Here is a 72,089-nt window from a genome sequence, read left to right on the forward strand (position 1 = left end):
TGGAAAGCAGCTGCCAACACTATCAAGCCTTTCAAATGAGGTCTGCATAAACTTTTATAGCTTTATTGGATATATCATATGGGATATATAAGCTTGCACTTTTTCTAGGTGCATTACCTACAAGACTTACAGTCCTCCTAAAACCAGTTAAAACATGCAGGTTGTAATCTTCTTCGCCTCTTCTTCGTAAGCCTTTTACAGGATAACAAAATGTTATGAGTTCTCAGATTAATTCATGACCATGAACTCTAATATTTTAAATACTAGCCTCTTTATTTCTCTTATCCTTGGAGTCATCTAATTTTTCCCATTTGATATTCTTATCCTTCTCTCTATTAACTATGCTGTCTCAACTTGGGTCTCAGAATCACTGTCATACACCTAATTCTCATATCAACACTGTTAATGAAATTACTAAGAAGCTTTCTCTCAAAATTCAATCCTGAAAAAAAAAAATATTAGTAACTTCATGCCAATACTTCCCTTTTTATAGTCTCTACTGTGTCCTAACCACTCCCCTACTTTCTTTACCCACTTTCTTCTAATGATTCTTATCATGTCCAGCTTAATTAATGATTTCCCACAAGACAATATATCAAATACATTCAGGATAGAAGAGTTCTACCCATTCTCCTTGCCTAAAAATATCACTGAATACATCAAAAATGATCTTTTGTTAATCTGAGATAATCTACCTTTGATTAAAAAGATGTGACATTTCATTCCATTTACCTCCATGCTCTTTATTATTCTCTCCATCACATTTCATTTCAAAGCCTACTGAGAGCAGAGGAAAAGACACTTAGATGTCTGGATCTGTTTTTGCATCTTTCTAAAATACCTTCGCTACTTTATAGCTACCTACATTTACGCCTCTCTCTAATGCATCTTCTATCAGCAATTTCATGTACTATACCTTTCAGACCTCTCAGTTCAAGATCATCCAGTCTTCAGCCATCTCTTCTTCTCTGTGCTAAATTTGTTACTATCTTTTTTTCCCGTGGCCACTTAGCCAAGCCCAGCTGCTGACAGCCGCAACGGAGAAAATGTGTTTGGTTACAGGACTGAATCTAGACAGCCTCTCACCTTTACTTTGCCCTTACTGCACAGTGGCTGCATTACTTGTCTTTCCTGGCTCTCTTGGTGGTTTAGACTGCTGGAAAACCCTAGGAGATCTAACACACCTCAGATTACGAGGTAAAATAAGGTTCAGAAACAACTGTGATCATTTGAGTTTCTGTAATATTCATACAATAGAACTTTGCCTTTTACCAAAGTGAATAAATTTCTTGCATAAGCTCAGCAAACTGAGGTTGCTAATTAGCAAAGCAGCTTATGCATTGATTTTGCAAGGCTTTTTTCGTGGTTTTTTTTAATATATGCATTTTATCAAAATAATAGGGAACACCACTACTGAAGGAATTAATAGCTATTTAGAAGATTTTACATACTGTGGGGAAGTCTTCCCAGAAAGCAAAAGAAGCAATAAAAATACATGAAGCATGCTGGGGCTGCTATCTCAGTGTATTTGGCAGAAGACACCCTTGTGCTGTTTTCCAAGACTTTGCAAACCATTAATGCAAGACATAATTGAAGAAATCATTGAGATTCAAAATGGAATCTGACATACATAATATTGCAACCTTCTCTTGGGAAATATTAATGTACAAGCCAAAGCAGTTGCATGAGAAGAGTGGATTAGGCAACAGCTCAGCCATGCTGAGACACCGAAATCTCTCAGTATCATAACAGTGATTTGTCCTCACAAGATATTTCCACTGTACCTGCACTGGAACAAGCAGTGGGCTCCTCTGGGATGCCTCCCAGCTGGGACATGAATTTGTGGGGCACATGTTTTTCATATTGTTCTCCATATTCCTGTCACCAGGAATCTGCTCTTTAATCACAGAGGGTTCCCGCAAACTGAAATAACATAACTTCATACTTACAGGACAATATTTAACAGGGACAAAATAGAGTCAGACTTGGCAGAAACATATTCTCGTGCTTAATCTAGAAGAAAAATATTTTTTGTTGTAGGCATTCCAGTTGTAGATACCATCCAATATGTTCCACCACCATTTTCTAGTATCAATCTTCAATCGCCCAAAGTGAGACATTTTAACCAACTTTTTAAAAATTGCATATACTGAAAAAAAAAACCCCCACAAGTTTAAGTCTTTTGAAGGAAGAAATCACTTGGTTTTTTTCTAAACTAAGTTAGCAGAAAATAATGCTTGTTCACTCTTAAAAAATATCAGAGTAATTTTAAGGGAGCTAGACAAAAGGTAGCCAGGATAATGTATCTGTGCCTTTGCCTGTATTCATGAAAATGTGTCCAAACTCTAAGCTGTACAATTCAATATTATATTGAGTAAATTTTCATTAGGATATGCAGATATTAGAGCTAAATCTCAGTTCCATTAAGCTGTCCAGGTAGACTTTGTTTATATTTTGCATCAGACTTACTGCTGCCTCTTCTGAAAAAACAGAGCCCTACACTCTAGGACAGGTGTGACAAAGAGCTCAACAGCAACTGAATTAGGTTTGAGTGTGCACACTCAGGCCATGGTACCCAGATGTTTCCAACAATCTTTAAGTGATCACCTTTCAGGCAATGTAACCACTTTCCAATGTTAAAGAGAGGCTACTAAGACCCAGAATGTGGACTTCTCAGGTTCTAGGTGTTTCTTCTAAACACAAGAGCAGCCTTCCTCCAAGATAAGCACAGCAGGTGCAGCTTTTCTTTTCCTTTTTCTCCTGTATTTGTTGAATAAATATTTTGGGTCTGTACAACCAATATCCAGTCCACAAAATAGCTTATCATAACTAATTAAGAGTGTGTCAGTCAGGAAAGAAGGAAAAAAAAAAAAAAGTAATATCAAAATTACCACATCCTTTAAACTCCTCCTGATCTTCACAGCAGTGACATTTTGATAATGATGATGACTCTGCCTTCACAAAGAAAGAGCTCATTATTTTTGAGATACTTATTTCCACATCAATTTCTGAAAGGAAATGAACCTTACAAGAAACTATAATTGGAATGCTTCCTCTGCTGTCTTAATACCCATCAACAAAATATAACAAAGGTAACAGAAAAATCCCACCACTGAAAAATAGAAGACTGCCATTTGCTTGATACATACCCTCAAGAAAGGTCCATGAAACATAGCAAAAGGCCAAATATTCAGTTACATTTACTGATCATGGGTAAAGATCATCAACTGCCACCCTCTAAAGCACAACCACCCACTTGGCCATCTTTCTAAAAAGTTCTGATGTAGTTCACCTTCCCCAATGCATATGTGTCCAAAAAAGAAACAAAATTTTAAGCTTTTGGCCTGAGACCATGCTCATGATTGCAACTAGGTATCAAGACTAGCAGTGGTAGATTTTTACACCTCCCTTTTTTCATTCCCACCTTTTCCTTGGCTTTAGTTGACTTAAGGGTTCCTTGTCTTGATCTACAAGTGTTTAGAGAACTGAAGCAATTCACCCAGCAATATGAAGCCAGTATGAACCAGTATGAAGATGTATGAACCAGACTGAAAGGTGTCTAGTTTTCATTGGACTTGCAGTTTTTAATACCTCAGAAATCCATATTCTTCATCTTCCAATAGTCAATATATTGCACACTCAGCAGCTGAGAAAGTTAGCAGTTGGTTACATAAGTGATACATTTTCCTGTAAGAAGTTGTAAGGTTCAGGTATAAACATGGTTCTTTATTACTTGGTTCTTGGTCACAGCATTACCGAGATGTGCACTAACAGTGGCTTTTGAGAAAACAAAAATCAAATACTTTACTGGGTATAAGGGGGTACCAGGGTCAGTATGAACAACCAAACCTATAAACAACCTGAGAAAATAGGGGCTCTGAATAACCACACTGCTGGACAAAGCAGGTATTAGCCAGATTTTGTGGTACCTGTAAACTTCCCCTGTCTAACAGAAGACTCTTTAGATCTTTCTAGACGAAACCATATCAGAAAATCAAAAAGCAGTAGAAACTCTACACATTCAGCATACAAGTCTGCTCCCCACGTGCACATACACATAGATTGCTTGGGCAATGTAATTGCACCAACCAGCCCTGCACACAAGTTTCATCTTGCATGCAATAGAGTTGACATGTACTATGACTGCTTGGCTAGGATTTCTGGACTGGTGTACATCTGAAAATCCTGGACAAATTACAAAAGCTGACAGAAAAATACAAGAGGGGAGCAAACAACCCATAATGGCAACCTGTCACAAAGTGCAGCAGCTCTGATTGAGGTACTTTCAGTTTGGCTTTTTTAACAGCTGAGCCACCATAAGATTAGGTCACTGCCCATATCCATCTTTGATATTTTTTCCTAGTTAACTGTTTAAGTGGCTTTCTCAGGCTAGGTCTGTAAAACAGATCTACCTACATTTATGAGACTTTGTGAGGTACAGACATTCATTAGCATGCTAGCAGAGGAAGATCTAGAAAAGCTTACTACATCTACTAAAATTACACACTGTTAATAGTATTGTACAATACTATTAACTTTTTTTTTTATATAGCCCAAAGGCTAAACAAATCAAAATGAAACACAGCTGTTTCAGGGGAACACAGCGGTTTCATTCACTCATCTTAGCACTGATTTCACACCATGGACTGCCCTGAAGCATCAATCTGAGAAATTTAGCAACAAAACACTAACGGGGTGGATGCTCCAGCCAAAAGCAGAAGCAGGAGCCAGCCCTGGCAAAGAGTGGGTCAAGACAGCCTTGGAGAGGGAGCGGCTAAGGCATATGTTCATTCCCGAGTCCATCCCTTTATTACTATGTGTTTACATCAACTGCTCCATCACTCTCTACTCCACAGCCACCCTCAGGCTTCCCCTGAGAAAGCACCGCTGAAGAGCACAAGGGCTGCCCTCGTCCCAAGTCCCCATACAATACCTCCTGCCCCGGAGAAATATATGCATATACACAGGGAAAAGGCATGAGCAAAAATTGGAGGAGGGGGAAGGCCGGCGCCCCCGCACTCGCCTGGCGGTAACACGCGGACCCGGGATGGGGCCGTGGCCGGCAGGCGCCCGGAGCGGGGAGCGCGGCCGGGCCGTGCCCTCTGGCCGGGCCGTGCCCTTCGGCCGGACCGTGCCCTATGGCTGGGCTGTGCCCTCCGGCCGGACTGTGCCCTCCGGCTCCGGCCGCGCTGCCGCCTCCCCGCGCCCGCCGGCGCCTCCCGGCCGGAGCACCAGAGGAAGCGGGGCCGGCGCGGCTGCTCCCCCTGGCGGCGGCGGCGGCGGCGGCGGCGGGACGGGGCGGGGCGGGGGCGGTGCCGCCAGGCCGTGGCCCCGCCGCGGCCGCCCCAGAGGCCGCTGATGCCGGCGCTTCCCTGCCCGCCCCCGCCCGGCGCTCCCTCCCTCCCTCGCTCTCTCGCTCCGTCCCTCCCTCCTCGGCCGGGGCAGCAGGAAGTTGCTCTGATGTCAGCGGCGGCGGCCGCGGCGCGGCTCTGAGCGGCTCCCCCACCCCCGCCGCGGCCCCCTCTCCCGCTGCCGCCGCTGGGGCTGGCGGAGGAGCCCGGCTGCGGCCCCGGGGGCGCCGCCTTCTCTCGCCCGGGGACGCGCGGCCGAGACGGTGCGGAGCCGCGCAGAGGCCGCGGCCTAGGGCAGTCGGCGCGGCGCCCCGCGGGGCTGCGGGGGGCGCGGGATGCGCAGCGGCGGCGCCGGGGCCTGTGCCCGCCGCCAGTGAGGCCCGAGGCCGCCGCGGATGCGGCCCCGGCGGCGCCTGGGCCAGGCCCGCCCCGACCTGCGCCGGGAACCGCCGCCGAGCCCCGCCGAGCCCCGGCCCGAGGCCGCCTGGCGCCGGAGCCTCGCGTAGCCCCAGCCCGCTCTCCTCCCTGCGGCTAAAGAGGAGGCATGTCCGCTGCCGCCTCCGCTGAAATGATTGAAACCCCCCCGGTCCTCAACTTCGAAGAAATCGACTACAAAGAGATCGAGGTGGAAGAGGTGAGTGAGGGTCCCGCCGGCCCCCTCGTTCCTCGGGCGCGGCCAGCCTGGGCCCCGCCGGGCAGACCCCGAGCGCCCCGGGCTCTCCTCCCCGGCGCCGTCCCCCCGCTGCGGGAGGAAGGGCCGCCGAGGCTTCCCGGGACCCCCGCAGTGAACCTGACCGGGCCTGCTGGGCTCCCTGTGGATGCTGCGGCGGCTGGCACCAGCGAACCAAGGCGGTCTAGCTGGGAGCGGAGGTGCCAACTTACTGCTGCCGGCCCTGCTGCTGGATGCCTTACTGTGGAGTTTTATTTAAATGGGGTAGATTTATTCAGGACTTTAAAGTTTCACCGCCCGTTTTGCCACCCACGTTAGTATGGGTGGAAAACACAGTTGTCAAAAGGGAACTGTTAATTCTAATCTTTCTTTCAGATCTCTATTTCTCTGTGCCCCTGCTTTCACCTTCTGCCACCAAGCTGAGCCATTGTATATATAATGATCGTACCACTCCTAATGATTTTCTACAGTTCTGTGAGCTGTACGGATAAACAGATCTTTTTTCTTAGCATAGGCTGATGTTGCACTCATGGATATGTAATATTTCATTTGTGACCTGTGCCTGTTACCAGGAAGTTATTGTATTCAGTTACCGTATAACAAAGTTGGAAGAAAGGTTTTCTTCTGTGAAAATCACATCGAGAAATTATTTCAGGTGTACCTTTCATCTGTCTGGGGTTCCTGTGAAAGTAGAGTGGGTGTGATCTGGGGTGGCTTGTGTGCTTTAGTAACAGGCTCAGTAGTCTTTATTGCTACAGTGTTGTTTGACTCTCAGAATTACACAAAAATGTTGCTGCTGTTTTTTCCTTTGTCTCCTGCTAAATTCTCTACAGGAATGAAGTTGCTTCATGTAGATCCATAACGAGTTTGATGAGGCCAGCTTTTAGAGTCTGTACCTAACAGGCATCCAAGACAGCTGAAACAGTCTCTGTGTTTTTGTTTGTAGATTACCATCTTTCTCTTTCAGTGATAATTACCCTCTTTTCCTTAAAAAGCTTATGTGGAAGTGGAGTGTTGTGTTAGCTTTGATAGGTATGACAACCTGCATCTCAGGTTTTTAGAGTAGTTTGCTAGGTACTGGTTTGTTCATAATTGTACTACTGGGCTTGGGTCTTCTGGGGGTAGTTCAGGGACCCTAAAATCTGTGTTTCCATGGAGCACCAGGACACTTTCTGCTGTATTCAGGTAGTATTGAGGTAACTTTGGCACTCACCATAGCAGGCACTGGAAATTTTCAGAAGACAGTCTCTTTCCAAAGATTGCCTTTATCTCTTTCTATGAATTTGGCTATCATAAAGATTTTTGTTTCTGTAAGTCTAGTTGTTCCACCTCCCTTTATGCATTTAACTGTTCTGAAATGAAGGTATTTTTGTTGTTTTTGCAACACTTACTAATAGCCGGGAATCAAATGACGTGTTTTGGGAGAAATAGCGTTTCTCACCCAGTGAAGAAAGTTTGGGCGGGTTATTCATCATAAAAAGGTGCCCAGTGATGGCTCATAGGAGTGAGTACCACATCTGCTGTGTTAGACATAGCCCTTTGAATGAATAAAGTGCTATACAAATCTGTAATCCACACAACACCCTTGGGGAGGTTGTTAGCAAGATTTGTATTGCTGTTTTACATGGAGGAAATGTGGAGCTGCAGAGTGTGTAATTGGTGTAACTAGAGTTTAGCATTCTAAGGTTTACTGCTTGGAGCTTGACTGTGTCTCACACAGGTGCGCCTGGCAGTCGCAGAAACAGGACTGTCAGCACAAAAATGTGTCTAGAGGCAATGCCTAAATAGAAATTTGTTTAATGTAGTTGTTGCATTATTCTCAACACAGTATCTTTGAAGACATAACAAAACTCATGTGTTATAAGCAAGAGAACTCTGATAAAGTGTTGTTTCCATGAATAAAGTCCGGTCACAGCTGGCATAACATTTTGAATGTCCCTGTCCTCCCAGAAGTTCTTATAGGCAATGGGGATACCTTAGTGCTGAACACAGTCTAAATATCATTGCACAGAGGAAGAAATAAGACCTACTTTACAAGAAAACAGATGGATTGGAGATCATACTTAGACCTTGCTTTTCTGAGCTGTGGGTGTTGCCCTCTTACTCATGATGCAGTTTCAGCACAAATAGTCAACTTCGTAGTCATAACAAAACACACATCATTACTGAGGATTTTCTATGCTCTCACTTTAGGCTCAGAAGTTTTCAAGGATTTTAAGTGCCTGTAATATCTCAAAATGGTCATATTTATGCTTGGCAAACTTCAAATGTTTCAAAATGGAGTGTTAAGAAATCTACACTGGAAACTCAAATGCTTTTATAATCATAGCTTTGCTGTTGTATTATCAAGGCTGTCTTGTCAGCAGATAGCAGTCCCACTCTGCCACTGGTTTATTAATAGATGTTGAAGTTCTGGAATACTTGCAGGCCCAGAGACCTTGCTAATAAATATGAGGTCTATAACTGCACTTTTCATTTAGGTTTGTCTGAACTTTGCTAAGATAAAAACAAGAATATACCATCTTTCACTTCAGCTACCATGCATATGACTAACTGTAGTGTTACTCCCCACCAGTCAAACATGTCTCCACCTTCAGTCTGCCTTTTTGTTATTTCAGGTGCTTAAAAAGAAGTAGATCATAGAGATTAATTATTATGAAAGAGTTGGAGTCAAATCAGTATTGATGTGACACAGCAGGAGCATCTTCAAAACCAGAAGAGGAAAAACATAAAACTTGTGTTCAGCAGAAGTGCTCTCTATTTTACTCTGCAAGCTTTCAATTGTGAAAGTTGCCATTTTAAGTTTTTAGTAGATAGACAAATCACTAGAAACTGAAAAAAAACTCTAATATAACTGAAACCAAGTAAACAATAAAAAGCCTAATAGCCTTGTTTTAAAATCTCGTATTTAAATCTGGAACAACACTCCTGTTGTTTCTTCCCAGAGGAGTTTCCACATCTAAGCAACAAACAGACTTTAGTTTTTAATTGTTCTGGCAGCCTACTCCCCGCCACTCTTTCCTGAAAATTCCACAGGCTTTCCTCCCCCAGGTACCTGGGTAAGCGTCCCATACATGACCAAAATGTGGACCTTTTCATCACATGATGTGTGTATCCTTGGGTTGCACAGCCAGAGATACATGTTTGGTCATGTACACTGCAACCCTGCCCAGTCACTCACTGCCTGATGTAGACAAGTTGAAAAACTGATGCCATGTTTGCATAGTTGCAAGTTACTTTTGGATGGTCTGAAAGTAAATTATTTGAAAACTGTTGTTTAATGCTCTTACTGGTATGTTGCAGTTTACAGTGAAGTTTATTTTCAACAATCTATTTGGGCAGTAGTTAATTCTAGGAGAATTGGGCTAATGTTTTCTTTGAGATTAAGAGGTAAGCTTTATAAATACTTACTTTAGAAAATTTACTTAAGGTCCCAGCAACTAAGGAGATGCAATTTATAGTATAGCCACCTATCTTAGGTATTTTTGAAATAGTAGAATAATTTCATTAACTGACTAGTGCGCTGAGAACTACATGTGTTCCTTCCAGTTCTGGAACAAAACAGTTCAGAGGCAAGAGAATGAGCAATACAGCAAGGCAATTGGGTTTTGCTCTGCTTTATATAGTTAACTTCTAAAAAGTTAGTGAGATGCAGTGACTGATTATATCCATTTCAAGGTAAAGCAGATTTAGGTAAGCTGCCATTGAACATGGAGCTGTTACTACCTCCATTGTTTCTGTATTCTGGAGAATTGTCCCCAGTTATAGAATACCAATCTGAAAAACTGGAAGAAATTTGGAGAAGAACCAGATGTGATTTGAGATCTGGGATTGGTTCTCATGAACCAAGGGTGGTAGTTAAAAATCCATTTGAAGTCAGTCAAATTTCTCAGCCTTTTTCAGTAAGACTTCAAGGTGCAAAGCTGGGTACTCAAGAAAAGAAGGCAAAAAATAAGTACATGGTGAAAACGTATGCCAGTATTTTCTCTAATTTTACTTAAAATACATTTCTGAATTAATTCAAATACTATTTAGACTACTTAAATGTAGTTTAGTTACACCAATGGAGGATTCTTTTCATTCATTTACATAAGAAAATAGCTGAAGTGTCAGCTGGGGTGTGAATTTATAGCAGTAGTTATGCAACACAAATTCTATGTGGATAAAATTTACTGTGCAGTGAGTTAGAAGGTGGCTAATGAGCTAGTTAAACTCTTCATGTGGCACTTTACACTCATTTCTACACGTGCAGATATATTCAGTGAATCAGTCTGTGTCCTATAAGAGAGACCTATACTTCACTCTCATAAAGAGCACATGGGGAAGAAACCTCACAGATCTTCCTGTTCCAGTGATGAAAGCAAGATCTATATTTATGAGATAATAATAGAGATCTTTGTCTAATACCTTTCCCTAAGAAAAAAACTTAAACAACAGAGCAAGTTTCACATGTCTCTTATTTGTTCCACCTAGTGGCTTGTTACCAGTATTTTACTGGTTGCAGAATATTTGTTTTTTGGTTTGGTTTTTTTCCAAAGACCAGTAATTTTAGACAGTGCTAGTCCAGAAAGCTCATGTAAGAGTCCTGCACCCTGAGTGCCTCTTTACCCAACATCTTGTTTCTAAAATAATAATTCACTCTCTGGGCTGCTCTAACAGAACAAATTGATTCATACTAGAGCATCAGACAGTGGTTTTGTTAATGTTTTTAAATTGCTGGTAGTTGAGTTCAGTTCTTGAGACGGATATATAAAACCCTATCAGTGCGTAAAAGCTTTTCAGTATGCGATAAGCCAGAATGAAAGTATAACTTGATAAACTGTTATCTTTGAGATGCATGCATTTCTTGGAATTACTTGAGCTATCAAAATGCAGGGAGGTTTGGTTGCATGCTCAGAGCAAAGGAAGAATTTCTGGAAACATAATTTTCAAGAGCAGGCTGGATGGGGTTCTGAGGAGCCTGGTCTAGTGGAAGGTGTCCCTGCCCATGACAAGGGGTTGGAACTAGATGATCTTCCAACTCAAACCGTTCTATGATTCTAGAATTTCAGGAACATGTAAGATGATATTTTGATTCTTCATAAACATGTTCTAAAGAAGCTGAAAACAGAATTCTGTTCTTAAAACAGAACTAGATTCAGTTAGACAAGCCACTGAATAAAAACTGTACAGTGTTAAACAGCTCTAACAGATGAAACCCTAGATAGGGACCAACTGTATGCGTTTGTCAAGTAGGACTTGCCTGTATTTATTGACAATCTAAGTTGATTTTAATAACCAGGTTTTTTCAGGAAGAATTTTTTTTTCCTGTGTTGTTTTGCATAACTTCTAAGTTGAAACTTGGAAACTAAATCTAAACTAAAGGACTTAGTTTACTTCAAATTAATAGGATTGCTTACAGGGGTTTTTGGGGTGGGGGAGTGGAGATAATTTGGAGGTTTTTTCATTGCTGTATGAATCCCAGAAAGGAAAAGCGATGTTTAAAGTTGTGCTGACACTAGTACAAATAAACTTAACCAGTCAAACAACATAGCTGTAAGAATTGGCAGATAGATCCAAACTCCTTCCTAAAAGTGCTGCCAGGGTATTGGCCACAGTCATTTGTGGCACGGGGCCGATTTGCTTCAACCTACTTAATAAAGCGTAGCACATACTGAGGAGCCAAAGCTGGAATTTGAGGCTAGTTGAATGAATGATAGAAAGTGTAGGTATATATTTTTAGAAGCTGTAAACTGTTGTTCATGGATTCTTTTAGCACTTTTTAAAAAAAATTATCCTCCACGTGCCATACAGGCAGATATGTGAAAAACTGAAAATATTAGTAGACTTTATTGGTGCTGCTGGAGCTCTAGTAGACAGAGAGTAGAAGCAACTGAATTTTAAAATGTGATTTTGTTTTTTTGTATTTTAAAATGCATTATAGAACATTCTTTTCCCCTCTGTGTTGTGAAGTGTCTGGAGCCTGAGAGATCCAAACATTCACTTTGCATACATACCATTTCATTAGCAAATATACCAGTAAACAAAGCAAAATAGATACTAAATATAACTTAAAGTCTGTTGTCATTTTTGAAGCACCGGTTTTGTTGGGTTTCTGTTGTTGGATTTTTGTAACTGTCTTGCTTCCCAAAATTGTAAATGAGCACGTCATGCAGTAGATACTGCAAATTATGAAGTCAGTTGTCCAAAAAATACTACGTCTGCTAACCAGGGAGCTATTATATTTTATTGCTGTCTTATATATCCAGCAAGGTTTTTTTTTAGAAAGAAAAGCACTAGGTATTCAGCATGCAGAACTACCTTACATGGAAACTTTATGGATAGAGAGAAAAACTTTGCATTTTTGTGTTTTTGAGTTAGTAGAAAACCTGTGCAGTTAATGCAAAGTTGAAATTATTTCTTCCTATTTGTTAGGGGATTATAGTGCATCTAAATAAATAGAGATGCATTTTTCTTGTTTTAGTGGGGGAGGGGAAATTTTTGGTCACATCCCTTAGAACAAAATACATCCTTAAAGTCTTAACATATCTGCAGTCTCTATTTCCTGCATGATTTCTAGTCTACATAACTTAACAGTCAGTATAGTCTACATACTTACAAGTCAGTATCATGTATCTTTGTTTATGTACAGCATTTGATACTATTTGTACACAGAGACAGAGGTAATGCTTGTTCCAGGGTTCTTGTATGGTTCATATTCTTTAAATAAGACTCTAAATACATTATCTGGAAAACATGCAAATGCCACTGTCCTTCACCATGTCACTTTGTCACACAGTAAAATGTAACATTTTACTAATATGTATTTTATAGGTAGAAGAATAAATTTTAATATGCTTTTCAATCTTTGAATCTCTTTAAGTATTGCTTCCAGTTTAAAATGGTTTTGTGTCACGTACAGAGTGGTTTTTGACAAACTTAATTCTCTTCTGTGTGAAAGGTAGAAGCAGACTTGTTCTTACTCTAAATGTCTCATCTGCCCTGTGTTTTCTTTTTTTCTTCTAGATATATTTAAAGGAACAGAATCTTTTACCAAAATAATGTGTTTATTTTTAGATGATTTTCCAAATGTACACAGTGCTACAGATCAACTGTTGTTTATTGATTTGTTGTGTCAATAATTGCATTAACTGTGCTCCATATAATTCCAAATATGTACTATTGCCCAAACATATGGTGTGTCACCAAAAGCAGGGGACAAGGAGAAATGAGCATGAAGAAACTAAAGTTCAGGCAGTGCCTTCCTCCTGTGATATTAAGTTACTTAGTTCCAGCATGAGGTGTTGAAGGAAACTAGGTAGTGTTTAAACCCATTCTGACAATATCTAAGACTTACTCCTTTAAAGAATAAATTTAAGGGAAGAAAATTATACATAAATGGACTCCACCACAAGCTGCTTTGCTATGAGTAAGGTGCTTTCTCCAGATTAAGCAGGAAAAACACACTGAGTTTTCACATATGAGAAACTTCAATTTGTATTGGATCTATCATTGTTTCCGATGGTTGCTCCTTTCATGTGCTATCCAAGAGCCTGAGCTGCTTTAATGGAGGATCAGCTCTTCTGTTTTCCCTGTATCCTAGGTAAATACTCACAGTGTTCATGTCCTCTTCTCAAGTTCAACCCTCTGCCTAAGCAGGCACCAAGTCGCTGGTAAATTGTTATGAAACCTTGACTGCATGATCATTTATCAGACTGTTTTCACCAGCGATAAAATTTACATACCTGATGGTCTCACAACTTTCTATTATGTAATTAAGATTTAGATTGCCTGGGAAACTCTTCCTCTTGGTGCTGGACACTGATTTTTTTATTTATTTTTTTCCAATTATCAGTGGGACTTCTTAAAGTACATCCAATTCTTGGAAATTTTCCCCTTTTCAGCTAAAACCCAAATATTGTGATATTCGTGGCTCAGTGTAAAACATTGCACTGGGCAGTATACTTGTTTCTGTGAGTTTCTTCATAGAAACATCGTTAAAAAATACATCAACATTGAAAAATAATGATTTCTTTAGTATATAAACTGGAAAGAAATGTACCCGTTCTCAAGATGAAATTTGCAAATAGTCATGGATTTTTCTGTAGGGGAACAGTATGCATTTATATTGACTTGTGAGCTGAATACCATGTGGAATTAAATGGAAGAGATACATGGGCTTTCTTTTTTTTTATTATACATCTGAAAAATAAATATATTTAATGTATAAGAATATATGTACTATATATTGCATAGTCATAATATTAAAATCAAATACATAATACAAATATAGTGTGTTTGTACATATGGATATATGGAAGTCTTTTCAGCAGGGAAAGATACGACTAGCCAGAAAAAAAGTAAGCCTGACACATCACAAACTGTTCTAAGTGATTCAGGCTAAGTAAAAAAACAAAAAAGAAAATCAAAGTACTTCATTAAATTTTGAGACCAATCTTTTAACTGAGGTGTACACACTGCTTTCAAATAACTCTTTTTGTTTCTGTCACTGGATTAAATGTAACAGAGTTGTAGTTGGAAACTCTGAAAGAGTATGAGAAAAGATATATTAAGAAAAGGAGCCTTTTAAAAGGTGTCTCATAGAGGCTTGCACCATAAGGCAAATTGTATCCACCTAGCAGAATTAATTATATGCCCGTCTCCTTTTCCCTAAGTGGAAGGGAGAGTTCTTCCCACTCACTTGGGTAACCTGTTCGGATTCCTTAACAGTGTAGGGGAGCAGCAGATGTGGAACTGTATTGCTGCTGCTCATACACTTCATCCTGCGCAAGCTGCTCTGTGGCATTCTTCTCTCATTAACTCTCCTTAGTATTTCCCAGGTGCTTACACAGTGATTTTTATGTGCTCACTAAGCATTATTTCTGCAAAGTGCAGACTTACAGCACACACACTGACTGAGGAGATTTTCCTTATTCTCTGGGTCTGGTCATGTGCTGTGCAAGGTGGGTAGAGGCTTGTATTGGACAACTCTTGCAGCGGTAGAAGGTGGGGGGCCTGCCAACCCCAAGAAAATGGGCAATTTTATTCAAAACATGGTGTAAGAGAGAAAAGGAAATAACAAGGAAGACTGTTTAGGACTTTTATGTCTTAGAGTGACTCATTGTTTCCAATTTGTTTATATGTACTATTTTTGTAGGCTGCTCATCTATCATTCATATGGCTTGGGGTTTCCAGCCTCTCTTGGTGAATGCAAGAAAACAGTGTGTGTTATGTCAGGGCAAGAATTGAGACCCTGCACTTTGGCAGGAGGATGAGGTTACAATCAACAGGTCCTGTTCTTTAACAGAACAGAATGAGGCATGTTCTGTGCATCTCCTGTGCATATCTTGTCACAGACTCAGTCTGTGAACCACTGTTGTGGAAGGTAAAGATGAGATGGCAGGAACTCCTGGAAGGATAAGTGCATGCTGTAATGTAAAACATAAGAATATTTCTTACACTAATAAGGAGACCAGAACACGAAAGGGCTGTTGATCACCCTGGCTGTCACAGGCAGCTGTCTTTTATACCCATGTGAAATTTTTAAGAATTGTTAAGCATAATTTCCCTTTTTTGACCTTTCTTAATGCAAGATCTTGATGGGGTTTTTTTAATTTATATTTTTCATCTCTTCAAATTGGAGCCTTGATTTCCAACTTTCTCATATCCATCACAACAGTTTAGCAGGTCTTGAGTTATGCACCTGCAACCTTTTCCATCCCATTCCCAGGGGAAATCAGTTTCACTATTTATTTTTTTGGAAAGCACATAGTAAAAACCTAACCCAAGAATGGATTACATAAATGGTAGTCGGCCCCTTGTTTCTCCTTCCTTCTCCTGTTTCTCATCTTGCCTGCTTTGCATTTTTTGGATTTGGAGGAGCTCCTTTTCCTTCTTTGCCTGTGTGTGCCTTAGGTTCCTTCCTCCTCAGCATTTTCTTTTGAGCCTGTTAGTAACAACACACTTGTCTGTACTTTCCTGTAATGGCTGCAGTCACTGTTTTGGCAACACCTTCATTTCAATTTTACATCTCATGTGCATGTTTTGTCATTATTCCTGTATGTTGCCATTTTCCTCAGAGGAACAACTAAAAGAAGTGAACTTTCAATTGAACATCATGTGTAATTCACCAGTAAGTGAAAGTGACCTTCTTTCTATCCTGCTTTCATTTCTATACTTGATTTCAAAGAGCTGCTCTAAATAGTGGTGATGTTAAAGTTTCTTCACAGCGAAAGTTAAAGATTACTTGAACACTAGTATGCAGAAGCTGCTACCACTCCTTTTGCAAAGTTACATTGAAGAGTTTTGACTCTTGTCTGGGTCATAGTCACCAACTATGACTTTTTTTCATAGTTTTAGGCAATGTTAACTCTAAATAAGCTAGAAAGCAGACTTCAACAGAAACAAGGGAAGCTTAGTTTATAGATGTGGTGCTTTTTTGGAGGACTTGCAGGATAATTTACTGCTGTCACACTCTTGAGTTGTCTGTGAGAAAATGAACTGATAACTTTGAGCACACTGGACATCTTATCCTGATTTCATCATGGTCCTGTGCAGTTTTGCATGCATTTAAATTTCAGAAGTCTTAATTCCTGTTTTTAGCAAGAACAAGCAAATACAGCAGATGGTTATAATTTCATGAGTGAAACCTAAAAAAAAATGGGTCTCATTCCTCTAATTTTGTTTTGAGCAAATCTTGTTCTAAATAATTGAGATTATACTGTTCCAAAATACTGTCACTGCACATTAATAATAAAATGTTTTGTATGTGGGTTTTCCAATTTTTCTGTAAGTGATCTGTTGAGCAAGCTCAGCTAAGACTAGTTATGCTTTGATGGCATAGTATTCAATTCCTACTGCAAAACTCAAGCCTGTGTATCTTCAGTTTTCTAAATTAAATTTCTTTTCTGTTTGTGAATTCCCGCACAGTGAATGAAACCATTTCAAGTTTTAACTCTAGTGTTTTATATTTTGTTCTAGGTAGTTGGAAGAGGAGCCTTTGGTGTGGTCTGCAAGGCAAAATGGCGAGCTAAAGATGTAGCCATTAAACAGATAGAAAGTGAATCTGAAAGAAAAGCCTTCATTGTAGAGGTACAGTATGTTTGATGGAAAATACAGGGTTTGTTAGAGCTTTTTTTCTGAAATTCATGGGTGCATTTAGTGTACTAAAAGCTGTGTCTTTAGGACAAGATAAATGCTGCCTGTAGTACCCAGTTCAGCACTGGACCCTTATTTTGCAGAACAGGAGACCTGTCAAAGCACATTGCAGCTCCTTTAGTTTGCTTCTCATAAAAACTGAAAAGCAAGAGTGTGGGAGAGACAAGGGCACACAAGTAGGGAAATAACAGTTCTTGGATTGTGTCCCAGTCTGAAGTCAGGGTGCAACTGGAATACCCACCAAAGCCTTGGAGCTGATGAACACTTCCAGGGGCCACAGCATAGGTTCTCCAGTACAATCAGGTTGATACTTGAAACCATTCTGAGTTCTTTCAGCACTTCTAATAATTTGATTAATTTTTTTCTTATATATAAGTACATTGCTACCTTAAAGGCAATCACTTTTTTCATTCAATGTTTGCTTCTTTAAAAATGTCTTGAGTAGTTCAGATATATTGATAAACTTTCCAAGATACATAATATTTTCTAGAATCAAAAGTTTCATTTAAATGAAATATATTGTGACATGCTGCCTAGTATTTATTCAGTTATAAATTAGGATGTTCATGATACACAAAATATGTTAAAAACAAAACTCTTAAATTTAGAACTAACTAGTAAAATGTTACAGTAAAGGGCTAGAAAAAGCATGTTTGTAATAGGTCTTTCTGTAAATATTTATATGTTGTTCACTAAGATGGAAAGTTTTTAAGATTATTAATCTGAGTTTGGTTTAACGCTGAGTAGATCCAATCAATCTCTTGGGATTTTTGTGTTCAAAAGAGATCTGAGTAGATAATTCCAGAAATGCTTCAGTAATTACTGCTCTTTAGGAAGCTGCACAGTGCAAGCATCAGTTGAAATATTTCATTCTGATTTTTTAGATCTTCTGAAGTGTATAGAAATAACAGCATTTACTCCCTAGCCAGCATAAACTACTTTAGCAGTCTGTGTAAAGGGAAAAAAATTCCTTTTCATTTACTTCTACTACATAATGGTAAAAAACCCCAATGCAAAATAGTGCAATTGTCAATACAAATAGTAATAGGTTCTTGGAACTATGTCATTTTACTATTAAATTTTTTTGTATGGTTGTGGACTTAGGGATTTTAGAACTTTTGTCCTCTGTGTTGTTAAAACAGACAGAATGATTCTGACTTTTTTTTATTTAATCAGACAATTTTTATGTAGTCCCAAAATTGAGGGCTCCAGGAAGAGCACCAAATCTATAGGTGTCATAGTTGCATAGTGCTTGTGACTTGAAGGACTTCACTATAGCCTGATAAAAATACTTTTTTTAAAATGTAATTTCTTCAAACTTTCTTTTAAAATGCAGTTCCAGTTTGATACAAACCTCATTACATAAATTAAAATGCAAAAAGTGATGTAAGTCTCGTAATTTGTAAAATCATTGTGTGTGGTTATGCAGACATAGAAAACTGTACTTGCTGTTTCCGTGTATTAATTATAGCTATGAAAATAAAGTATTATCCTTTTTTCCCCATGGTTTGAAACTGTGTGATTTGTGTTGCAGCTTCGACAACTGTCACGAGTAAACCATCCCAATATTGTCAAGTTATATGGAGCCTGTCTCAACCCAGTAAGTTATAGCTTAGTCAGTATGACAGAAGGTGACTAGCTTAACATACGCAAGCATCAATGCACAGAACATGTCTTTTTTATTAAAATATGGGGGTTTTTTATTTTTCATGTTTTAGCTATAATAAGGAAATATACAGATGTCTAGGTTGGTTGATATTTTCAGGTATTTGTTTTTCCTTTCTACTGCTATGAAAGATAAATTCTTTCAAGAGCACCCCAAACCTGTTTCTAAACACCCATTATACTTCAGTTTGTCAAAATGTATTTATTACATATGTAGTTATATTCATATCTACAGTCATATTAATTGCAAATCAATACAAAAAGGAAATGCATTGTCAGCACAGGTGTCTTGTAAATCAGCTCCTGTTTTCATAAATGCAGTTTTCAGGATTTGCTTGCTTTCTGCCACAACTGCAAACAGTCTCACAAATTCTCTTAAGCAGAAAAGAGGGTACTGTGACAGGACAGATGTAGCCTTAGCTAATTCTTCTTTGGGCTATTTAATTGCTTAAAATAATGCTGCATCCCTTTTCTTTTTTGGTACTAGTGAAATTCTTTTGGCATGGTATTTAAGTAATTTTTTTTGTAAGCCACTAAAGGAATAAGGTAAAGGACAGTGAACAGTATTTCCTTTTTAAGTCTGAGGAGGAGGGAGGTCATTCTTTTATTTTCTAATTAGAACTGAGTGTAAAACTGATTTTTTTTACATGTAAATATATACATTTCAAACAGATGTGCTTTCCATTAGCTTAGGTATGGAGGCCTTTCAGTTGCTCTCAAAGAATTTCCCTTTCAGTTTACAAAAGCTGTTTTCTACCTCTGCATTGAAAATGTGTCTATTTTTTGTCCCCTTTCCTCCAAAGGTGTGTCTTGTTATGGAGTATGCTGAAGGAGGTTCTCTGTACAATGGTGAGTATAATCTCAACTTCCTGGAGTTAAAGTGCTAGTATTAGGGCAAACATCATCTAGACTACAAGTTGTTTCATAAATATATCTCCATTCTTGGAGCTGTTGAGAAGCCACCTGAACACAGTACAGGATCACCAGCTGGAGGTGACCTGTTTGACCTGCTTGGTGGACTTCCAGAGATCTCTCCCAACTATTATGTGGTTCTTTGAAATTCTTAAAATAATTTTAAGGCGAAGGGAGTGTGCCTTTTAAAACCTCTTTTCAGTTCACTGGTTTGTTCTTGATAGCAGTTTCTTATATTCTGTACAAGTAATTTAAGGTTTTCCAGTGGAACATCTGAAAACATTCTTCCTTAATTTATAAATTCCCTGGGCATTTGTTTAAGACTTTACCAGGGATAGTTGAGAACAAGCAACACTTTTTATACTGAATTGTAACATAAATGATTATGGAAAGCGTACTGAAAAAATGGGAAATATTTTGACATTTCTGTTATTTTAACAGTCTGCAGAAGGATATTTTTAGTTGCAGTAATGAGGTGTTGGTGATTACTTAGATTCCATAGAGCTTTCTGACTGGTATTTTGTTAACTCCATTGTATCTGTTGTAATATGCAATAAAGTTCTTTTTAGTTTGTGCCTTTGTTTTGCAGTGCTTCATGGTGCTGAACCTCTGCCTCATTATACTGCTGCACATGCCATGAGTTGGTGTTTACAGTGTTCCCAAGGAGTGGCATATCTCCACAGTATGAAACCAAAGGCTCTAATTCACAGAGACCTGAAACCACCAAAGTAGGTTTATCGTTCCTTTTACATATTTTCTTACAATTTGTATTTAAGATCATTTATAATAATTTTATTGCATTTAAAAGAATTACCTTTTAATTCGTAGTAACTTTTGGAGATACTGTATTCCAAACGAAAGCTGTGCATTTGAAACTTCAGCTACAGAATGACAGTTTATGATACAGAAAATTAACTGTATTCAGTTACTTTCTGTTAAACTGGAAAAATATTTTGCTCTTTCCCTGCATCGTGGAAGAGGATTTTATTAGGAATACGGCTTCTTATCAGAGGGAGTTAAAGTCTTCCAGTTTTGGAATGGTTGTGGTGTTCAATAAGAGAGCATTGTGGAGCGGGGGGGGTTGATTGGTTGTAAAAAAAAATGCCATATTAAATCTGTTGCATTTAGAGCTCTTTTGCCACATGGCCATCCTCCTTTATCCCCTTGTTCTGCCTGTTCCACTACCCCTGCAAGAAGCTCCCATCACTTTACTCTGAAACAAAATTTAATACTTTTCTATCTAGTTAGTTTGTTATCTGGCTCATTTTACAGCTTCAGATCTGGCTCCATAGATTAGATAGAAACAGATATTTGAGGATCAGCATAGGGTCATCCCTCTTTTTTGTGGTAATCTGCAGTTATTGCCAGATAAAATTATAACATGAAGCCACAATTTAAATCTTGAGTTTTCTTGTATTCCCCGGTTTTGATTTAGAGCGTTGTTCACATGTAACTTAAGTGCTTCCATTTAAATAAATAGCTGCATTGACTGACATTAGTGGGAGACTTGATTGTTCTTCTTTTGGTAAAATTGTTACAGTATTTGTTGGTTTTCTGAAAGCATCTGAAAGTCTTCTTTTGTCAATATATTCTTAGTGGTTTACTATGGCTAAAGGTATTTATTTAGAATCTAGTATGTAGAAATATTAATAACTTACAACATATATTGGATTACTTTAAAATATGTGATACATTCATATTAGACACAAATTACCTTCTGTATTTCCCATATTATAAAACAAAGTGCTGAGATACAAAGCCTAAGATATTCACCTATATTAGATAGATAGTTGTTGGGATTAAAAAAGAAAATCAGTGATCTGTTATCAGACTATTTTATTCTACAATTTTAATATCCTTTTGTTTGTTTGTTTTTTTGTTTGACAGTTTGCTCTTGGTAGCTGGGGGGACAGTTCTAAAAATCTGTGACTTTGGTACAGCCTGTGATATTCAAACACACATGACCAACAACAAAGGAAGTGCTGCTTGGATGGCACCTGAAGTTTTTGAAGGTAATAAAATTTCAGCATTAATATTACATTTTTTTTTATAGGGATGCAACTTTGAACTAATGTGATGTAACAATAAGAATATCATGTAGTCTTTTAAATAAAATTTACTAAAGTTTGAGGTAACAACTGAAAGAGTTTTGGCAGAAGTCTAACATTTTTTTAAAAATCTGTACCAGTGTATGCTGTCAAATAATTGTACAGAGGTTTAAAAAGCAGCACTGAACCAACTCTCTCATGTTAATATTAGACATTTAATTACGCGAAGATGTGGAACCTTTATTTGTCATTGCTGAGATTTACATAAGGAGTATCTTTAGACAGCTGCAGTTCCTTATTTTGTAAGTAAGGAAAATACAGCCAGAGGGCTCTTTCCCCACAATTTTGCTGTTTCTAAGATTCTTAAATCATCTCAAATTCTTCTGTCATTTAAATACACTGTCATTACTTTTCCTCCCTACTCTGATCAGCTTTTAACTTTAGAATTTCCCTGTAAGAGTCTCTAAATTGAACATAATTGCCTTCTTTTTTGATCCTCCATTTTCTTGTAACTCCCACTTTCATCTGCTTTTTGTGTAATCTAGAGATTTTATATATTTCCTCTTTCCTACATACTGAGGAACTTGTTAATACTAGTTAATTTGGTTAAGTATGCAAACAAGCTATTTCTTGGAGTGTAATTGGGGAAGACTGATGATACTTGATAATTAGATACCTATAATTGCTGCATGATTATCAAAAAAATAATCTCATAGATACTAAATTGCAGATTTAACACCTTTTAACCTGTCTGTACCTTAATTATCAATGCAGTTTAGCAATGGTTTGGAAAAGTCGTTCTCCTGCTTTAGGAAGCAGGTGTCCTTGATTTGATATATTTGGCAGGTGCCTTTGTGAAGCAGTGGTTTCTCAGATTCTGGATGCAAGTGACCTCTTTTCTTTTACTGTCCTTATTCCAGAGACTGTCCATATACAGTTTTAGGATCCCTCCCAAACATTACCTTCGGAACTTTTGTTCTGAAGGTACCATTTTCTTCCACGTATTCCTTAGTGTACCAACCCAATAACCCAAGGATTATTTGTTTCGGTCTGATGTCTGAAAATTTTCCATTATGTCATTTTATTTTCAGGCACTTCTTCTATTTTTTTAGCCAGGACTTCCTCTTTTCTTAACACTTATTATTAAATTAAATTGTATAAATAAGACTTTTTTTTTTTTTCTTTTAGAAATAAGCAATTGAACAATCAGTGTTAAAGCTAGATTTTTTTGTGAAAAATCTTAATCTAAAATGGATGTAAATAAGAGTATTGTAGTAAAGATTTACAGCTCATATCTGTGTGTTCCAGTTCCTCTGGTGTATTAATCCAGCAAAGTAGAACAAAGAAATCTTGTATTGCAGTTGTTGTTGGACAGCAGCAAGAAGTCTTCAGTTTACCGTTGTTTCTATATACTTTTAATGGAAAGCATTTACTGATAAATCAACAAATGATTATAAAAACAGAAGTATCAAGGAAAGGAAAGCATCTAGTGTGATGCATCTTCTACGATGCAATATATAGACTTACTCTTGAAATAATCATTAAACTACTAAAATAACCACATCAAATGTCAAAATTGTTAAAATTGTCTTTGCTTGTATTACTGCGTCAGAATTCAACAATGGAATAAAGGCTAATATTAATATGGTGCTGTTCTAGTACTAAGGTTTCTAGATTAGAACAGAAAAGGCATGAAAAGCATCCATTGCAGAACATGGTGCATAGTGAAGTAGTTGCTGTAATATTAAGATTTTTTCCCCCCATTTTAAATGTTAGGGCACCTAAAGCTTTGTACAGGTCAAATAATCTAAATTAAAATAATATGATATAGATCAGGATGAAGTAAAAGAGAGCAATTCCAATATCAGAACTCTCATTAGAAGAAACTTTTAAAAATTAAAATTGCTTTGGTAAAATTGGACAAATCGAGGAATTACTATGTCTATCAGTCTTAGTCTCTCACATAACGGAACAATACAGAATATTGTCTCACTTCTTTTGGATTCTCACTTTTCAGAATTAGTCCAAGACTTCTCAGCCACAAAGTAGAATTTTGTTGCTCAGATAGGGGAATAGCATTACTTTACTTTTCATAGGCTGTGTGTTACAGAAGTACTGTGACTGCATAGATGAGAATTTTTCTTCCCTAAGTGATCTGCCATTGTTTACTTGACTTTTTTTCCCCTGCATCTTTGAAAATAAGCTGAGTGATAAAGCTGACTATGGTTTTCTTCTTTGTACCTTTTGAACTCATTAGCCACATTCAGCTACTTTGATACAGGTATAAAGAGTTTTTGAGATCCACATTCTTAGAGAGTTTTGTAAAGTCCAAATTAGTGCCTTCACTTAAAGAGGGCTTGTGGTTCATGCTGCAGCCTGTTTCTTGTGTTTGTCTTGCAAACTGGCTGGACTGCAAGAACTGGCCAGAGAACAGGTTGTTTGTCTTGCACAGTTAGTCAGGGGTATGGGGGAGAGGAAATTGGCTCACAGGCAGTGGATGGAGCCTGTTGCAACTGTTGCTATATGGTGGGTATTCACATGAAATTAGACTTCTTTAATTCCACTGTTACTGAAATGATTTGTCTGAATAATGCCTTCTGATTAAGTATAAACAAAAAAAATCTCTGTATGCCAATTTTAATCCTTGTTTGAAGATAAATGAGCAAATCTCCTATAGTTTATATTCACACATTTATTCTCATATCATTAGCCATTCACGTATCTTACTAGCATTTGCATGAGTTACAGTTACAAAGCATACATTCTTTTTTTTTTGTAGCCTCTGATATTTATTATTCTATGTCACCTACGTGTCTTGAGCACCTTAGGAATCTTAGAAATACTGAACTTCTGGTCAAATAATTTTAATTAACTAATGACATTACAAAATAATAATAATAATAATAATAATAATAATAATAATAATAATAATAATAATAAACCAGGAGGAAATCAGATGGTGAGGAATTGAAGACTCTCCTGAATTTGTCCATATGGTAACTTAGAAGTTAACAGTTATAACTGTTAACTGTTAGAAGTTATGGTAACTTCAGAAGAACTTAGAAGTTCTTCTGAAGACCTGTAATCAATAAAGAGTAATGAGCATGACAGATGTTATGGGCTGGCATATTGTCACTAAGGCTGGAAGAAGTGAATTGAAGAATATTTAGAGGAAACAAAAATAATCAATTAGATCATGAATGCAACAGATTTTTGAGACCTAATAAGTTGTGGTTTATATTATATAAGGAAACTGATGCATTTTATCATTTCAAGATGACTCCAAGGATTGATTCCCAGAGAGGGGCATTCTTAACAGTCATACCGTCAAATGATTTCTGACTTAAATTAGCATGAATCAGCCAGCTGTAGAAAACTGGGGGTTTTGAGCATAATAAATGTGAAGTGAAAGTAAGTATGTAAAGCTGTTTATTTATTGGAGCAAGCTGCCCAGAGGAGTGGTGGAGTCACCATCCCTGGAAGCATTAAAGAAATGACTCAGCATGGCACTTAGTGCCACTTGATTAGTTGACATTGGGGTGTTTAGTGAAAGGTTGGATTCAGCGATCTTGGAGCTCTTTTCCAACCTGATTCTATGATCTGCTCAAACTATATTTCTTTTTAATGTGTTACAAAGAAAAGAGTCAAATTATATTGATGGCTTTCTTCCAGGTAGCAATTACAGTGAAAAATGTGACGTTTTCAGTTGGGGTATTATTCTCTGGGAGGTAATCACCCGTAGGAAACCTTTTGATGAGATTGGTGGTCCAGCTTTCCGAATAATGTGGGCAGTTCACAATGGTGAGTTGAAAATACTTTTCAACTTTTACTTTATTGAAAAATAATGCATTTGAAGTTGTGTGTACCTTTACATTTGCTAAACACTCTTAGCTGTATAGGTCTAAGTACTAGTATTTCTTGTTTGTGAAAGTACTGTATTAGTATTTCTATTTTGGGCTTCATTAAATATGTGTTTTTGTCACAAAGACTAAATGGTTAGACACTGCCACTTTTGTGTCAGTGTGGGTTTTTGAGTTAATTGGCTGCTACAGTGCTTGTAACTGGTCTATGAACAAAGAAGGATAAGAAGCTGTGTCCTCCTTATTACAACATTCCATTTTAAAAGTGATCTGAGAAATACTTCTTACGTGGCTGAATGATTTTATTACCTACATTGTATTTTTTTTTAACTGAACTATCTACAAGAAATATGTAATTTTAAGTAACTTAACCTGTGTTTAGAAATGTTAAAAGCTATGAGACCTCCTTCAGGGCCATTAGTCATTTCAAATGTTACTTTTGTTTTTCATCTGTGGTGTTTTGGTTTTGTTGTTGTGGGGTTTTTTTGTTTGTTTTTTTTGTTTTGTTTTGTTTTTTGTTTGTTTGTTTATTTTTTTCCTGCTGTTTGAATGGTTTTACCTTTATATCTGGGTACCTGCATTCATGGAACAGCACTAGGTACTACACAGAACAGATTTTCAGGAGCTTAGACTACGAACAGGACACATTGGTTGTGTTCAAATGGACTCCTTTCTTTAAAGCAGTGGTGTAACATTGGTCAGTGTAGTAGACTGTAGTATCTTCATGCTAGAGGTGTAACTTTTTTACTGCTGTGTTTTTAGGTAGCATGGCAAAACAATTTTTTGAGTAATGAAGTAATGATAGTTTGAAGTAGTTCAGTAAATGTCTGCAAAGAGTTTTCTGCCATTTGTGAGAGACAACATGAAAGCAAGCACCAACTTTTTGGAAGAAAAAATTAACAAACAAGCAATGAAAGCTGGTACTCTGCCTGAGTGTCATTGCTTCAGTAGTAAATGATAGAAGCATAAGGTGAGCACAGGCATATCCTATTCAAAGAAGAGAATGGGGCAGACACCAATAGAATCAATTAATATAGTCTTAGTAATGCACAAAGAGAAATGTTTGCAAATACCATTTTTGAACGAAGAAAGAAATTCTCCAGTTTTTCAAGGCCACTGAACATTGAGATTAGGAGTGATAAGTGCTTGCATAAAAGCATTAACTGTAAAACTAAGTGTAAATCTAGTGGTAAATCAGGAAGCCTCAGTAAGGTGTGGGAGTATACTTAAAAATTCCCTATCTGTACTTACTTTTACTTTAAAATTTTATCTTTTTTACCTTTTTCCATTTTCTTTTTCCTCCTTCGTAAGAAGGAAGTGTTAGTACACTTCATCTTACTTAAAACTATTGTGGCATTCTTACTTCATATATTACTTGCTCTGTTGAATATATTCTTAAATACTTACTGCTTTCTTTGCAGACCATCACTGTGTCTCATATATCAAGCACAACTGGTTGTCCATTAATTGTTCTTATTGAAATTGTAGTAAGAGGAGGAACTTGAAGTGAAAACCAGCTGAATAGTTATAGAATAGTTGAAGTAAAATGTTATTAAAAATTAGTATAGGCCATGAAAAAGTTACACAAAATCAGTAGTTCCAGTCCCTAGTAATTTTTCAGGATGTTCTTAGCAGCAAAATCAGCTTTCAAAAATCCTTTGCGATTTCTGAGTTATTTTCTTTTTCGTTGTTGTTTTTGTGGTTGTTGTTGGGGGACATTGTTTAGGTTTTTTTGTTGTTGGTTTTGGTTTGGGTTTTGTTTTGTTTTGTTTGTTTGTTTGCTTGCTTGTTTTTGTTTTTGTTTTTTCTGGTGAATACAGCATTAGGAACCAAAGACTGTTATTACTTGCTTCCCGGTTTGGCCTAGAACTTCACTCTTCAGAAAGAAGTACCATTTCATTAGCCTTTGTAACATGCTGTATTTAGTCCGTCTGTGAATGTATTCAAACCTGTTCTGAAGGAAAAGTTTAATTTTTTTTCTACTGCTGTTATGTAGTACAAAGGCACTTTACTTGTCAGTTTTTGTTGGTAAGGGAGAACATTAGGTACAAGCCAGTTCATCCAGACTACAATTAACTCTGAATTTTCCTTAGTTTATTTAGCAAAATACTGGAGAGAGATCAGATACTCTCAGTTGTTTCAGAGTCTGCTTAAAACATTTAAGGGTGTTTTCTAATCTCCATTGCAGGTACTCGGCCACCACTGATCAAAAATTTACCTAAACCAATTGAGAGTTTAATGACTCGCTGTTGGTCCAAGGATCCCTCACAACGGCCGTCCATGGAGGAAATCGTTAAAATAATGACACACTTGATGCGGGTATAAAAATTTATTTAAGTATTTTCATCATTTCTTAAACTCTTAAGCAGGGAAATTAATTTACAAAAGGTATGGTTTTTATCCCACTCCAAAGGTGGGCTCGCATGTTTTCTTTTGCTCCTCTCTTTATGACAAAAATTATCAAGTTATTGTAGTAGAGAAGGAAAATAATTTGTCTTTTATATATATATATACTGTCTTTGGAGGGGTATAATAACTCATAATAGATTTGAAAAAATTAACAGAGTCATAGGTGTATCTAATGTATTAAGTTATTAAAAATAATTGCATTCATTTATCTTCTAAATAAATGGGTATAAATGTAATACATAATTTACACTTAAAAATTATGAGGTACTATTTAAATAATTTAAAGACAATTGTTAATTACTTTTTTATAAAATAATTACTGCTTTTTCACAGTACTTTCCAGGAGCTGATGAACCTCTGCAATATCCTTGCCAGTATTCAGATGAAGGCCAAAGCAACTCTGCCACTAGCACAGGTACATTTGTGTAAGTTAGAGAAAAAGAGCAGCAACATAAAATGATGCAGATAGATTTTAACGCACATTCGTACATTGATTTTGAACTCAAAATGGAAAAGATTTCAAAAATCTTGAGCATCAGCAGACCCTATTTATTTTGTTAATGCCTCATACCACATCATATTTAGTCTTCTCAGTCAAATGGTTTTGCTGAAGTGTACGTGTAATGAGGAAAAAGCTTATAATAAAAGCTGTCTCCAAATGCCCATGTTCAATGTCTCCATTTTTTCCTCATGAGTGTTGCTAGCAATTGACACCCTTATACTCATGTGTAATGTTTATGAGTTGTCAGTTTAAAATTTTTCACTATTCTTGAAAGCTACACCTGATTTAAGTTGCAATCTCCACAATTTAAACTTGCGTTTCTTTTATGATAAGTTGTAGTATATACAGTCATTTAATATAAGTGCAAGAAGAATCACTAGAAAGGTGGATGGAACAAAATGTGAGCTAGACTTTGAGGAAGTTTTACCCTCAAAGAAATCCTTTTAATAATAAAAAGATCACTTAGTTTCCTCATTGTTTAGAGTACATTTTTTTTCCATTTAAGTTGTTTTTAATCTTGCATGTCTTCAGCTTCCTCTGCTTGGTTGGATTATTTTTTATCTCCAAAGAAATTGCTGCTACTTTGGATAAAGACTCAATGGCTACTTTGCAGTTTAGTGAACTTTATATTAACAAAATCTTTGCAGCTTTAGTGTTTCAATGACTTTACTGGTTTTTCTCCACCACATGATTTAAAGACGTAATTTATCACTTCATACTGTGAATATATATTGGCTGATACTTTTCATGTATTTGTGCTCGTCTATGGTTAATGATGGACTTTGTCATTAATTGTGAATGAGGTTGCTGTTGTGTTGTTAATATAACAGCTGCCCTAGCTATTTCAAAGAGAGGTAAAGATTGACTTCAGAATGTTATCATAGTATTTAGTTGCATAGTCTTTTTTCACTCCTCTTGCTTCTTATACTGATTGCCCTGTAACAGTTTTGCAATTGGTCTTTCATTAAGTTTTCAAAAGTGTTGCTTTAAAGGCAAGGTAGACTTCTGAGAGCTTTCCTGGGAAGAGATGCCCTTCAGTATTTTTAGTGGACATTCTCAAGTGCTTTTCCTTGTTACTGGTTTCTAGGTTCATTCATGGACATCACTTCAACAAACACCAGTAATAAGAGCGATGCTAACATGGAACCAAGTGATTTCCAAGGAGCTTCTACCAATGACACTATTAAACGTTTGGAATCAAAATTGGCACAGCAAATCAAAAACACAGCCAAGCAGCCGGTAAGCCAACATGTGCAATTTTGAACCATAGTAGCAAAATGGACATGGGTAGACACAAGTATTGTATCTACTCTGAAACATGTGTCCTCATTCAAAACAGTGCAAAATTTGATCCAGTTAGTTATAGGAGAAGAATATGAAAAGGGACGGAAAAATGTTGTATAATTCCACAGAGGTAAACTGGAAGGCTCTAGTAAGATCTCCAATGAAATGTCAAGAGTAGTTCATTATATTTAAAGGGATTTATTAGATTAAAAAGATAAGTTTGAAAATTGCTGCCTTAATTTGTAACCTAATTATTAGTAGGACATGCAAGGATTAAACATTCAGGTGAATTTTGAAAATACCTTGGTTTATTTCAAGTAGAATGCAAAAATAGAAAGATTCTCTTACAACAATACTGGCCTAATTCTGGTGATTTTTTTATCTGTGTGAAGTTAGATTATTTTCAAAGCTGCAGATATTTCATCTGTATATATCATTATTAGTTAAATTATTGCCATTTATTGTGTTATAAATTTTAAATCTTGTCACTTTGAAAATGCGCGTTGTAGAAACGTACTGGTGCATATTATGAAGGGGCTTCTGCAGAATTTTCTTTTCACCAAATGTGACTGTTAAACAGGGTGATCCTGGCCGTTTGAGTTTGCCCCCATCTCGTGGGAGCAGTGTTGAGAGCTTGTCAGATGTTCGCGCACGACCACCGTCAGCCCTTGTTTCCGGAGAAGCCAAAAGGATGAGTGCTGACATGTCTGAAATAGAAGCAAGAATAGCTTCCATCACAGGTAAAATTTAATGATGTTTGGGGAGTAGACTAAGGAATTGCAAGGAAATGAAGGAAAAAGGAAAATGTAAAACATATATAGTCTTACAGAAAGTTGACAACAGTAGCCATATGAAAATACTTAAGCTATTGCTCTAGTCTTGATTGTCCTTTATTAATTGTGGGGGGAAATTGCCTTTATTTATGGTTATACACTCAGCAAGAGGGAGTATTTTAATTGAGTATTTAAAAGTTTTTAGAGATTTTGTTGAATTAGATTTTTTACCTTTTTAAAAATGCATTATGAGACTTCTAAATATCAGTCTTATTCCAAATGCACAATTTTCTACTTTTTATCTGAAATAGTGTTATTTCATCTCTGCTAGCGTAATTATTTATATAATAACATTTTCTTCAGGGTTGTCTCTATAATATTTTTGAAATTAAGAGGTAGATTTAAAGTTCAGCATGTTCCCAAATAAGTTTAAAAATCTACTTTTACAGATTTCAGAATGAGAAACATAATTAGATTTTATTCACCAGGTTAAGAAAACATTATCTTTTGTTAAAAAAGCAGCTACAGGTGTTTTGACACGTTTCCTTCAGATATAAACTGTCGTTTCTACACCTTAAATCTTTGAGAGAATTAGAATTTATCTGTAAGTATAAATACATAATTTTATGGTGAAAGCAATTTTGATTTATCCCAGAAGAGTGAATTAATAAAAATATATACACTTGGCAAACACTTTCTTGTCTCTTTTCTTCATCAAAGATATTGCTTGTTAATATATGTAAACTTCATGTTTTAAGTTTCATATGTGAAAGTTTTTTGTGTTATGGCATATAACCACAGATTTAAATAATTAAACAAAATTACATTGGTTAGTTCAGGGTTATTTTGCTGTTTGAGTATTTTTCTACCAATATGAAAACTAGGGTAGCCAAGTAGCTGCAATTAATAAGGAGTTACATATCAAAATTCTGGCTTTCTTGTGCACCATGGCTATTTCATTTTTGTTCTTCATTGTGTTACGATTACTCCAGGATCTTGTTTTACTAAATACTGAGGTACTGAAATAATATTTATCTTGCCCTAAATTCTTTTTACTTTCATGTTTTTATTTTAAAGCCTTATTTCAAAATCCGTCTTTTGTATTGTCAGTCTTTGACTGGATGTGTAGCGCATCTCACCCTGAATATCTCTAAAGGTTTCTTAACACAGAAGGCAGCTGTGTGCTTACCTGGTAATAACACCATACTGGTTTTATTTTAAAACATGTCAGGACTCACTTTGGTCACTGGCGTTCTTAATGTAACTTTCTGACATTAGCAGAGATAACCTGGCCCTCCTTTGTACAAGTTTTTAATTTTCTTAGTTTGTGTTCTTTAAGTACATTGCTCTGAAATAATAATTACTATTCAGAATAATCTAAGGGCTCTTTGGGTGTTTTTTTTTTTTCTGTCATAACTGTAGGGTTTCTTTTTCTTCAAATAAAAGTGCATATTAAAACATACTATTTTTGGTTTGGGGTTCCTTGGGTATTTTTTTGCAAAATCACTTCATGCAGTAGTGGACTATGAGAAATGAGGTCAAGCATATCTGACCATAACTTTTTCAAAAGGAGGTGAAACAACATGTATTGGTTTTGGTTTCTTTTTTAATCTTGTTAACTCTGTGACAGAAATAATATGCTGTGAACCTGAAAAAAAAATCACTTGGCTGGGTGAGGATTTGGCTATTGTTAAATCAGGTTGAAAATTATTTAATATTGTTCCATCATCCTGTAGATTAAATATAAGAGTAAGTCATGTAATGCACATCGCCATTGCTTAGTGAGATGAGTATTCTACAGTTTTCTACCTTTGGAAAATGTATTCAGATTTTTCTCTAAATAGGAACAATTTATCTTAAACTACAAAAGTGGTAAAATAATAAAAAAAAGTATGATTAGATTTTATTTCGAAGTGTATAACACTTCTTGAACATTATTCAAAAATGAAAAAGCTGGTAGTTATATCAAGTTTTCAGTTATATCCAGTTTTCAAAACAAAAAATCTTCACTAGTACGATAAAAGAGTAACTGGCAGGAATGATTGTCAAATGTTATAAAATTAAATATTTTTTCAGGGGTAGATGAAATTTGAAAAAAGGTGATTTAAAGATACAAACGTACCTAGCTATTAGACTTTTTAGTAAAATAATTTGTACCCAACACTAAAAAAAAACCCATTAGTTAAGTTCAGGCAATCAAGATTTTTTTCTGAATAGGCAGGTGAAGTGAAATTATTTAATTTGTTTTCTGTTTGGATAATTACATTTGGTTTTCCCTTCTGTGTTGCCATGCTGCTTTCTGTGTTTGACTTTTGTGTTGCTAACTATAACTAATTACACCGTGTTGTAATGACGGCTAGTTCTGCATTTTTTGCTTTTTAACAGTTGCTTTACTATGTGTAAGCATGAGTGAAAGGCAATGCAGTTTATTCTGCATGACACATTTTTGCATGAACTCTAGTTTAACCAAGTATATGAACAATGCAGTATTAGGAATTTAATAATTTTGCTCTTGCCATTTTAGTGTTTTGCATGTGTATTGTATATGTGTATTTTTTCAGCCTATTCCAAGCCTAAACGAGGCCATCGTAAAACTGCTTCATTTGGCAACATTCTGGATGTCCCTGAGATCATCATACCAGGTATCGCAGACCAGGTGAACGGGTCAATTGGTTAAGATGCCGGAATAATGATCAGACTGCTAAAATACTTCTTGCTCCAGTTGCTTTACGACAGGCCCAGAAATTATCCCACTGAATTTTTCATAATGGTTACGAGGAGCATGACATTTTATTACAAACATACTTTTATCAGTAAATTATTCAGCCTTCTAATTCAAATTTATTTCTACTGACAAAGGACTTTTCCCCTTAACCATTTTGATGTTCAGAATCTTCTTATAGAGGAAAACTATATACGCAGTCTTGTGTTATTTGGTGCAAATGACCTTAATTGAAAAATTCTTGTCTAGGTAATTGTTTTGCCCAGATATTTGTTGGGTTTAGGCTCTCGTTTTTAATCAGATAATAGTAGAACAAAAAACTAAGATAAATTATGTGCAGATCTTTAAATCCATGTGATATTTGTGATTAAAACATTAACAGTCTCTGTAATTCTTATATTTGACTGTACTTTTCTAGGGCGAAAATGTGTGTGCATGAGGTACTGCTGTTGTGTTTAAGTTAATGCAAACTAAAATTACTAGGAGAAGCTTCTAATAGGAAAAAAATTAATATAGTCAGGCACCATGAATGGAAATATCATTTGGGACTTTAATGAATAATTCTTATGTATCCCAAGTCTTTTCTTAGTTAGCAGCATTACATTTTACTTTCTTTCATTTCATACTTCTGAAAGCCTAAAAATAAGTATAATCCATCCAAAACTGTGATAGGCATACCATTAACAGTATGTAAGTCACTTTAAAGTGATATGTCAGGGACAGGAAATGCAAGTTACAGTATCTAGAAATCTACTAAAAACTGTGGCCCTCCTATTCTAAATTTCTGTCATCTGAGGAAGTTTCCTTGTAAATCTTGATACTGTTAGGTATTATGAAGTTAAATGCAAAAATTTTGTACTAAAGTTTCTTTCAAATAACTTTATTGATGGTTACGGTAAAAATACAGAATATGAAAAAGTAGATTCCAAAGAGCAAAAGCACCCATAGAAAGAAAACCTCTTTGGCACTGAGGCTAACAAATTGGCAGAAAAGTTTACTAGAATAGCTTTCCACTGTAACTTTCAAGACATCCTGGCCTGCACTGACAGAAAAGAAATCCTGAGAAAGCAAGGAAAGCGAAAGTGAAGGCATCTCTCCAGTTTCAGTGTTAACTCGTGATGAGAGCCTGGTGAATAAGCTGTAATGAGTGCTGAGCTAATGAGTGCCCCTTGTCTCTGTACACAGTCTGAGCATAACAACATTGAAGCTTCCAAGAAACATTGAAACTTTTAGGCAATAATGAAGAAGTCAGTGAAATAAAATGCCATGTTGTTTTCACAAAACAGACTGTACCAGTCTATTCATTTCTTAGTTAGGTAGAGGCAGTCATTAAAAATTCTTCACCTAGTCTATTTTAATTGAACTTGACAGGATGGGAATTTCAAGATAGTTTGGAATCCATATGAAAGAAATAGAAACCTGTAGAAATAAAAAAAGGTATAGGGTTGGAAGAAGCGTATTAATGAGTTTTCTCAACATTTACTCCTAAGGTATTTAAGTCAAATGAGCAATAATAAAATTCCCTGTTAATGTTTATCAGAAGCAACTATTCATTAAGGGGAGGATTAGAGTATCACAAAGGGAGAATTTAGCTGTGACTGAATAGAAACAGAGTAAAATCCAGGGTCATGCACTAACAACAGTTTCTATAAATAAGGTGACTTGGGACCACAGCACATGCATGCGGATTAATCCCAGGTAGTATGAGCCACAAATCTAATGTACTTGTGAAAAACTGTGAAATCTTAAGATTCATTTCCAGGAAAGATAAAGAAACACACTATTACTGGCCCTTGTTGAGTTTGAATCAGGAATTGAACATACTGTTCTCGTCAGCCATATAAAACAAAGATATATGCACTCAAATAAAGAAGAGTTACTAGGAAAAGAGGGGTACAGAGAGTATAAAAACAAATCTGAAAGCATGGCTTATTTTAGCCCACAAAATAAAAGCTGAGAATGAATAATTGTTTTCTATAGATGAATCTGCAGCTTAAAATTAGGAAGAGAGAACTATTTAAGCTAAAAGACAGTATTGGCACTACAGAAAAAATATGTAAATTATCTGCAAATAAATCTGGGATTTATACTGAAAGTTTTCCGGTTGTCAGAACAGCTTTCCAGTAATAATCCCAAAGCCAGAAAAAAATGAGATTAATCATTACATGACAGAATGTGATCGTCTGTCCAGTAAACTAATTATATTCATCTATCTATTTCTCACTTGTTTCCTTTCTTTACTCCTCAGCACGAGGCTCACAGTTCTGGCCTCTGAATGCTTTTTGCTTTCTAGACCCCTAAGCTTCCAACCCCCCAAACCGTCCACCACCATTTCAATCCCAGCCAGTTATGTTCCATACTACTTCTGCCACAGAGCCAGCTCCTCCAGACTTCCCTGGGCGCTTCCCTCAGTGGGGCAAGCAGCTCGTTCCTGTCCTTGGAGCCGCACAAGCGTCGGTCTGTGCTGCTGCCTGGAGTTGTGCTGAGCACATGGTAGAGCAGCTGCTGCCCGGAGAGGGAAGCACCAGGCAGGCATGTTACCGTGAGTCAGCTGCTTTGTCCAGGGCTATTTTGGAAGTATGAGTACTACATCTGCTATCATTGGGGGTTTTCGTAATGTGTTGCCTCAATTGCATTTCGTCCGTGAACCGATTATGCTTCCAAGGTCGTAAAATACATACTTTATCAATTAAAGGTAAAATATTGGCAGAAAGGGAAGTTTTTAGAATATATATACTCTTCTTTCTAATTAAGTACAATCAGGATGAATGAATTATTTGTTTGTTTAAGGTGCTATTTTGTGTTATTAGCTTACCAAACTTAAAAACTGAAAAATGGGTCATATAATTCCTCCTTTGTGTAACAGCTTAGCAAATGAGTTTGCTCTGGTGGTATCCAGCAACCAGATAGCCTAGTGACATATCAATTCTTTTTCTTTTTAATTTATAGTATGTATAGTACAGATAATAAGCACTAACTTTATTTTTATATACATATTTATATGTAAAAAATAAAACCCCTAGTAAGTACAAAAGGTTTTAAGTATCTTTATGTTTAAAGAAACAAAAAGAAAAAAAAATCTGAATCCTAGTTTGTATACTTTTTTGATGGAAACCATTCAAGCAGCATCTAGCAAATATACCTACAAGTAAGCTTCTCTTCACTGGCAATGTTAGACATCTCGTGCATTTTGCATGTGTGCATTTGGCTTTGTAATTTTGTCATCTGAAACTCTGCCACAGCGTTATGATTTTTATAGCATTGACACTGCATAAATGATTACTCAAGATAGACACATTTTGCAGAGGGTCTTTAGAAGGTGGATAGGAATTATAGATGCTGTAGGTCTGCAGCTTTTCTATCTGCTTTTAAAATCAATGTATTCCAGAAATCCCACCCTTGTCTTCCCAGATCACTTAATTCTTCTGGAATTCAGATCAGTGTTTTAACTTCTTCAAAATGTCTTGTAACACTGTTACAGTCACTGATCCTCCTGCACTGTGAGAGAGGCTTGAGCCCTGTAGGTGTGTAAGGAAGAGAGAGAGCTGTGAGTAAATAAGAAAGTGTAAAAGGAGACCCAAGTATCTACTAAAGGGCAGGGAGAAGAGGTCATAGCTGGTCTGGATATTTGGCGGCTGGGTGGGGGTGGTGATCAAAAGCTTAATATGCTGTACAATTTATTTTTGCCTAGAGTATGTGGGGCAGGACGTGATGGAAGTTTCCTGTTCCTTTAGAATTTAATTTTAGAAAATAAACAACACTACGTGAAATGGGTTTTTCTGAGGCCATGAAGTGTATTTGTGACATTTGCTTTTTAATCTTAAAATCCTGTAAACCTCCAAAAGCCTGACACTGCATCAAGTTACTGTGGATTAACTTCTGTCCATGTACGAATCTCTTAGTTTTTATAATGGGGAAAATTGATTTTTAAATGGACATAGAGGTAAGAACAAGATCAAAACTGGGAGAGGAAAGCATAAAGAAGTACTCATGATCTTTTCAAATAAATATTTTTTGCTGTGTTGTATATTTTTCAATTGATATTTGTCTTGAATCTGGAGCAATAAGTATTTGTTGATTTGTAGTCTGTTTCTGCCTTGTTGAAGCTATTTGCCAGATGTCTGCAGTATTATACTAATTAAAATGGCATTGCCTAGTAGAGCTTGCTCTTCCCTCATGTTACTAACTTGAAGATATTTCATTTAAAGGTGTTCATTTTTTACAACAAGTTTTAGCCCCTCTTTCCCCCCCACCCCTTCACTTCTCGCAAGGCATTTTCTTTTCTTTCTTGCACCCCACCCTGATTATTTTAACATTTTGGCAGCCATGTTCTGATATTTCAGCAACACATGTGCTGGGTTCTTTAAATTCACAAATGTTGCTAATCTGAAATGAGAATTTCAGATATTTTTGCAAGCCTATTTCAGCTGAGCTAATTTTATAACAATGTTGTTGAATGAAATGTGCACATAATTTTGTATCAGTTGTGGGTGGATTGCACATATGTTGAATATTGAGATGAGCTGTGGCAGCCAGATGAAGTATCCACAGCACAGAATTCTATTAAATGTATAATCTTTTTTGTTAAATGATTACATAATGAAAAAGTTCACTGCAAATGAACAAGTTCAAACATTTTGACATAGATTTGTCATTCACGAGATCCCTACTATCAAAGTACTAAACAAACTTAGCCATTCTTGCTTAGGTAAGTATATACTTCCCCTGAATTTCAGAAACAAAATATCAAGACCACAGAACAGTTGCAATTCAAATCCATTTGCAGTCAGAGCAAAAAAGTATATTCCTGTTTTAGAGTCCTGCTCAATTTTCTCGTATGTTTGTTTTTTATAATACCTTCTATAAATTTTAAAACTTGATAAAGTGACACAAAGTATTTTTTTATTCTGTTTTGTGATAGTGTGTCCCTACATGTAATGCTACATATATTTAAAAACTTACAGGCTTATTAAATAATCAATATGAAGTAGTCTTACATTTTTGTAGTAACTGTTGCAATTCAAAACACATGTCAGGATAGGCTTGGGGTCATGGGAATGATGCTGAATGAGAAGTATCTAAAAGGTCAGCAATGTGATGCCTTTTGCAGGGCTTTGAGAGAGCTGTGTTGGTGGCTGAATGCGGGGCCGCTGGGCAAGGGGCTGCCACGGCTGCAGTACATGTTTCAGATGCTCCTTCCAGTAGCAGAGTTACGTAATGCAGAGCTAAGAGCAAGAATTTTGAGCATTGTCAGCTGTTACTCAGGACATTTTGGTGTTTCCTTTTGGACAGCTGACCTGCTCTCAAAAGATAATATAAACAATCACTGTAATAAAAATCAAAGTAGCCAGGGAGATTCTGTTGCATAATCTCCTTTTATTTTTAAGGAGATTTTGTTTCCTGAAAATGCCTTTGATTGCTTGTCAGTGCTAAAATTTAAACTGTTTTATGTAGCTGTCACTGGTGGATAATTGCGAACAGGTGGAAGGAGAAGAGGAAAAGATTACAGCATTATGCTTCGTAGGTTGATGGTGAGATGTGATTTAGCTGAATGGTCCCCTTTTCACACTTCTCAGAGCATGAGAACAGGACATAGTTTTATTCCTCTGAAGGAGACAGGAGACCAGAAGGAAGTGCTTTCGCTTCTTAGTTTTCTTGAGGGGAGTGGCACGCAAGCAGAAGTCCTTGCTGTGTTCCTTGAGCAAGCCAAAGAGCAACAGGTTAAAGCTGGCAGCCTGTTATCTTCGCGGTTTAGCTTTTAGAAATCCCCATAACGTAACGCACTTGAAATAGATGTCGTCATCAGCTCCTGCCCCGAGTACTAAGCCTGACCAAATACATGTGACAGAAGATGGTGGAGTAGAGTGCAGCAGCTATTCATGTGGTAGGAGTGGTTATTGTATTAGGATGTACTTTTTGTAGAGGCCAGCATGTTTTGAGTTAAAATTCTGCAGCTGTCTCTCTCTCTCCCTCTCTCACTTTGTCTCTGTGGATTTGTACAAATTCCAAGCTCCTCTGCAACAGTCGCACCCTTCTTATTTTGTTCTGAATATATTTCACTGGTTTGTTTTTGTTTTGTTTTTTTCCCAGCAGGAAACGGACAGCAGAGGCGCAGATCTATTCAAGATCTTAGTGTTGCTGGAACAGAGTCCAGTCAGGTAATGTCTTTCTCATCTCTTTTTTGCCTTTCAGTAAAGTCAGCACCAAAATCTGTACTGGGGAACCGATCTGGAAACCTTCACCTTTGATGCTTTCATAGAAATGATGTGGAAGCTTGGCAGACTATAGTGTTGTTTGTATTGCATTGAAATGAAATTCCGTGAGGGTAACTATGAATGAGCTCCAGATGAGAAGCATTTTCTGTATAGCTTATGCAGTATTTGTCACTTTTATGTACACATTTTTTTGTGTACCACTTAATTTGGCAGAGGACACATGTTACACAGGAAAGCCTTTTCATCTCTCTGTATGTAGAAAACAATTGTAATTACTACTTATTGTGTAAAACAGTTATATGTAGACTCACTTTCTGCATGAAAAGAAAAAGCATGTGCATCAGTATAATAAATGGTATACTAATGATGATTATCAATCTCTGAATCCTGTATGGTAAATTACGGGGATATCTCTCTATTTCTTGTGAAAGATTTACACCAGGGTGTTGTCAAAAGTTTTGTTTAAAAAAAAATACTATCTCAAAAAGATATTTTATAATAATATTGCTATTTGTCCGGTATTGTAAATGCCATGGTAACAGAAACAGTGGTATGCTACGTAACATGCTCCTAGTTTCATTTCAGTTTTAAATGTGAAAGTATAGCTAATGCTCCATTCAGATGTGTTTGTGGTTTTAATTGCTCCAAGAGTTCACAAAGGCTATTTGGTCCTTAGTGTGAATTGGAAATTTTGAGATCCATACTGTTATTTGAGTGTGGGATACTGGTGCTTAGCATATTCATCAGGTTTTCTTCTTAAACGACCTACTGCAATAACCTAAAGTAGGTGGTAATTCTTGGGTGGTGTAATTGTCAGGGAGATAACCTTTGATTTTTCTTTAATTCTATGGAGTATGATAGCCACAGAAACCTCATCAATCCTGTAGGTATTAGTAAATTTACTGCATATATCTATCAGAAAATAACAAGTCTACGTAAAACATCTTAATATCTTCAGAGAAAGCAGGTTTGTTAGAAAGAAATTAATCTCCAAAATTTAGGAACTAATTTAGCCTAGTCATTTAATTGTACAATTGAAATTATGCAAGACTTGGGGGAAAAGTTAAGTGACAATACATCAGTTATGCCAAATTGTGCTGATTGATGTATGAATATATTTAATTATAGCTTTTTTATTTAAAAGTTTTCATTCTGTTCATTTTAATGAATGGTTGATATTTCAGATTTTCATCATTTGCTTCATATCTTAATAACTATTATAATCTTTCTTTGAAAGCTGTTCTACTGCTTGCATGGGTATTTTAGCTAAATTGTCCTTGTGAAGAGAAGGATACAGAAATTTCGTTTTATGTCAATTTCTCCTGTGGGTCTATAGAAGTACCAGAGTCACGTTTTACTTTCTTGCTTGTGGTAATGTACATATTGGAAGTGTAAGCAGAAGAATTATAATTATCTCTTCTATCCTGCAGTTTCTTTGGAAACATTATGGTAAAATCTGGAAAATGTAATATTTTAACACGCATGAAAAATGCAGTTTTAAAGACATTTTTGCACTCTCTATATAAACAAATAACGAATTTTTATCCCCTTTTTGATGTGAGGAGAGATAGAAAAGTCTGCTGCAACTAAGGCTAACTTTTGATGTACACGTGCTTGTATATTAAAAAAAAATTGGAAAACAATGAAGAAACAGCACAATGTAATTATGGCTACATATTAAGATTAATCTTTATAGGTTTCTATAGGACTGGACCTCAGTGCCTTGATTTTTTATTAAAAATTTTGAACTGTTATCCGTATAAGCAATCTACAAGCCAAAGCGGAAAAAACATCTGAGTGGCATAGCTCTGGTCAGTTTACCCAATCTTCCCATATGCATCATACCATATATAGGGTATCCTTTCTAATGTGAAAATCCCCTTCCCCCTCCCTCCCTTCATTGCAAACATCCTTCTTCCCTGCATTCCATTCTCCCTTACACCCACTCCATGGCACAGCTTTTTCACCAAGCAGCCATGGCCCTGCCTGCCTCTGCTCCCTCACCCAGGCCCTGAAAGGCCCTATCCCACTCAAAATTGAAGGATTGCCTCAGTGCCTCTTTTTTGACTTTTAACTCTTTGACACAGTAAAGCTGATCAGAAATGTTTTTATTGAACGTATTTTTCCTGAAAATTGCTGCCATGTCCATAGAAAATAGTTCTGTTACAACTGCTGGTTTTAATTAGAAAGGTTTTTCCAATTCAAAATGGAATTTTTCTTAAGGAGAAGGAACACACTAGGCTTGTATGTAAATATTCAACTATATGAATATATAATATTAATTAATATACAATTAAAATATATATGTGCAAATAAATATTTAATAATATATATACCAAAGTTTGGGTGATTACCTGAAAGGGGTGGACCAAGACTCTTGGTCCTGTGTACCTGTTTGTTTTCATTTGACCAGCTTGTATGTTTTATGATTGTATGTCTATTTTATGTCAGTGTGCTCTTAGAAGAATTTTTAGTGTGGCTCGTATGGCTGACAATTATTATGTTTAACTTGTTGAAACACTTCAGGCACTTTAGGGTATTGCTCTTACTGGTGTTCTCAACAGCAGACAGTAATAGTGCTTTGCAGAGGGTTTAGCTACTCAGCATCAACAGTTTAAATAAGAAAATTTGCTAGGTCAAAGCTTTTCTATCTTTGGATCAGCTGTTTAAATGATTTGGTGTTGAGAACACGTGTTTAGGTCTGAATTTTCACAGATTTTAGCACTTGGTGACCTTAGACTCATCCTTACTCCAAGTGACATGAGCAGCACTAATGCAACTGTCACTTCTAAAGTCAAATGCTACCTTTTCATTTGTTTCTGACCATATACTGTGATGCTCTGTTAATTTCTTTCCTTTTTTTTTTTTTTTTTTTTTTTTTTTTTGTCTTGGAACTGAATTGTTTCTTCTGCCTATTTCCCTGTACGTGCACTCAAAACATTTTAGTGTGTCATCTCTCTAGTGCTGTTGCTCTTACCTGAACACCTTTGTAACATAGAAACAGATGTGCACTCTCTTTACTGGAACTACTAATATTTTTGGAGATTTGAAGGAACACAGCAAATTGCTATTTATGCGGCATGCAGTCTTTACAACATTTAATGTTTTGTAAGAATACTGAGAAACATCTAGCATAATGATCTGTAGGTTGTGATCTGATGCCCAGTGTGGTATCCATCTCCTTGCCTGTCTATCTTTTATTGGTTTGGTTGTTTTGTACTCATCTTTCACTGTACTATCATAAATACAAAAACTACCTACTTTCTCTTTTAAACATTTTATGGTTTGTTTTGGGACTGTTGGTTTTTGGGGGAGAGAGGGGGTTGTAACCGTTGCTAGGCCTTCATAACTCTTACAGTTTACTTTGAAGTGAAAAGAATTACTGTACTAAAGAAAACCATGTACTGACCTGAGCAGTTGAGAAGCAAGGTCAGAATGTACGTACCCATATGCATGCAAGCTAAGTGGGGTAATTTGGGGATCTGATATTACACAGATGAATCATTCTGTCCGTGAGACTGTGAAATTTGTCACAGAGGCACATTTGGGTTTTTTTCTCCCCTTTCACAGCAAGATAAAATTCACAGATGAGATGAGGAAACAGGACTAGTAATGATGATTTCTTTAAATTGTGTTGCCTGTTTAAAATAAAGTTCAGGGAGGATTATTCTTCAAAGCATGCCAGCTTTTCAAGACTGTAAGTCTTTGAGAACTGGAAGCTAAAAATGCCATGTGGGTTTGACCACCCGGCAAAGATGATTTGAGAGAAACCTGCTAGCAAGTCTTGATGAAGCAAGGATGAAGGGGTAGCAGAAACTGATTGCTAAAGTCCAGACACTGGTTTATCTGTCAGAGGGGCGGCTGTCCAGGTAGCCTAAAGCATCTCACTCAACACGTGCTCAAACACTGTAATGTAACCAGTGTTCAGTTTGGGAAACTGCCCTTCAGCTTCATAGTGCTTTTTATGCTTCAGATGTGATTCCTTCATTTCTGTATCTACTGGATTTCATGTAAATGATGATATCAAGGATATGTTTTTTGGTTGGTGAACCAAAACAATCTGGTAAAGCACTGAGAAGTTACTGTAACTAGAGCACTTCTCAGGTGCCCTTCACTATCCACTATACTCAACAAATCTTTTTGTTTAAAGGACTTTTATACTGTTACAAATGGTTTCTCTATCTTCTGATCTTTTACATCAGCAGGTTGTGCTTATCGTTCATATCTGTGGACACTTAACAGTAAGCTCAGCAACTTAAACCTTACTTAATGTCAACAAAGACTCCAACACAAAAGATTTTTCAAAATATCTGATGCCATCATCTTGAATGTACCCATCAGATTATTTCTACAGGTTATTCTCTTGTTTCTAGATATTAACATAAAACGCGAAATGTTTAATCAGCATCACAGAAGAAAGACTGCATTTGAAATCATGGATGTTCAGTGTGTAGAATCTTGTTATTCTTTGCATTGTTACTTGGCTGGAATCCTGAATTTTAAAACTTAAAGTAGGATATTTGGAAATAAATACGTCATAAAGAAATACAGTTTCTAGTTAATGTACATTTGAGTGCTTCTTTTGAAAAATTGAGTCATTTAATGAATCATTTCATGATAAATACACCAGCTTGAAAATAGTTGTATTTTAATAGCATCTTTTTACTTCATTTTCTTCTGAGAAATTTCCTGGGGCTTACAGTCTTAAATCCTTTACTGTGTTAATTTAATGTCACCGAGGGGGTATGTGAAATAGAAACATATACATTGTAAATAACATTTCTGGAAAAGCAGCTTAGTAGAATAATGAAGTCTGTATTATGTTTTTGTGCTTTGGTAAACAAAAGGATTGGAGGAGTCAAACAGTACATGAAAAAACATCCTTCAGAATTTTGGTTTAGTTCTTAATTTGCATCATGAGGGAGAATGTACTCATTTTGTGATTGATGTGCTTCAGTTGACTGATCCTTTTTGATTAAGCTCTTTTTTCATGTTTTCTGAAGATTAATCACATAACCTCTGAGTTAACAAAAGAACCAGAAGAAAACTCTAGATTAATACATGGTAGTCTAGTGCAGCTACTAAGCTCTATTCCTTTAATTGAATGTAGTTCCATTCATTGATTCAACGTTGGAAATAAATTTTATTTCCTCTTTATGTTACCGAGCTGCTAGATTTCACTGAATGATGGTGCGAAAATCACTAGACATATTAATAGGATTTTCTGTAAAGATCTTGAACATATTGTTCAGCACTGCTTTTTGTTATGCTGAATAGCAAAATTGTATCAATTTCTTTTACATCGTAAAGAAGAAATGGGGATGAAATTATCTCTGCAATGCACGTAAAGTTGACCAAACTATCAGGAAAGCATTCAGGGTAAAAGCTTGGGGAGGGGAGAGTATTTTTGAGGATTATAGGTTCAGATTTCTTCATTTTTTTTTTTTAATGAACTACTCAAAAAAATCATCTGTTAACTTGTCATTTTGTTTTATTTTGTCATTTCAGGAGAGTAGAAACAGCAGTAGATCATCTAGTCCTAGTGTGAGAATGATCACTACCTCGGGACCAACCTCTGAAAAGCCAACACGTAATCCATGGACACCAGATGATGCAGGTAAACCTTTGTTGATTATGTAATTTTTTTGCCTGTAAAAAATTAAAGTATTTATTTGATTGTGGTATGGGGCGTGTGCTCAGACATTCATAGAAGTGAGAAATTAAGACAATGATTCTTTTAAGTTCTGCTTAAGTCCAGTCATTACATTACTGCCTTGTTTTTCACATATGCTTTAAGAATACTTTTTTATAGATTGTTAAGTTACATGAACTTGTAAGCATTTTGCTTGTAAGAAAGTACTGTAAACAGTGCTGATAGTAATATTTAATGAGGATCTTGTTAGCAGTGTTTTTTTACTATAATGTGGTTTTGGGGAATTAGGGGAATAGACATCTTGGAACATTTTAGTCTTGTCCATTTGTATTTTGAATACACATTTAAAGATTTCATTGCCCCAACATCTGGAATTAAATGTTATGTAGGTGAGTATCAGCTGGAGTAGGTTACTTCTGTTTACCACCTCTGTTGTAATTTTGCTTATGCAGAATGTAAATGTGCACACAAAATTGCTGGTTTTAAATGTACTAACATGTATCTGTAGAAACATAGTAAATACTTCTACTGTAGCATCACTGTTCTTTTGTTATGAAATAGGGTTAAGAATGAAGATAATTGAATAGTTCAATTTGATTTTAAAAGTCATTATGCATTCTGTTATAAAAAGAACCAGTTCTGGACTCCAGGAAAAAAATGGATCCCCAGAAATTCCATTTTAGAATATAAATAAAAATTACATTTTTGTTACCAAAATGTTCAAACTTAAACTTAGTCCCAAGATGGTATTTCACAGTGCCTCAAATTCTGTGATCTTTTTCTTGTGATCTTTTCATCTGAATGATCAGACTCTTTTCCTCTAACCAACTGCAAAATGGAAACCCATGTGGTGACTGACTCTTGCACAAGGATATGTGTATATATATATAAATATGTATGTATATTTGCACACTTGCATTTTACCAAATATAAGGTGATTATGTAAGATGTGCTTTCCCCCCTCTGTCCTTGTTAGTGGGAGGACAACACACTCTTGTGTTTTGCTTCTCTGTTTTCTTCTTTCTGTCCTTTGTTGCTTTGCCTGACCATAGTCAGTGCCTTGTCACTCAGCTTCCCCAAGCCCTTGCCCATGCTGCAGCCCACCCTGGGCCCTCTTGTGCAGCATGGAACCCAAGTTGCTTTAGGCAGTGAGAGCATTAACAGGAATTACTGCCTCATGTTGGAAGCAAGCTCTTACCCAGTCAAGGGTTCATTGGGAACTGAAAGCTGCAAGTCGTGAACCAGTGCACCAAAAGTTTGTGCCAAGTTTTTGGTCTTAAACGCAGCACAGCACTGGGGCTAAGAGTCAAGTATATCTTCTGGCCCACAGAAATCACTCATCTTATACTCAGGTAAATACAGAATGTGCCATATGTATATTTTTTCTTGCTAGGTTTATGTAGGCCATGTTCAAAGAATTGTTCAGTTTCTGAAGAGAGAAATAATTTTGGCTTTTTGTAAAAGATGATACGTTTTTAATTTAATGAAGCAAAGTGATAAAACAAGGATGCAGCCGAATCTGGTCAATCAAGGAATATTGGCAGTTCTGTGACACGGTGCTGAAACACTCGGGAATGTCACCTAAAACATTTACATGTATTGATATATTTTTTAAGCATTGCAATGGTTCCTTCATTGTCACAGTGTCCATATATGGCAATAGTCTAATGTAGGGAAGGATTTTTCATGTTGACTGCATATAAGATACCGTGGGGATGAAGTCTCTGGTTTTAGGGTTGTTTTCTTTTTCTTTTTCCTTTTTGTTTTTACCACCTTCCAGTTTCCTTACAAGCATACACTTAACCACTTTTTCTCCATTCCCACCCTCTTATTTCTGTTTCCTTTTGAAGCTGCTCTTGGAAATAGCATAGTCTTTGAGGGCAACACCTTAGTTTCTCTACCACGACTACTCTGTGGCAGGTGCTTTTGGGGTATGGGTAAGCAGCCCCTTTTTTTTCCCACCTACCCTCCTCCATATAACCCTCTAGTAGCAATTATGCGGCTGTAAAATCAGTAGTTTCTCCATGTGTCTTTACTCCTGTGTCTTTTAAAGCTTAACAGTAACCTTGTGATCCCCAGATAGTGGGCTACTGAAAGATAACAGTGCAGAAACATACTAAATCTGAAATGAAAGCTCTAGAGAAATCCAGAGTAACTGCAGTGTAAGAAGAGAGCAGCCATGCCCAGGAGACAGACTGGTTATTGGGTTCCTTGCTACCCACAAAGTATCTATACAGAGCAGAGAAGATGCTCTAGAGCATGTTGTGAGGAAGATACTTAGAGACCTCACTGGGAGCAGGTTTCAAAACTGAGCGGGAGGTTGTGCTTATTTTATTTTGGCAGAGCTGATTTGCACAGCTTCTAATTTTAAAGTCTTTAGATGCATGGGCTGGCTGGCTGATCCTTCATAAACAAGAATGAAATAGCAAATTCTTTATAAACAGAAATTATCACAAACTGTACAAAAATAGTATTTTTAAAGTCTGTGTGCTGTTACGTGGCTTCTAGAAATTTAGGTTGATAACCATATTTATTTTTTCTTGGTAAGATAGACCATACTTTTGATGTTCTTAACTATCAGAAAAACAAAATGATTCATCTGCCTTGGGACTGGAACGCTGCTATTTCCATTTGCTTATCCACATTCAGATTGTGTATTGTGAAATTACTTAGACTTCTTGTTTTTGTCCTGTAAGAATAGAATTAAGTCTTTTTAAATACATTAAAGTTTTCTTGGTATTGTTACAGAGACCAATGGGTCAGATAACTCCATCCCAATGGCATATCTCACATTAGATCATCAGTTACAGGTAATAAATACACAGTTTATTAGATTCTCAAGTTTGCATTTCATTCTAACATGTGACTTTGGGGCTGCAAAATATAGTGCCACATATTTACCTGGGTTTATGTTCTGTCTAATTTTTGACCGAGGCTAAAAAAATATATTATGTAATCTGAGATTGGTTGACTCAGGTTTGATCAAGCTATTAAAAACAAGCCCTGGGAAACATGATCCCTAAAACCAAATGTAAGCTGAGTTTGGCTGTCAAAATAAGACATTATTTGTATAAGTGTTACTGAATCAAATTGTTGTATACACTTTATTTTTTATGTGTGGGATTAAACATTGCTTTGATTTTTGTGGCAAGTGTTAGATTAAAAACCTCAGATTTGAGTAAACTTTGACATCACTGCAGTAGTATTTTCCAGGGCATGGTTTAACACTTATTTTTAAAGGCTTACTGGTTTTTAAAAGACTGTTATAAATACACTGCAGAGACATTCTAACACAGTATTTACTAAGATATCAGTTCATTAGTCTTTAACATGTCTGATTTATTTTCAGCCTCTAGCACCATGCCCAAACTCCAAAGAATCTATGGCTGTGTTTGAACAGCACTGCAAAATGGCACAAGAATATATGAAAGTTCAGACAGAAATCGCATTGCTGTTGCAGAGGAAGTAAGTGAAATGTGTTTAACCTTTTCTGTTCTTCTGTTTGTGTCCTATACACAAAGTCTGTATATAGCAATAAAAATACATAATAAAAAGTAAATAATAGTCACTGTGACTATTATTTCTGGCTTTATGAAGTAAAATTTCATAGGGCATAATTATTTTCCAACCTTAAATTCAGAAATACTGAGCTGCTTAGTACAAATTAAATGTTTAGAGCAGGTAATTGAAAGTTCAGATCAATATCAAGACTGTTCTTCCAGACAAGTCCTACCTAAGGTCATGGCAAATCTCTGTATGTAACAAACTGGTAATGTTTGTTTGTATCATCTCAAATGAAATGCCTGAACTGTTAAAGAACCTTGGAATTTAATTTGCTACACTGTCCATTAAACTATTTTCAGTTGTAATTTATAGATAATTGCTTAGGTAACAGATTCTAGAGTTTTGGGTAATATGTCAATGTTACTCGTTTTGCAGTTAATTTTAATCATATATCTGTTTTTTGTCAAACACTGCATTTACAACAATATTATCAGCATTCATCTTATATTCTTCTGCCATGGGTTTAAGACCTGATGCTTAAAAGCTGTTACATACCTTCTCCTTGTGCACTGGAAATAAACTCTTTCTTCTTGCTTTGCTTACATGTATGAGGAAAGCAGCTGCACATATTGTGTTAGGTCAAATATCATGCTGATTCAGAATTTGAGTTCATACCAAGTTCTGTTTAGTTCTGTTTCCTGATGCTGGGGACCAGTTCGAAGAGGTCATAGTCGCACACTAGACCAAATAACCAGTGTCTGACCCACTGCAGGAAAGCAGCTGTTTAACAGAGAGCTTGCCTTGGTGTTTGTGGATTAGCTAATGAGCAAAATGCATGTGTAAACCTTTGTAGAGTAGAAATAGCATACAGAATGAGGGAGAAAATGTTACTGTAAGACTGGACTCTATCACTTTGAGCTTAGTATTCTGTGAACAATTTGGTTTTTTCGCATGTAACTGTGAAAGTGATTGCATATGTAACTAGGATTTGATGGGGAGATAATGATGCTAGAGTTAATTCCTTAATTTTGATTCTATTTATTTTGCACCAATGGTCAGTAAATTATTTAAAATATATTTGTTTCAAAACAGTTAGTTCTCTACTTTTAGATTCCTACCGTTTTGGTGGGGTTTTTTTACTCTAGGAAGTTTTTGTTCACATTTCTTTGAAACTGTTTTTTCTTAGTCAGAATGTAATTGTCCATAGGCATTTAAACAAAAAAAGATGTTGTGATGGATGAATTTAATGCTGGTTAAGGTTCAACCCTCATACAATTACTAAATTTTCTTTAACTAATTAAAAACCATATGGCAGCAATTAATTAACATAAACTTTTTCCTTTGCTGTTCTGTTGCAAAAATATTGCTGTCAGCTTGCCTTCTTGTCACCTCATAACAAAACAGTAAAACAAACTGCCACATCAGTTTTGCAGAAAAAATTATAACAAGATTATCAGTTTGTTTGGGCCTATAAAATATTTGCTAAAAAAACATGTTGAACACTTACAGCATAAGTAATGTGAAATGCCAGTTACAGAAGTAATTTCCTTGATTCTACTTTTCCACTGCTTTAATAAGTTCAAGTACAGATAGAAAATAGCACTTCACTAAAAAGTTAAAAAAATAACTGCAATTTTGTATTCTAAGTTGCCTTTTAGAGATTTAAAGTGTACATATAGATACTGAAAATTGGAGTTGAATATATTTATGAAATTTTGTGTGGCTCCTTAGGTATTTTACTGTGACCTGTAAAACTACATCTGAAAGACATTATCTAAAGGACAGTTTTAGAGGCTGAGGCTCAGTCTCTCAGCTATTTTAAAGTTTAAATGTGGATTTGATATGGAAGGGAATTTTTCCCCAGACTACATTAAAGAATAGCATTCTTTTGTCAACTTCTTTCGCAGAAAATATCACCAGCTGTGAGTTCAGATCAATACTCAAATACTGATTTGAAACATATGAAGTCATCTACACAGAAATGGGAATAGAACATAAATGATGATGACTTTTTTTTTTTTTTTTCAGACAAGAACTAATAGCAGAACTGGACCAGGATGAAAAAGACCAGCAAAACACATCCCGTCTAGTACAAGAACATAAAAAGCTGTTAGATGAAAACAAAAGTCTCTCAACATACTATCAGCAATGCAAAAAACAATTAGAGGTCATCAGAAATCAGCAACAGAAGCGGCCAGGCACATCATGATTTCCTGGGACCTTTCAAAGGAAAAATATGCACAGAAAAGACTGATTTTTTTTTATTATTATTATTGTTATTATCCCCTATTATGACAGCTCATGAGTGTTAGCTTCTTGGTGTGATCTGTACTTGTCTGCTACACTTAACATCATTTAATTTTCTTTTTCCTAGGTGAAATCCAGTTCAACAGGTTAATTGAATAGGGTGAAAAAACAGTAACTTGAATTAACCAATAGCCCTCAATTTAAAGCAAGAAGAGTGGCTGTTTGCATGCTCCTTGTGTGAAGGCTAGCCTAAAAAGTGTTGAGGAGGCTGCTAAATTGTGAGAACTTACTTTTAGTTTTTTGGTGTTAACCTCAGTAAGAGCAAAAAAAAAAAAAAAAAACAACTTTCCTGTTTAAGAATGGTTTTGTTCCAGTGTCTCATCTCAAACTATTATTATGATGATTATTTTCATAATAAACTGAAACATGCACCAAGCTGCAGAGGTGATGTTGGCTGACCAGAGTAATTCATGATGCATTAGTGATGCCTTTTACCTGTAGGCATAGTGTATTTTTTCCACATGCAAAATGGTAGGCAAACTGATGCTGGCATTCTTGGTTCAGTGCTTGATAGCCCTGCATTTTGACTAATATGTTTCTTGTAATCTTGCATTCATAAAATATTTGAAGTAAAAGGCTGTATTTTGTTTACTTTCTTGGGGTGAATGACGTGCAGTTTCATTTAAATACTGGCCAAAAGTTAGGAAGGTGATTGATCACCGGACAGAGTTGTTTCCTTGTATAAAAGAGATATAATCAAAAATATGTAAAATCGTGTTTTAAACCTTTAAATTTTTTGTCCCTGTAGAATCTTTGGAAGGAAATTCAGAAAGAGAATTAATATAGACCTTGAAATATTTGCTCCCTTTGTGGCTTTACTCCCTTACTGATTTTGTTTTAGAAGCTTTTTTTCTTAAAACTTATTGGTGAAAGGCATTTACTATAAATGTAAATAAATTCAGATAGGGAGAGAAGAGTTTTGGGAAATGACTTTATTTTAAATAACAAATTATAGAATGGAGTTGAGTATGCAAATAGTGGAAACTATTAAGAAAATTAGGGAAATAGCTTAGATCTCTATCAGGAATCTCAGTTACTGCACTCATTTGAACATAGCTCAAAGGAAGTTCATCACAGAATGCCTGCTGCCTTTGTGACTGAAGAATTGCATTTAATGAACTCGAGTGGAATATGTGATGCTCAATGTTGTTATTTATCATTATTACATATGAGAAAATAATTACTTGTTTACACTGCAGATTGATTATTTGGATTATGAAGTAACTTTTAACTGATACAAAAATGAGGCACTTCTATATAAAATGATAAATTACTCCTTACATAAATACATAAGTTGCTGATGTTCTCAGTTACAGGCAGGGTTTTAGTAATACTTTTTTGCAAAGTTAAAATAGGAAATTGAAGTTTAGCTACTGAGCCCTATAAATAAAAGAGAAGTAATCTGAAGTTTGAAATACACTTATTTCAAATGAATGGTTACTAATACCCATGAGCAGAACTTGAAAAAATCCTAAGGGGAGAACCTCACATTCTTTCTCTTCCTGCCTACTTGATAAAAACCATTAATACTGTTGTGCTTATCTGTGAACAGCAAAGGGGACAAACAACTTACTGAACATCCTGTCTTGAAAATAAATCCATTGTTGGCAAATCTTTGGGAGTTAGGAACCTTTCCCTCGTTTTATTTAAATAAAGCAAGGGTTCTCATTCCCAAAACCTTAACAGATAATTTGATTAGTTAGCTGAAACTGATATTGGGATCAACTTAAGGGCACACATATTTATAGCAAAATGTAATTGGGGGAGAAAATAACTCTAGTATTAGGAATAGCACAAGTTATCCAAAGCATTGCTGTTCACATACATCTGTCCATCTACCAAAATGGAGACACTCAGTGATCAGCAGCTTACTTAACATATGCTGAAGTATTAAGTAGAGCAGGATAAATACTAATGTTCAACTTCAGAGGTATTGATAGTTACATACACAAAATCATTTCACAGGACAGTTTTTACATTTTGCTGTGTAGTAAAAGAGATATGCTTAAGGTAAATCAGTGTCGTATGTGAAAAGTCACTTTATGGCAAGGTTTGAATAATGAAACTGAAAGCAGTGATAAATTAATGGTACATAATACAAAAGTAATTTTTAGCAGTTGTTTATGATTTTTTAGGGTTTACATTTTAGGGTTTACATTAGGGTCTCAGATTATAAAATAAGTGCTATGCAACCATGCACTGTTGGCTTCAATCAGTAGTTGGTTTTATCACTCTTTTAATTTTCAAAGGGAATTTGGAGTTTGACTTTTTGCCTTCCAATTGTCCTTCTCTTAATTTTACAAAAATTTTTAAAGATACTTGCCCAGATTTCTCCCTGAGGTTTTCCACGTGAAAAGAAATGTTTATCGTAAAAAAACCTACAAGGGTAAAACAGCAGTTTGGGCTAAGAAGAGTTTAACAGCTTAATTTTCAGTGACCTTTATTGTTTTCATAAGGCTCTTGTTTTAAAGTTGTTTACAAATGTACTTTTATTTTTCTGTCAAACTATTTTGACTGTTCAGGAACTTTTTTCATGTACTCTTCAGTTAAAGCTCTTCCTCTGATAATGGAGATGAAACATCTAGTTTTGGCTGGGCACTGCCTTCTCAGAAAAGGTAACAGGCTCTGCTTTTTGTTACAGTCTCTGTTCTGTAAGATATTGTGTAATTGAAGTATGCTTCTGTATACTATGCAGTTCTTCCAAAAATGCTTTTTTAGGCTTTTTGGTTTGTTATTTTTTCTGACAAGGAGTTCAAGATTGTAATTCAAAAGTTGTACATAAAATGGCGAATGATTTCATATGATTCAGGAATGAGCAGTGTGACTTTCTGTTACAGGGTTTTACTGCTTTGTCAGGAGTCTAATTAATAAAAGCTGAGAGACTTCCTCAAACATGCAGTAAATGCCCCAGCACTTGCCAGAGCATCCGTGATCTCTCATGGAATCCCACACTGGGTGGAAGATAATCATCATGCAGTTGTTCCCACTGCCGAAAAAAATTCTTCTGCTATGAGCTTGTCCCTTCCTGTATGCAGAACTAGGGTGTAGGATGAATAGTCTTACTCATAACTGAGTATAAAGATATTTTAAGAATGCCACATCTTCCTTGTGGATGTTCTGCAAAGACATAAGTGCTTGTCTTCTGTTGTTAAGTTCAGAAAAATTCCATTCCCTGGAACTTTTCTCTTGTTCATACTGGATTTTACAGCTTGAAAGGTTCTGTTGCCATACCAGAGAGAGAGACGACCCGCAGAAGTGTTTCATTGCCTGCGAAGAACACAAAATTGTACTTCAGATCAGTTCTGAACTGTTCTGAACTTGACCCCTTTCCGGTGCCCTGCTGTAACTTGCGGGGAAAGTTTAAAAAAACAAGGGTGAAAAAAGGTGTGGCACAGCCAACTCCTCAGAATACAGATTTCCCTGGTTGATGAGGAGGATCTTGGGAAAGTAAACCCGTGTAGATGTACATGCAAATATAAACACGGTGTTACGTACTCACATGTTCTTACCTACTTGAAAGGAGGGCACAGCTAGGTGGGGGTCAGCCTCTGCCCACAGGCACCAGCAATAGGATGGGGGACACCGTCTTAAGGGAGATTTAAGTTGGACATTAGGAGGATTTTTTCACAGAAGGGATGATTAGACATTGGAATGGGCTGCCCAGGGAGGTGGTGGAGTCACTGTCCCTGAAGATGCCTAAGGAAAGACTGAAGGTGGCACTTGGTGCCATGGTCTGCATGATGTGGTGGTGTTTGGTCATAGGTTGGACTTGATGATCTCAGAGGTCTTTTCCAACCTCATTCATTCTGTGATTCTGTAGAAAACTGCATATATCAAGTCGGAATTGATAGATGTTTTCTTTTTTTCCAAAATCAGAGCTTTCTTTAGTTTTTATTTACTTCAGTAGTGTCGCTAGATGTGTGATATTCTACACCTGTGAAGATCACGTTCTCTAGAGGCAGATAAATAGAGGTGTGAGAGTGCATCAGTTATTTTCTGTACCACTGTAGCAGTTTCCTGCTTCTTGCAAGGACAATTCACCTCTGCCACTCAACTTGGAGAGGTTTGCTACAAATGTTTGAACTTTGAACCCACATCTCTTTGGTCATGGAGCAGTACTTAATGAAAGAGCAAAACTGAATTTAAAATAAGTAGTTTTAATTTTTAACTATTATTAAACTACTGTCTTAAAATACTTAGAGCACTGCTAATCCTAGGGCTTTAGCCTAAACAAGCATTAATGAAGAAAAGATTTTTGTTCATAGCTGTGTGCTTTACACTAAGTAGCTAAAAATTTGAGATACTCTTAAGGATACAAAAGGCTTGTGTCTGCATAATTCCACATAGTTTGTCAGTATTCCCCTTGTAACCTGAATAAAGGCAGTCATGCACTTGGGAACCATTTCTTTTTACAGATGGATGGAAAGGAGCACATCATAGAATCACAGAATCATTAACATTGGAAAAGAGCCGGTGGACAACAAGCTGGCTATGAGCCAGCAATGTCCTTGTGGTCAAGAAGGCACATGGTGTCCTGAGGTGCATTAGAAAAAGCATTACAGATTTTGAGAAGTGATTCTTCCTCTGTACTCAGTCCCAGTGAGGGGCCGTGTCCAGTTCTGGGCTCCTAGTACAACAGATGGAGCTACTAGAGCAGGTCCAGTACAGGGTAATGAAGATGGGACTGGAGGATCTGTCTCATGAGGGAAGGCTGAAGTAGGTGGGCCTATTTAGCCTGGAGAAGAGGTGGCTGAGAATTGATCTCATCAATGTCTGTGTCTGAAGGGAGGTGAGAAGAGGATAGAGTCAGGTTCTTGGTGGTTCCAAGCAATAGGACAAGAGGCAATGGGTAGAAACTGATGCACAGGAAGTTCCACCTGTACATGAGGAAGAACTTTAGTGTGTGGGTGACTGAGCACTGGAACACATTGCCCAGAGAGAGTGTGGAGTCTCCTTCACTGGAGATACTCAAAAGTACTTGCATACAATCATGAGTAGCATGGTCTAGGAGACCTTTGGTGGCTGGACCAGGTGACCCACTATCATCCCTTCCAACCTTACCTATTCTGTGAATCCCTTAACACTGATGTGCAGTCTGGTGGAAATGTGTTGGTCTTCCCTTTGCCTGGTCATGCTTTTCCCTCTCATGGATATGGAACAGGAAAAGCAATGGAGCAACTGCACATAAACTGCTCTCCGGTGGTTTTTAGGCAAAGGACCAAGTGGCGAGACTTGCATTCATATAACCTAAGGGCTCAGTATGTGCTGTGGAACAAAATCTTGGTTAATACCAGAAAACGAGAAAAAAATTCCTATCTGTAGGTAGCTTGAAGATTATATAATCTTTACATTTTCTCTGTTCAGAGGATGGTGAGGCACTGGTGAAGATTGCCCAGAGAAGCTGTGTGTGCCCCATTCCTGGCAGTGTTCAAGGCCAGGCTGGAGTGAGTCTGAGCAACCTGGTTGAAAGGTATCCCTGCCCATGGCAAGGGGGTTGCAACTTGATAAACTTTAAAACCTCTTCCAACCCAAACCATTCTATGATGCGGTGGATATGCAAAGAACTCTGTCTAGATCTGTTCCCCTTTCTCATTAAGAGTAGCAGTGTGGAGGTCACAACTGTTACCACCTGAGTCGTGCAAAGCTACATGACTGACCTGGTAGCTCCTGCAGTGTGGAAAGAGGGGTGGCCAAAAAGGTGCTTAAGAAAAGGAAAACACTTCATGCAGCTTTGCTGCTGTATCTATACAGTCGTTGGTTTAGACTACTCAGATTTTCTTCCAAAAACGGGCAAAGTTACAAAGATTGGGCTAAAAGAGGGAATAAATTGTCCTATCCTTTGGGGATATCTGTATTTGCAAAGCCACCACTGTGGAAGTATTCCTGTGAGCATTTGTGTTCTCCAAGGTCCCAGAGAAACCTGCCTGTGCCTGTCACTGGAGTTCTCCCTGAACAGATGTCTCCAAAAAGTTAAACCAGGTCAGTGCCGCTCTGCTTTGCAGCAGAGCACAGTGCAGTGGCTGAGGGTACAGGGCTGGTGGTGAGAGCAGGGCTGCTGCTTTTCATCAGCAACATTTAGCCACCCCTCTGGGTGTCCTTGGCTGTTGGCAGACACCAGAGCTGCTGTGAAGTGTGAGATTAAGGGTGATAGTTGTATGCTTATCAAAAACCCTGGTTCCAAAGAGATGGCTGAGGAGGGGTTTTGTTTATTTGTTTTGGGGTAGAAAAAAATGCAGTGAGGACCAATGAGAGTGCTGTATCCCACATCTCTGGAGCAGGAAAGTACACCTGTAGCTTTGGCACAAGCCCTTCTCTGAGTGTGCTACCAAAAGAACCACGTGGTGAAACAAGTGATAAAGGCTTTCATGGTTGCTTCTCTGGGTGCTCTGAGTTCTCAGACCTGAAAGAAAGAAGAGGAAAAAGAGGGAAATGCCTTAACAACACAGCTGGGTAGTTGAATGTGGCTGGTTAATTGATAATTGTGCATGTTATGCCATGATCCCCCAAAAAACTGCTAGAGGTCAAACTGAGTTTTCAATTTCAGCTGCTTTAATTCAGTGGTTTTAGGACCATGTAATCTGCACCTCCTGGATAAACCTCAGCCTTCACCTGGCTTTTACAGTTGAGTTTGCCCCTCTGTAAAGCAGAAGTTTTTATCTAAATATTCCTGGAGCAGGACCTCAGGTAAAGAACATGATATCTTTTTAATAAAATCCTATTGTGGTAAATCACAAAAGGTGCAAAAAATGATAAAAAGTAAGAGTCTAACTTGGTTTTAATAATCTGAAAACTCAGATTTTGGTGATTTTTTTTTCCTTCCCTGGTGCCCAGTCCCAGAGTGAGAAAAGATGCAAATGTAACCAATTGCACACAAGTTTTCTATCCAGCTCCTACAAGTTTTAGGTCTCTGTCAGTGAGGTTCAGTGAGGGGTCTGGAGCACAAGTCCTCTGAGGAGCAGCTGAGGGAGCTGCTGTGTTTAGCCTGGAGAAAAGAAGGCTCAGAGGGAACCTTATTGCTCTCTACAACTCCCTGGAAAGGAGGATGTAGCCACGTGGGATTCAGCCTCTTCTCCCAAGTAACAAGAGGAAATGCCCTCAAGTTTAGCTGGGGGAGGTTTAGGTTTGAAATTTCTTCACCGGAAGGATTGTCAAGCACTGAACAGGCTTCCTGGAAAAGTGGCTGGGTCTCCATCCCTGGAGGTACTTAAAAGCTGTGTAAGATGTGGCGCTTAGGGACATGTTGGGACTTAGGTTTAATGTTTGTTATAAATGCAAAGGCAAATTTCAGGTTAATAAATGACAATTTATTAATAACAGAATATCGAGCACCTGAAAAAGAGAAAAACCACAAAAATAGGAAATTGTCAGCGCGCGCTGGGTGGATAGAGGTCCGCACCGATGTACCAGACGCCCTAGTCCACGCCAGTGCAGCTCTCAGTCCACCGTTTTATAGGAATTTTCTGCCCTTAGGCAGTCCAGGTGTCCAAGGTGGGTTGAATAGTCCGGATTTCTTTTCGATGGCCCTCCCGGACCTCATCAAGTCTAGTTGTCTCATTCCGGGAAGGCTCCTTTCTTATGTCAATTCCAAGGGTCTGTCTTATGTTGATTTCATTCCGCTCGTGGCACCAGAAAGTTGATGAAATTGGCATCGACGTCAGGAAGGAATTTCTCCTTGCCTTGGCGAGGAAGCGATTCTTATCAGGGTTGGCCAGTGTCTTTTGTCTAAGTTGATGACCTTCGTCCTGTCTTTTCAACTGAGATTAGCAGGCTGAGAGAGAACGGTTACCCTTCTATTGGATTTTACAATTTTACTTTAGCTTTGTTTCATTATACATCGAATTATTATTTTATACACGAATTTTTACCCTATTTTTATCACAATGTTGGACTTTGCAGTGCTGGGTTAATGGTTGATCTTGATCTTTGAGGTCTTCCAATTTGAGTGATTCTATGTGTGATGCTATGTACTGAGTTTAGATAGTTTCTAAAGAAAGTAACAAAATATAATTTTAAAGAAGATGATTCTAGTGAGGTTTAGGCCTTACTTGATTTATTTAGGGGCAGATTTCACAACAAGTGAGTGATTTTTAGAATGTCTTCATCAGGTCTCATGGCAGGTGTTGATGTTGGAAGTTTTTAACCAGCACTGTGCCTTCCCTGGCCCAAACAGTTGCTCCTAGTGTGAACATTGAAATTACTGAGGGAAAACAGAGCTTTGGGATCATAGAGAGTAAACCTAGTTAGTTTGTTTCTGAAATCAAACAAAATGCTGGAATCTCAAAAATTTACAAGAAAAATGGAAGAAAATGCCAATGAGTGAAATGAATTTGCAGTCACTTTGGCATGTTAATCCGGATGTCTAAAAATGTATGGCAAGGAGGTAAATCATGTATTACCCTCACACCTGTGCAGAGAGATGGTGTTCCAAAAATTTTGCTTTTGTCCTGCTCTGTTAATTGGTCTGAGATATTGTTAGTCTCTCAGAGAACCAGGGCTGGCTAAGACCCTTTCAGTGTCAGAGAGGGATGGTGCTGTCTCTACTCTCTATGTGTGTGGCTACTCTTCCCATACCAACCATTTTCCCAGAGCTCAGCCTTGGAGCAGGTAGCTGGAGGGCTGGTAGAAGTATTCACAAAGACACTTCCTCCCACTTGCTTCACAGGTAAGGGAGACACATATTCCTCCTTGGTAAATAAAGCTGTGAGCCTAATTCAGGGTCCTGAAATGGATGGTGCAGAAAATAGGTCTCTCTGCCTTAAAAGTGAAGATACACAGGTGGATACAGGAGAGATTACTCTCAGATGCCTTTAGCATGTGTGAATACCTCAAGACATCCCCAGTCATCAGCATCTGCCATTGAGGAAAATCAGAGATAAGACTTACACTCATTTTGACCCATCTGTTGTGTTTCTGCTGCTGAGCATTATTTTGGACTTTAAAATCTTTTAATAGCCAAATATATAGTTCACCAACACTTCTCATAGTATGACTGTGTAGCATAACTTGCCCTGTTATTTGGACCAAGGCTAATGTTTGATTTATAATAGCCATTTTTATCTAATTACCCCTAGAATTAGTATTATCAAGAGCAGCAAGGCTGTGCATACCCTTTGTATGTCTGCAGGCAGGGTGGACCTGTGACAGAAGGAGAAGTCTCAGAGTCACCAGAACCCTTCACCTCAAAGAGCAGCAGGGTTGATAACTCGTGGCAGTGATTTTGCAAGGTTTATGCCTACAATCCAGGCTAACGTCGCTAATTCACTCTGTGGTTGCCACTCAGCAGACAAATTAATGGCGTGAGTCATTGTCAACTCCTACTAAATAAACCAGTGAACTAGAGATGAAAGGCTCTGTATCCAAGTTGTTTTCATTAATTGCACTGTGGGGCAAGAGTAGATTTAATTTCAAGGACGGGAATATTAACCTCAATTCCTTTTCCTTAATTGAGTGTGGAGAAACAAGAGGCGTAAGCAAGGGAAACAGAGAACAAGGAAATGGGTCGTTAGCACTGTCATCTGGCCTCCCGGGCAGCAGCGCCTTGTAAAAAATGTCATTGCAGCAACCAGGAGGCAAAAGCTTGTTTGGCAATGCACAGAGCATAAGTAATAAGGAAATTTACATTGGTGATTGAATTTTCACCAATTTTCCACCATATTTAGATGTACAAGTCTCAGCATAGGCTTATAACAATACACCAGTAACTGGAGCCCATGTTGTAATGATCCCTAAGGTAAAAACACCAGCAAAATCCTGCAGAACCATCTCCATGGGTGATGCTGACTCCATGGGAAGCCTTTAAGAGGAAAAGATGTGGTCATTAGGCCCACTTTTATTACTGATATATAACACTTGCAAAGCATTTCTCACCTGAAGGCTTCAAATTGCTTTCCAAAAAGGATGATTACAGGAAAAATAGAGGCCTCAGGAAGTACAGCTGACCTTCCAGGAAGGAATAAGAATTTGGGAATAAGATTCATATTTCCTGCCAGTCATTCTGATAATGTATGTGACGGGCTCCAGTGATTCTATCACTGAATAATTATCAGGTAAGCAGCACAGTTCAGGAGAGGTTTCCTGGATCTAGCCAAGCTAGATCCAGGAAACATTCTTTTAGCTAGCGAGGATTGGGAACTTTTTTAATTACTCAACTCTTTGAGTTGATTAAGCTGATACAAATGGAAGTAAACCAATTACATAGCAGGTCAACTGTTGTTGTGAAAGTGGGATAGCAGTGAATGAATGAAATGGTACATCTTTTGGGTGTGCATAGCAGGGTGGGTGATGAAATTCTATCTTAGTATGAGATAAGGTGTCTCCTACATAAAAAAGCCTTTAATAAAGGCTATGAATTTTGGGCTTGCTACTAACTAGCTGACTGCCTAATCTTTTTCAGGATCATAAATGTTAATGAAATAAAATCCTAAGAGACAACTTTCTGGTAATTCCTCAAGAAACTTTATGGGTCAAGGGGAAAGTAAAATATTCTAAACCAAACACATTGTTTCTTATTAAAAATTCTGCAAAATAATTTTAAAATTAAGGTATCATTTATTGTTAATGGAAGAGGTTAAAAGATATTTATTTGTTATACACTTCATGATCATTGGTTGGTACAAGTGACTGTGCCTAATTACATTTAAATGATGTGCAGTTAGGAAAGAATGTGTCTAAAGCCGTATCTCCACATGCAGTGCTCATAAGAACAGAGAATTTCTCACCAAGCTCAAATTCTATCTTCTCTGCTATTTAGAACACAGGAAACATAAGATCATCTTTCTTTTACGAATCTAGCAGTGATTGCAAAGCTGTAAATAAAAATGCAATTCTTTCTTGCGATGCCCATGAGTGAGCAAACCAAAATTAAATAAATAAATGTTTCCCTTACATCTGCAGAAAACCTTTAGGGCTCTACAAAACAGTAAATTGTGAGAGTCTCTTGACTTAGCTCAGTTACACTTGGTTCCCTGGAGGCCCATCATTTTGATGGGTGGCCTACTTGGCTTGAGAAACCAGGTCAAACTCCCTCTAGTTGGAAAAAAAAAGTAAAAATAAAATATTAATACCAGAGTTTCTTGCAATAATTCAAAGGACACAGCTGAATTCAGGAAGGTGCAGCCAGAATCCAGCACACTACAGAATGGCACTGTTCTGTGTTTACTCTCAGTGTATCATTGCTGTGTTAGTGAAGATCTGATTTATCATCTCTTGCTGGGAGAGTTGACCTCTCCTGGAGGACTTCTTTGAGTCCTGCAGAAATTTCTGTGCATGCTCAGCTTGGGGTTCTGTTACCCATTCTTGGCACTCCTGGCCTGGGAGCCACCCAAGGCCAGTGTCTGTCCAGAGGAACATGCCCACAACCTCTGCCACCTATACCCTAAACTGATTGAAAGGATCAGTCAATTTTTTGATCAATGTTTTCTTCATGCCCAGCTCTGGTTTCCTTTTTCCATATTATTCATTGTTGAAGCTTATCTGAGTACAGAGGCTTTATGTCACCCAGTACCTGTAATCTTTGTTGTATGACTGGGCATACATGATTTTTGGGCATACATGAATTTTAAACAACCTAATCATTGACCTTATTTGCCAATACATAGAGATAAATATATGATAGACACAGGTTAGCCTCTCAGTTCAGGAAAAGTGAAAAATAAAAATGCACTATTCCTTTTAATTCAGCACACCAGTACACAGAAGCAGGTTTTTTTCACTATGTAAGTGACCACAAGTGCAAGTAGCTTTTCTGCAAAATTTCTCGGTGTCAGCTTTGCAGTAGCCAAGACACAGACAGCATTTACGCTGGATCTGCAAGAAACTGCAATAAATTTGAAAAAATTAATTAAACAACACTGAGACTGCCAGCAGGGGCTAAATTACATCATGCTATAACCTGGATTTCCTGGAGGTGAGAGACTTCTGCAGAAGGAGAGCTGAGCAGCAGGACAAAGCCCTTTTTCTAAACGGTACTGCTCACAGAGCCCTTCAAACCATGGCATTCTGCTCTGTGTAACAGTGATGAGACCCTGAGTAATGACCTGGGGACAGAGAAATGGAGCCAAATAACCCTCATAATCTCTTTTGTGCAAGGCAATTTTTCCCTTGCATTAACATGCCAGAGCACTGAGGACTTCATATTTACTAAGACTTTTTTGTCTTGCCATTTCCCATGGAGCCGTGAATTTTGTACTGCTGAAAGCTGAGATTATGCAAAAAATATGGCCTTTTTTCCTCCCCCTTGCTCCCAAAGGAATATCAGTGCTTCTGAAGAAGCGGCTTTGCTCTGCAAAGAGAACACAACAGGCTTGGTAACTTAAAAATTTGATTGCCAATGAGCAGGGCTTCAGTTGTGTGCACATTTCATTTCAATGCAGTGGCCTGGGAACATTCTTGAGCTAATTAAAATACACTAAGTAGTCAGCTGGTGGTGCTGAAAGCTGCTTTACCACTTGGAAATGGGAATTGCAGTTGTTTCCTCCTTATGGTCCAGAATTGTTGAGAAGGAACATCACAAGGAGCCTATTCAATGCACAAAGTCTCTCTAATGGATGCAAAATTGTTTGGGGTTTTTTTGTGCCTGAAATCAGACATTGTTAATAATGTAAGAACAAGGAGAATGTGCTCTTGGGGAAAGGCTGGGCTTTGCAGCTACTAAAAAGAGTCTACTTAAAATCTAGGTTGACCTTGATTGCAGTTGGACAAGCTTGAACTCAAAAAAGCATTGGATTATAGCCATTGAGAAGCCTTAATCTCAGAGGTATCTGAAATTAACCTGTATTTACTTTAATAAATATCTTGTGTGTTTCTTTTGGTTTAGAAAATTCCACATTCAAAATAAACCCAACCAAACCACAGCACAGTACCTAAAGTCACAAAGATGAATCATTAGAGCAGTCTTTGAAATGACCAGAGGATGCTTGCACTATTTGTAGCAGCTGCTAAAGAGCAGAAGGACCAGAGCAGGGCTCTCCTGCTCCATCATAAGCCCTGGTGTGAGCCTCCATACCCATAGTGGCTGCCTGAAAAGTTCAAAAAGCACTTGCTGGAGTCCAGCTTCTAGTTTCAGCAGTGGGCAGGTCTCTTTAGAAGGCAGAAGCTGGACTCTTGCACCACTCTCATCCTCCTACCTGGCATAAAAGATGCAGATGAATCACATAGAAGTGAAGCATCTCTGCATTTAACTACATGCTCCTTCTGATTACCTTTTTGCAGCACTGCAACCTTTTTAAATTTACCAGCAATTTACCAGAATGTGACAGAGAGGAAAATGAGGTGTGTTTTTAAATTTCCTTCTTCCAAATGAGCACACAGTCTCACAGTCACCTATGAAAACTGGAAGGGTGGAAAAGTGAATTTTCCTTTCCTCATTGCAATTTCAAGAATGTATATGGAAACTATTTTGGTGGATCTGCAATCTGTATCTTATTTAAAATTAAAATTGTCCATTGAATAAATTTCCATTTACTCTAGCAGAGGTCTGGCGATTTACATCAGTTAAGAATCAGCTCATCATTTCCTTTAAAGCTACTTGTATCATTCTGTGGTTATGAGCACTCTACAAAGCATTTAGGCTGCATTTTTAAAGATTAAAACCCTCGACAAGCTTCCTCTTGCAAATACAAGTTTGAAGTGATATTTCACCATGAAAACATGGTTAATTTTCCCCTTCCAGGGATTTTAGTGAGGTTTAGTGCTATTTTATGTACAATGACCTGTTCAATAACATGTAAATGTTTCATCCTGTTGGTCTCCATGTCAGTGTTTGTTCTTTATATTATGTTTTAGTAAAAAGTATTATGACAAACCATTTTATTTAAACTCAGCATGCTAAACAAGGCTTTCCTGAAGTTGTGATGTAATATCAATTATTTAATAAGCATGGAGCTTACAGCTGAGCTAACAGTTATCATCTATAATAGATACATCTGCTTGTGTTTTACTCCAAGTCATGCACTTTGACCTTTTTTCTATACAAAAGAATAAACTGTTTCTGTGTCTGTAGAAACTATGATGACACTGTGTTTTTCCCTCTAGAGTTTGCACTGTTTCATTTTACATGATCTTGAATTTAAAAAAAAAAAAATAAAAAATTGCAGCAGCAGGTTTATGCCAGAAAAGAAATGCAAACACTGCTGTACTCTCTTGAGCATCATCACTATGATGTGAAGCTTTATATTAAAACAAATTTTGCACACTCAGACTGCACCACTATAAACTCCTCAGGATAATGTTCCTGTCAGAACAATTCAACTTTTCTAGCACATGAGACCATTTCTAATGAGATAACACTTTCTCAAAGAACCAGATGACTTAAGGATCTGAGCTCCATGCTCAGCAGCATGTTTGCCACCCTGAAACCTATGTTTCACTGAAGTGGATGGGACTTGCATTCCTAAAAGATCAAGTTGCTTTTGTTGGCCAAACCATTTTTATCTGGAGTAACAGTCCCATTTAAAAAATGCAGATCTTTTGGCAAATGTATCAGCAAAGCCTGGGCCACATTATTATTACCTCTTCTGTGGTCATTGGTGCTCCCAGACTTGGGGTGACACAGACCACAGAAGTTTGATGCCCAACTTCCCACAAGAGTGGGCATTGCTGAAAAGTGGTCCAGAGATCCCACAGCCAGGCACTGGGCAATGGGCCTCAGTCGCCATCAGCAGCTAGAGGGATCTGTCTTCCAAGAGCATACATTTATGCTTTCTAAATGGGACAAAGGCTCTTAAATAATTTGGTGTATGTAAAATTTTTTCCTGGTCCCACCAGAATTACATTTCAAAGACATATGGGGGAGTTCATGCTAGTAATGATTAAACAGACCTGCTTCATTTCAGTATTTGGGGGTATTTTTATTCTCAACCCACCCCTCTTTCATAACATGAAAAGGAATCTCCCCACTGGGAAGAAAATTTCCTAACCTAGTGCTCAGTACTGTGGTATTTTTGAGTTATATTTTGCATGTGGTCAGCTGAGATACTTCTCTGGTTAACTCTTAAAGGAGGATTCAGCCAAAGCTTCATGGGAGAACTCTTTGTTCCTTCCATGAACCTATCCTGAAGTAGATAGGCAATCTATACTTTTTAAAGAAAGATTGTTTAAACCAGAATGGCTGGAAGCACCTTAACTCTAGACGACTGGAAATCATTTTCTAAACCCTCTTATTCACTAAGAATCTTTTAATTCTTCGAAATCTAGTCCATTTTCAAGTAATTTTCTACAACAAATGGGACCAGCTCAATATGTTCTTCACATTTTAGTAATTTAAAAGGACATAACTGAATTTTATTTTAATCGTAATTGCAAACTCATGCAGAAAATGTAAATGCACACTTCCCGATTAGCTTGCAGCATAAACCATGGCTTCTATTAATGTATTCCAATTTGTAATTCTTTGCACAGTATGAGATTTGAAAGCTGTGATTAAAATTAATTAGGTTAAATAAAGTTTATCCCCCCTGAGCACTGCTATTTGAAGAAAGAAATAGTAAAACACTAGCTACATCTGGCACTGCAGGAGGCTCAAGCATCATGAGGCATAACACCATTGCTTTTTCAGAAGAGTTGCTTATGCTGCTTTTCTTGGCGAGGCTTAAGCACAATGTTTCCTCCTCTAAAAGCCAATTTGGAGCTGTTGAGTTACACTTTGCCTCTTTAAATGGTCTGGAGCTACAACATCTGTATGAGCATCTGACAAACCGATTTTTGTAATGCAGTGGTTGATGCTAATTTGCAAGTGGCATCATTCCCTGCCCAGGTCAGCATTACAGTGCTGCCCCACTGCCATGGGGAAAAAGTCTCACAAATTCAAGAGGCAGTAGAAATGTTGTCTTGAGGGAGCTCCCAAAGTTTCTGCTTGCTGGTGTATTTGGTTGTTCTTGAGTGGGTTTTTTGCCAAATCCTTTTAAAATTATTTTCTTACAGTGAAGGAGTATTTGGATAGAAAGGAGCATAAGTGTCTGGGACACTGAACTTTCTGGGATGGAAAGAGCGTTTTGAAAGAAAAGACAGTCATGCCTGATCCCCCCCTCCCCCATTCTGGTCCAGAGATTAGGACACTGGTTGCAAACAGTGTAACTTGTCTATGTACACCATTTTATACTCTGATTTTTGTTGCTCCAGAAGTGGCAGCTTATATCTCAAAATCTGGTCTTTTGACACCTGCTGTTCCTTCAGAGCAACTCATTAACTAATTGAGCAATCCTTCATCAGGTGAAGCCTAATTCCTTTTGCAATCAGCATGTATCACAGCCAAACTCTGTATTAGTTACTGGGTACTGAATATGCTTGACCTAATAACCAGTCTGTGCCAAAAGCAGGAAGATATTTTTGGAGGCTGATACCATTGTGACTCAAGACGAAGCCTTCATGCCTCTCTGACAAAGACAGGCTGTTCCCATCAGGGGAAGGTAAGGGCACTGTGCCAAATGACAACTCCTGAAAATGTTTTGCCCTGCCAGTCAGTGCTCCCTTTGCCTTCTCTTCCAGATGGATCTCATTATAAGCTGTACCAGTGGAGGACTTCCAGCTTCTATGAGCCACGTTCCCATGCCTGGAGTCCCTCTGTGTTTGTGTGTTAACCAGGATACAGCTCAGAAATTCAGTCAGATGGGAGAGTGAGGAGTGACAGGAGATGCATCCCTGTGGAGGGCAAAGCACGATGGGCTTAGCCCACAGCACTCACCATGCAAGCCAGCAGAGAGCAGAGAGGCATATTGGCACAGGGATGTTGTCTCCCAACTTAAGCCAGGACAAAAGTAGATAAAAAATTTCGGAGGAATTAAAATATTGAAATCTGAAGCCCACTCCAGGTCAGTAGTGAAGTCTGAGAGGAAGCTTTCACATAACTGTCTCTGATTCTGCTACGGCATCTGATGAGGAAAGAAATGGAAATTAATTTTGCTGTTGTTACCCTTGTTCTAGTCCAATATTTAAAAGGACAGCAATAACAAAAATTGTGGTGTCTTTCTCACCCAAACAACTTCACACTCTCACATATTTCATTGCCTGAAGTCAGACACTGTGCAGAGAACTCAGTCCAGGTGGAAGCCTAAGGCCAAGCTGCCACACGTGATGGAGAAACCACCACAGGCTGGCACCCAAGGATGGCTTGTTTCTGTTATTTTGATGTGAGAGCTGAAAAAGAAGAAATGGGAAATCCCGTTAAAATCAAAATGCATTACACTCTCTCTCTGACAGTAATTTCTGAGCAAGAATTTCTCACTCTCTGTGGTGGTTTTGGGTCCGAAAGAAAGGCCAGAGAATACACAGACGTGTAACCCTTTAGCTATGCAGCTGCCCAAGATAGTGAAAGCACTGCCACTGGGGTTGGAAAAAAAAAGGGACTGGGAAAAGAGACGGCTTTCCAATACTGTGTAAAGCCACAGGCTCCACAGGGTGATTCATGGTTTCCCAGGCTCACAAGGAAGCTCTGCAATCCCCAGGTCTGTCATCCTTTCAACTCAGGCCAGGGAGTTACACCCAGTAATTTTTGGTGCAGGCCTGTAATTTACCTGAGCTGCTACTCTATGCTTTAGCCAAAATGGCCGGAGGAATGGAGGGGGCATTGTTAGCCTTGGCACAGCAGCAGTTCTGTGCTGGGGAGATGTCAGGAAGCTGCAGGGCCCACCAGATGTGGTGCCTCTGGGAGGAGTGGGATGGAGAGGCAGATCAGGAGGCTGTAGCTGGCTGAGGTCAGCCATGTCCCCTTTGAAGGATGTTCATTCTACTGAGCACTGGTCTCGTTGCACCCTTCTCTCCTTGGGGCTGCTGTCACAGGAGCAGAGCAGGTCTGTGTCTGGCATTCAGCCAACAGCAAAGAAGAAACCATACATAAACCAGAAGCCACTTGATTTGCTTGGGCCAAAGTTCTACTTCCAATTTTCATCCTGCTCCTTCTAGCTGTTCCTTTATCCTCCTTTAGGTCTCTCTTTGGCACAACACCAACACCATGAGGACTCTTCTCTTCCTGCCCTTCTGCTTCTCCCTTTCACTGCAGCTGACACAAGCCAAGCAGCCTGGATTTGCTGATTTATTGGAGGAGTCTGAGAGTAGGGGAGGAAAAGTCATGGTCATTACAGAAAAAGGAAATAAGCAGGATATGACATGACACCTGGCAGTACTGGCAGCATGTGGGTAAGTGGGACTGGGAGCAATGCATGATGATGGATAACAATGGGAAAAGGAGAAGCATTGCATTTACAAGGGACTTCAGCAGCTGTGAAAGATTCATAGAAGCACAAAAAGTGAAAGATACCATGGTAAAAGGGGTGTCTGCCCCCTAGCATTCATTCACCCATTCATTTTAGGGAGCATGAGAATGGCCAGTCTGAGCCAGTACAAAGGTCTCCCAACCCTTCCAGCCTTCCTTTGATGGATGCTTAGAGAAACAAGGCACAGATGATGAGATCTTTCTGCTGGCAGGATGCCCTGGACCCATGTGAGTAGCTTGTGCTTTCCTTGAGCTGGAAGTTGCAACATAAATCACCATGTTCCATGAACCTTCAGAGCTTCTGAAGTACAAAATGAAACCAACTGTAAAGCATCTGGAGACCAAGATCTTTCTGCATGACACTTACTCTAGAGGGCTCCCTTTTGCAATGTACTTAGAGGAAGAAGGTACGTCATCAAGAATTAGGTAGAAAAGGCTTGTGAGAATAATTTTCCCATTCCTCCACAGGGCAATATTGTTTTGACAATTACATGTTTCCCTTGAGGAGGATCCCTTCATGCACACCCAGTGCAGAATTGGCTTTACAAAGCTAGATCATGAGTTGCTGAGATGACCACTAACTGCTACCTTATCGAGTGCTCTTACATGGGCTTCTGCTGTGAGCACTTAAAAATCTGGGGGAGTTGTTGGTTTGTTGGCATGTTTTGCTTAATTCCTGAATGGTGTATTCTGGGGAAAAGCCATTCCTCCAGATAAGAGATCTGCAGAAAGGACGTGACCAGCTGCCATACGGTAGCAGCATAAACTCTCACTGACCTGCATGATGTCATGGTCCCAAAGTGCTGGATTAGAGAGGTTGCTCTGCATGTGGGACTTTGCATAAGGAGAGGTTAATATGTTTCTGCTGGCCTGGCAAAAATTCATAACAAATCTGCAATTCTGCTTCAAAGATCACCATAAACAATTCAGTGCTCTCGTTAGTGTCTACACCCTGCAAATGTTTAAACCACAAGAAACCACAAACCGCAGGAAACCTGCGAACTGAATAAACAGCTGCTGCTCCAGACTCTAAATCAAATTTACAATATTCTGCTAATAGACAGACATTTGCATTGCAAAATCAGATTTCATATTGCCAATATCTATGTCACAATTAAAGTATAGCTGAGCTTTTAGGTGTTTAAATGAATTCATAATATACTCAAGAAAATTATGACTTCCATTAAAAAAAAGGAAGCTCTAGAATGTCAAAAGATAAAGTGGCACAGGATGTGGATGTATTAACATCTCAGGTAAATGGGACTCATTAGCTACAATATTTCATACTTTACAATATAAGGTATGCACATAAGAAAAAACTCCCTTGGGCTTTCGCAGCACATGAGCTCTCTGAGTCTTCCCCAATGTTGTTGCCTGACTTGTTTTAACATTAACATTTATTGTGTGTAATTCTATTTGTCCTCACACTGAAGAAAACATCCCCCTTAGTGCTCTTGTTCCCAGACTTGCTTTTGTGGCTGCATGCAGGGCAAGCAAAGAGGAGCAGCCATCTAGGGCACATCCACACTCTGAGACTGGACAGTGGGGGATGCTTGGGGAACCATGCTAGAAACAGAGCAGTATGAGGTGATCCTCCTCTTACCTCACAGTTACTTGGGAATCTCTGCAGAAAGAATGAAGGGTCTGAAGCTCCTTGGTGAGTCTTTCTGGTGTGAGTTTGTTTCAGTTCTTCCAAAATGTGTGACACCTTTTTGATAGGCATGTCAAGGAAGGGCAGGTCTTGTGAGATGTGCCAGTACAGCCCTTTGTTTGCCGAGAGGAAAGGAGCAGAGAGGTATTCAGTGAGGAATTGTTTTATCTTCTGGCTGATGAGTGAGTCATTCATTATAACAGCTTTGATCAGGCTGATTACAGATATCTTAATAAATAAAATGTTGCCTGAGACTGCTTTGAGAGCCCGACGCCCTCTCTCTCAGAGCACCCAGATAACCTTGTCCAGCTGTTGCAGTCTGCTAGGAATACTCCTGGAGTACACCTCAGCACTGAGGAGAGAGTTCTGGTGTGTCAAGACCTTGCTAATTAACCATACAGACCATGACATGCCCCTGCTCAAGGCCCTGCTCCTTGGCCACTAGAGCTCTCTAGCAGAGGTGTGGCTGTTGTGTCTGACCTTCACAGGAGGAGAGGTTGTAATCCCCAGAATGCCTGTGTTAGTCAAAGCTGTGCTTGTGTAAAAGGCAGAGTGGGTCAAACACCAGAGATGGTAGGTCACAGCACAGCTCACTGGTTTTCTTAGCAAAACCTGCTGAACTCTGCAGAAAGGGACAGCAGGAAGGGCCACAGGGGAAGAGATAAGCTTGGGCCAAAGGAGTAGTTGAAATTCCTGGTGTAGGTCTCAATGCAGGTGGAAAGACCAGCTAGTGCAAAGATAGATAAAACAGAAGAAGAACTTGTACTGGAAAAATTCAGCATACTCCTAATATTTCTACTGGTGATGTCCACACAACTGGAAAGAGACAAACAGAGCCGGGGAGCAGATTGAGAGTGGGGTAAAGAAATGCCAGGAGCTGTGAGTAGTGAGGAGCTGGCAGGCTGGAAGTCTGAGAAGAGCTGGGGTGACAGGATCAGAGAAGCCAGAGTCCTTGGTGAAGCCTTGAGAAGGATCAGGGGAAGGCTGCCCTGGAGGTAAGGCCAGCAGACAGCCAAGAGGAGAGGAAGGAGAGTATCCCCTCCATGTCAGGTGGCTGCAGATGGAGGACAGGGGCAGGAGACAGGCAGCCAGGCCACAGGCATAAGGTCACACTGACCTCTTGTTCTTCTTTCTGTCTTGTGGGAAGATTTCTCCTACAAGATTAGTCCCTTGAGAGCATTTTCTGGATCATTTTGTCAGCAGCCTGGCTGTCAGTATCCTA

General features: G+C 37.9%; 1 protein-coding gene across 4 annotated transcripts; it reads left to right on the forward strand.

Annotated features, from left to right (window-relative positions):
- The first annotated feature begins 5,796 nt into the window (after positions 1-5,796).
- On the forward strand, positions 5,797-53,156 carry MAP3K7 (mitogen-activated protein kinase kinase kinase 7). Of its 4 annotated transcripts, none has more exons than XM_083857727.1 (17): positions 5,797-5,985; positions 16,981-17,091; positions 18,692-18,757; positions 19,626-19,671; positions 20,324-20,462; positions 21,622-21,746; positions 25,455-25,583; positions 27,831-27,961; positions 28,385-28,466; positions 29,641-29,792; positions 30,418-30,577; positions 33,172-33,252; positions 39,426-39,490; positions 45,056-45,164; positions 47,949-48,010; positions 48,550-48,665; positions 50,733-53,156. In XM_083857727.1, exons 1-17 carry the CDS (start codon positions 5,896-5,898, stop codon positions 50,911-50,913), a joined length of 1,845 nt encoding a protein of 614 aa, XP_083713853.1. In that variant the 5' UTR covers positions 5,797-5,895; the 3' UTR covers positions 50,914-53,156. The 4 variants fall into 4 exon arrangements, with proteins under 4 accessions (XP_083713853.1, XP_083713854.1, XP_083713852.1 ...); XM_083857726.1 differs by having other exon boundaries at positions 5,798-5,985; positions 39,423-39,490; XM_083857728.1 differs by lacking the exon at positions 33,172-33,252 and having other exon boundaries at positions 39,423-39,490.
- The last annotated feature ends 18,933 nt before the right edge of the window (positions 53,157-72,089 follow it).

Source organism: Zosterops lateralis, assembly GCF_965231275.1.
Source record: "Zosterops lateralis genome assembly, chromosome: 3".
NCBI lineage: Eukaryota > Metazoa > Chordata > Aves > Passeriformes > Zosteropidae > Zosterops > Zosterops lateralis.

Excerpts from the sequence above, each read along its gene's own strand:
- MAP3K7 (XM_083857726.1), top strand. The coding sequence starts at position 5,896 with ATGTCCGCTGCCGCCTCCGCTGAAATGATTGAAACCCCCCCGGTCCTC. Across the intron at positions 25,584-27,830 it reads AATGTGGGCAGTTCACAATG|GTACTCGGCCACCACTGATC; the intron begins GTGAGTTGAAAA and ends TCTCCATTGCAG. Across the intron at positions 48,666-50,732 it reads GCATTGCTGTTGCAGAGGAA|ACAAGAACTAATAGCAGAAC; the intron begins GTAAGTGAAATG and ends TTTTTTTTTCAG.